Consider the following 72089-nt stretch of genomic DNA (forward strand, 5'->3'; position numbering starts at 1 on the left):
TTATCCTTTATATTTATATGCACAGAAAACAGCGCTTATTCTACACCACTTTTTTTGGAAAGTTTTTTTGGAAATATTAAACTGCAGTTCACTGTCAAAATTTGGTAAAACTTCATTTTAATTTTAGTCCAATTTCAAGATATGCAAGACACAAAGTTACTCATATGTCAGAGTAGCAAAAAACTTTGTACTTGCTGTGAGTTGAAAGTTCAAATCAGGGAGCACTTAAACGACAAAAAAATGTGTCTGAGCTGGTTATATAGTATTTATGTTTAAATAACTAACCCTTTTAATAGTGAAAACTATTTTTCTAATTAAGCATATGTTTCCATGCATCAAATATAAGAATTTAGATGATAATCTTGATAATCAGTTAAACTGAGACGCATGCGCGAGGCTCGCTGAGCAGACATGGCTGCTTAGAGCTCCGCTTTTGCCGGGACATTACAGCCTCGTCTCATCGAGTCACGAATGAAAATCGCAATTTCACGGTAACCTGTCTGTTCCTTATACTACTGGGCACAAAAAGATAGGGTGTACACAGGGAGGAAAACTAAACTTAAGCCTGCTAAGAGTCAGGAAGCGCAAGTGAAAGCCGCATCTAAAATGGCGGTGGCGCCAGCCTCCCTTTCTACATTACCTCACACACAGAAACAGACACGGAATACTACTCCTTCCTCACAGTATTTTGAGCCTGATTTTGAATTTGGAATGACTCCTATTTCACTTCAGAATATTTCTCATGGCTCTGACCTTATTAGTTAGTTTGAACAGGTTCTATAAAAAGCACTTCAAAATACCTCAGATACTATAACTGAGAAACTGACCCGAGAAATCAGTGAGATGGGACATCATACATCTATATTAAAACAAAGAATGGATGAAATAAATGACATTACCATTGCTCACAATGACAAGTTAGAAGCCCTCAGAGAGGAAAATTCTTCCCTCTCCACTCGCCTTGAGGATTTTGAAAACAGGGCCCAAAGATCTAGCCTGAGAATTCGAGGTATACCTGAAACTATAATAGATCTCCATTCTACAATCACAGCTCTCTTTCAGGAACTTGCCCCATCTATCCCCATTGAAAGACGAGATGGCCAGAATCCACAGAACCTTGGCCCCCAGAAAAGAAGATGGTCTCCCTAGAGATATTGTTTTGAAATTACATTATTTTCGCACCAAGGTACAACTAATGGAAGCTGCTCGCGATAAGGACACTTTATCTTTCCAAGGACACCGTTATCAAATTTTTCAAGACCTCTCGCAACAAACTCTGATCAAAAGAAGAGCAATGAGACCAGGGCCGATCCTAGGGTCACCGGCGCCTGGGTGCAGAAATATTTCTGGCGCCCCCACATGGGCGTGATCATCTTACCAACTCCTCCCCTTTACAAACGATTCTATGGCAACGACTCAAATACAGAGCTGCTCCTCTAAGAAGTCTTCGTTACCCTGAAATCCTCCCATGATCTCTTAACAATAAAGAAAATACAGGAAGAGAGAACACTAATGAGACCTGGAGGGGAGTCTCTCTGATGCACACAGAGAGGGCTTCTGTTAGAAAGAGTCCCAAGACATAATACAGGATACGGTCAAAGACTGCAGACATGATACAAGAGATGGTCAGAGACTGCAGACATAGTACAGGAGATGATCAGAGACTGCAGACATAATACAGGAGATGATCAGAGACTGCAGGCATAGTACAGGAGATGATCAGAGACTGCAGACATAGTACAGGAGATGATCAGAGACTGCAGACATGGTACAGGAGATGATCAGAGACTGCAGAAATAGTACAGGAGATGATCAGAGACTGCAGACATGGTACAGGAGATGATCAGAGACTGCAGACATGGTACAGGAGATGATCAGAGACTGCAGACATAATACAGGAGATGATCAGAGACGGCAGACATGGTACAGGAGATGATCAGAGACTGCAGACATGATACAGGAGATGATCAGAGACTGTAGACATGGTACAGGAGATGATCAGAGACTGCAGACATAGTACAGGAGATGGTCAGAGACTGCATACATAGTACAGGAGATGGTCAGAGACTGTAGACATGATACAAGAGACAGTCAGAGACTGCAGACATGGTACAGGAGATGATCAGAGACTGCAGACATAGTACAGGAGATGGTCAGAGACTGCAGACATGGTACAGGAGATGATCAGAGACTGCAGACATGATACAAGAGATGGTCAGAGACTGCAGACATAGTACAGGAGATGGTCAGAGACTGCAGACATAGAACAGGAGATGATCAGAGACTGCAGACATGATACAAGAGACAGTCAGAGACTGCAGACATAGTACAGGAGATGGTCAGAGACTGCAGACATAATACAGGAGATGATCAGAGACTGCAGACATAGTACAGGAGATGATCAGAGACTGCAGACATGGTACAGGAGATGATCAGAGACTGCAGACATAGTACAGGAGATGATCAGAGACTGCAGACGTGATACAAGAGACAGTCAGAGACTGTAGACATGATACAAGAGACAGTCAGAGACTGCAGACATGGTACAGAAGCTGGTCAGAGATTGCAGACATGATACAAGAGATGGTCAGAGACTGCAGACATGATACAAGAGACAGTCAGAGACTGTAGACATGATACAAGAGACAGTCAGAGACTGCAGACATAGTACAGGAGATGGTCAGAGACTGCAGACATAATACAGGAGATTATCAGAGACTGCAGACATTGTACAGGAGATGGTCAGAGACTGCAGACATGATACAAGAGACAGTCAGAGACTGTAGACATGATACAAGAGACAGTCAGAGACTGCAGACATAGTACAGGAGATGGTCAGAGACTGCAGACATAATACAGGAGATTATCAGAGACTGCAGACATAGTACAGGAGATGATCAGAGACTGCAGACATGGTACAGGAGATGATCAGAGACTGTAGACATAGTACAGGAGATGATCAGAGACTGCAGACATGGTAAAGGAGATGATCAGAGACTGCAGACATAGTACAGGAGATGGTCAGAGACTGTAGACATGATACAAGAGACAGTCAGAGACTGCAGACATAGTACAGGAGATGATCAGAGACTGTAGACATGATACAAGAGACAGTCAGAGACTGCAGACATAGTACAGGAGGTGGTCAGAGACTGCAGACATGGTGCAGGAGATGATCAGAGACTGCAGACATAGTACAGGAGATGGTCAGAGACTGTAGACATGATACAAGAGACAGTCAGAGACTGCAGACATAGTACAGGAGATGGTCAGAGACTGCAGACATGATACAAGAGATGGTCAGAGACTGCAGACATGATACAGGAGATGGTCAGAGACTACAGACAAGATAGAATAGATGGTCAGAGACTGTAGACATGGTACAGGAGATGATCAGAGACTGCAGACATGGTACAGGAGATGATCAGAGACTGTAGACATGGTACAGGAGATGATCAGAGACTGCAGACATAGTACATGAGATGATCAGAGACTGCAGACATAATACAGGAGATGGTCAGAGACTACAGACAAGATAGAATAAATGGTCAGAGACTGCAGACATAGTACAGGAGATGATCAGAGACTTCAGACATGGTACAGGAGATGATCAGAGACTGCAGACATAGTACAGGAGATGGTCAGAAACTGTAGACATGATACAAGAGACAGTCAGAGACTGCAGTCATAGTACAGGAGATGATCAGAGACTGCAGACATAGTACAGGAGATGGTCAGAGACTGCAGACATGATACAAGAGATGGTCAGAGACTGCAGACATAGTACAGGAGATGATCAGAGACTGCAGACATGGTACAGGAGATGATCAGAGACTGCAGACATGGTACAGGAGATGATCAGAGACTGCAGACATAGTACAGGAGATGGTCAGAGACTGTAGACATGATACAAGAGTCAGTCAGAGACTGCAGACATAGTACAGGAGATGATCAGAGACTGTAGACATGATACAAGAGACAGCCAGAGACTGCAGACATAGTACAGGAGGTGGTCAGAGACTGCAGACATGGTGCAGGAGATGATCACAGACTGCAGACATAGTACAGGAGATGGTCAGAGACTACAGACAAGATAGAATAGATGGTCAGAGACTGTAGACATGGTACAGGAGATGATCAGAGACTGCAGACATAGTACAGGAGATGGTCAGAGACTGTAGACATGATACAAGAGACAGTCAGAGACTGCAGACATAGTACAGGAGATGGTCAGAGACTGCAGACATAGTACAGGAGATGGTCAGAGACTGCAGACATGATACAAGAGATGGTCAGAGACTGCAGACATAATACAGGAGATGGTCAGAGACTACAGAAAAGATAGAATAGATGATCAGAGACTGTAGACATGATACAAGAGACAGTCAGACACTGCAGACATGGTACAGAAGCTGGTCAGAGATTGCAGACATGATACAAGAGATGGTCAGAGACTGCAGACATGATACAGGAGATGGTCAGAGACTGCAGACATGATACAAGAGATGGTCAGAGACTGCAGACATGATACAAGAGAAGGTCAGAGACTGCAGACATGATACAGGAGATGGTCAGAGACTGCAGACATGATACAAGAGATGGTCAGAGACTGCAGACATGATACAAGAGAAAGTCAGAGACTGCAGACATGATACAGGAGATGGTCAGAGACTGCAGACATGATACAAGAGAAGGTCAGAGACTGAAGACATGATACAAGAGAAGGTCAGAGACTGAAGACATGATACGATACAGGAGATGGTCAGAGACTGCAGTTCCTATGGACGTTAGTAGATAATGGCCGATCGGCCCTCTCACCTGACCCAGCGATGGTTCCTCTGATCAGGAGTCAGCTCACTCTGAATTGCCCATGGTGACTCCGCTGGGTAGAACCCAGATCTGTATTCTGGCAATGACTCCATTCCTTTCTCTGCCAGGGATGGCACCAGGCTGTGTGTCTTTCACTCTGGTGGCGCAGGGCAGTGGGGTTTCCTCTCTGATGGTGTTCCCTCAGCACTGCCCTCTCCCTCTGGAGTCCTGGGTGTACTTCCCTGAAAGCTTTCCCAGGCTCCTGTATCTCTCTCTCTCTCCCATTCAGCTGAGCCTGCTGTGTGGGCTGCAGTTTCCGTGTTACAGTGGGGCTGCCAGTCCTCGGGACTACATGTCCCACAATCCTCTTCTCCTTTTTCTATTCTATTTTTCCCTAGCTGATATAAAGGCGGGGGAAGAAACATAGTGGGAGGCTGTGCTGGCCAGTGCCGCTCACTAGTATAGCAGTGCACGTGCGGAGGAGAGGGAGAGGGAGGGTAAGGGGCGAAAGGAGAGCCCGCAGCTGCAGTGACAGTGCGGTATAACATGGTGTCACCCTCCTTCCACCAACTTTAGTCCCCCCTTCGTCAGTGCAGATCCCCCACTAAGTATAAACCCCTATCTCAGTACAGACCCCCCTTCATCAGTATGGACCCCCCAGGACAAACCTCCCCCCTCCATTAGTAGACCCCCACCAGGACAACCCCCCCCCCTCCATTAGTACAGATCCCCCCAGGACAAAGCCCCCCTTCATTAGTACAGACCCCCCAGGACAACCCCCCTCCATTAGTACAGACCCCCAGGACAAACCCCCCTCTATTAGTACAGACCCCCAGGACAAACCCCCTCCATTAGTACAGACCCCCCAGGAGAACCCCCCCTCCACTAGTACAAACCCCCACAGGACAAATCCCCCCTTCATTAGTACAGACCCCCCCAGGACAAACCCTCCTCCATTAGTACAGACCCCCCCAGGACAAACCCCCACCATTACTACAGACCCCCCAGGAAAACCCCCCCTCCACTAGTACAGACCCCCACAGGACAAATCCCCCCTTCATTAGTACAGACCCCCCAGGACAAACCCCCCCTCCTCTAGTACAGACCGCCCGCCAGGACAAACCCCCCTCCAATAGTACAGACCCCCCAAGAGGACAAACCCCCCTCCATTAGTACAAACCCCCCCCAGGACATCCCCCCTCCATTAGTACAGACCCTCCCGGACAAACACCCCCCTCCATTAGTACAGACTCCCCCAGAACAACCCCCCTCCATTAGTACAGACCCCCCCAGGACAACCCCCCTCCATTAGTACAGACCCCCAGGACAAACACCCCCCTCCATTACTACAGACCCCCAGGACAAACACCCCCCTCCATTAGTACAGACCCCCAGGACAAATCCCTCCATTAGTACAGACCCCCCAGGACAAATCCCCCCCTTCATTAGTACAGACCCCCCCAGGTCAACCCCCCTTCATTAGTACAGACCCCCCAAGACAACTCCCCCTCCATTAGTACAGACCCCCCAGGACAACCCCCCCATTAGTACAGACCCCCAGGACAACCCCCCATTAGTACAGACCCCCAGGACAACCCCCCCATTAGTACAGACCCCCAGGACAACCCCCCATTAGTACAGACCCCCAGGACAACCCCCCCATTAGTACAGACCCCCCATTAGTACAGACCCTCAGGACAACCCCCCCATTAGTACAGACCCCCCAGGACAACCCCCCATTAGTACAGACCCCCCGGACAACCCCCCCATTAGTACAGACCCCCAGGACAACCCCCCATTAGTACAGACCCCCCAGGACAACCCTCCATTAGTACAGACCCCCCAGGACAGCCCCCCATTAGTACAGACCCCCCAGGACAACCCCCCCATTAGTACAGACCCCCCAGGACAGCCCCCCCCATTAGTACAGACCCCCAGGAAACCCCCCATTAGTACAGACCCCCAGGACAACCCCCCATTAGTACAGACCGCCCCAGGGACAAACCTCCCTCTATCAGTACAGACACATAACAGCCATGCGGCAGCTAGAGAGGACAGTGTGAAGCCGCGCCGCCCGGGTGAAGAACAGATCGAGACAGGCAGCAGCTTAGGCGGGAGTGAGAGACAGAGGAGAGAACCTGTGTCAGGCTGCAGGCACGGGCCGCCCCCCCCTCCTCCCCCCAGCGAAGTCACTGCGCGGCCGCGGCTGGTCTCTCTCAACACAGAGACCAGCCGCTCCGATCTCCGGCGGCTGCTCTCCTCTGACAGGAGGAGGAGGGAGGGGGGACGGGCTCTAGCAGTGAAAAGCACAGCGGCCGCTCCGCGGCGGTGACCTGCGCGGACAGAGCTATCCAGAAGTGTCCAGAAGCACGGAGGGGAGAATGAGGAGGGAGGGGAGCACTCTGGCGCTTCAGCGCCCCCACATCTCTGGCGCCTGGGTGCACTGCACCCCGTGCACCCGCCTGGGACCGGCCCTGAATGAAACCCCATTTACAGATTCTCCAGAATCATCGCATTCCATATCGTTGGAGTTTCCCATTTGCCATTCACTTCTCTCATAAAGGTACCTCATATACCTGTAAAACGGTGGATGACCTCCTCACAGCAATTCACGATCTTCGCCTGTCAACTCCGGAAAACTCTACTGAAGGTTCTAAACGTCGAGCATTATCAAGCTCTCCTACAAACCGACAAGATGATACTGATCAACAAGCCCATCCAAGCACCTACAAAAGGAGTCGCTTTGTATCAATGCAGCCAGATCCTGAAGATCAAATGGACTGAAGTTCTTTTGACAGGCAAAGATCATGAATTGCTGTGAGGAGGTCATCCACCATTTTACAGGTATATGAGGTACCTTTATGAGAGAAGTGAATGGCAAATGGGAAACTCCAACGATATGGAATGCGCTGCATTATCAAGCATTATCAAGCTCTCCTACAAACCGACAAGATGATACTGATCAACAAGCCCATCCAAGCACATACAAAAGGAGTCGCTCTGTATCAACGCAGCCAGATCCTGAAGATCAAATGGACTGAAGTTCTTTTCTTGGTGATCTTATAAGTTTTAATTTATACTTATTGTCACTACATTCAGGGTGACACATTATATGTAGTCCTTAAGAGGGAGTATATTCTCTATTCTCTGATGGTTCCTTATCTTTAAGGCTTCATAAATAAGTTTCTTAAATATGACTATTCTTCTTAAATGACAACAGATTTTGATATTCCTTTAGATATCATGAGCTTTACTTTAATTCCTTATGCCAGACATTGATCGGACATTCTGACAACAAAATCCATGGATTTTTTCCAACGGATGTTGGCTCAAACTTGTTTTGCATACACACGGTCGCACAAAGTTGTTGGAATTTCCGAACACCAAGAACATGGTGATGTACACCACAAACGACGAGACTATAAAAGGGCAGTTCAGAACCAAGCGCGGCACCCTTTGGGCTCCTTTTGCTAATCTCGTGTTAGTAAAAGTTTGGTGAGAGACGATTTGTGCTTTTTCAGACTTGTGGTTTTCAGTTCCTTTTTCTGGTGTTCAGTTTGTGCTTGTGGGTTTGTATCTGTTCTTCAGTGCTTGTAGCGAGTTACCATTGACTTTGTCATTGTGTTCTTGTTTGTTACTGTTTTTCAGGTCGCTCTTCACAGGCCTTGCAGTTCTTCAGTGCGTTTTGTTACTTCGTTCTGAGCAGCTGACCATTTTCTAGCCATGTTGCGTGTACGTACCCATCGTAGAGTTCGTGCTGTGCGAGGGCTTGGTGTTGGGGTTCTTACTTTGACACAAGCCCAGCCCATGAACAGGGCGAGGAGGCGTTCATGGACCAAGAATTGGTTGCTCCAGTGTGACCAGTTCTGTCACATGCCTTTGCTCCGCGAGATCCGTGAGAATAATCCTGACGATTTCAGGAACTTTCTCCGGATGACAGACCCTGTATTTCACTGTTTGTTGGCTTTGCTGACCCCTTATATTAGCAGGCAGGATACCTGCATGAGGCAAGCCATCACTCCGGAGCAGAGGCTAGTCACCACTAGGGATGAGCTTCGAGTTCGAGTCGAACTCATGTTCGACTCGAACATTGGCTGTTCGCAAGTTTACCAAACAGCGAACAATTTGGGGTGTTTGCGGAACACCCTTTAAAAGTCTATGGGAGAAATCAAAAGTGCTAATTTTAAAGGCTTATATGCAAGTTATTGTCATAAAAAGTGTTTGGGGACCTGGGTCCTGCCCCAAGGGAAATGGATCAATGCAAAAAAAAGTTTTAAAAACGGACGTTTTTTCAGGAGCAGTGATTTTAATAATGCTTAAAGTCAAACAATAAAAGTGTAATATCCCTTTAAATTTCATACCTGGGGGGTGTCTATAGTATGCCTGTAAAGGGGCGCATGTTTCCCGTGTTTAGAACAGTCTGACAGCAAAATAACATTTCGAAGGAAAAAAGCCATTTAAAACTACTCGCGGCTATTAATGCATTGCCGGTCCGACAATACACATAGAAGTTCATTGATAAAAACGGCATGGGAATTCCCCACAGGGGAACCTGAACCAAAATTAAAAAAAAAAAAATGACGTGGGGGTCCCCCTAAATTCCATACCAGGCCCTTTAGATCTGGTATGGATATTAAGGGGAACCCCTGCCAAATTTTTTTTTAAAAAATGGCGTGGGGTCCCCCCAAAAATCCATACCAGACCCTTATCGGAGCACGCAACCTGGCAGGCCGCAGGAAAAGAGGGGGGATGAGAGAGCGCCCCCCCTCCTGAACCGTACCAGGCCACATGCCCTCAACATTGGGATGGTGCTTTGGGGTAGCCCCCCAAAACACCTTGTCCCCATGTTGATGAGGACAAGGGCCTCATCCCCACAACCCTGGCCGGTGGTTGTGGGGGTCTGCGGGCGGGGGGCTTATCGGAATCTGGAAGCCCCCTTTAACAAGGGGACCCCCAGATCCCAGCCCCCCCGTGTGAAATGGTAAGGAGGTACAAAGGTACCCCTACCATTTCACTAAAAAACTGTCAATAATGTTAAAAATGACAAGAGACAGTTTTTGACAATTCCTTTATTTAAATGCTTCTTCTTTCTTCTTCCTTCATCTTCTTCTTCTTCTGGTTCTTCTGGCTCTTCTGGTTCTTCCTCCGGCGTTCTTGTCCAGCATCTCCTCCGCAGCATCTTCTATCTTCTTCTCCTCGGGCCGCTCCGCACCCATGACATGGGGGGAGGCTTCCGCTCTTCTCTTCATCTTCTTCTCTTCTTCATCTTCTTCTTTTCTTCTCTTCTTCATTTTCTTCTCCGGGCCGCTCCGCATCCATGCTGGCATGGAGGGAGGCTCCCGCTGTGTGATGGCGTCTGCTCGTCTGACGGTTCTTAAATAACGGGGGGCGGGGCCACCCGGTGACCCCACCCCCCTCTGACGCACGGTGACTTGATGGGACTTCCCTGTGACGTCACGGGGAATGCCACAGGGAAGTCCCATCATGTCCTGTGCGTCAGAGGGGGGCGGGGTCACCGGGTGGCCCCACCCCCCGTTATTTAAGAACCGTCAGATGAGGAGACGCCGGGGGAGCCTCCCCCCATGCCATGGGTGCGGAGCGGCCCGAGGAGAAGAAGATAGAAGACGCCGTGGAGGAGATGCTGGAAGAGAACGCTGGAGGAAGAACCAGAAGAGCCAGAAGAACCAGAAGAAGAAGAAGAAGATGAAGGAAGATAGAAGAAAGAAGAAGCATTTAAATAAAGGAATTGTCAAAAACTGTCTCTTGTCATTTTTAACATTTTTGACAGTTTTTTAGTGAAATGGTAGGGGTAAGTACCCCCTTACCATTTCACAGGGGGGGGCGGGATCTGGGGGTTCCCTTGTTAAAGGGGGCTTCCAGATTCCGATAGGCCCCCCACCCGCAGACCCCCACAACCACCGGCCAGGGTTGTGGGGATGATGCCCTTGTCCTCATCAACATGGGGACAAGGTGTTTTGGGGGGCTACCCCAAAGCACCCTCCCAATGTTGAGGGCATGTGGCCTGGTATGGTTCAGGAGGGGGGGCGCTCTCTCATCCCCCCCTCTTTTCCTGCGGCCTGCCAGGTTGCGGTCTGGTAAGGGTCTGGTATGGATTCTTGGGTGGACCCCACGCCGTTTTTTTTTTTTTTTTTGGTGCGGGGTTCCCCTTAAAATCCGTACCAGACCTAAAGGGTCTGGTATGGAATTTAGGGGGACTCCCATGTCATTTTTTTTTAAATTTTGGCCGGGGTTCCCCTTAATATCCATACCAGACCTGAAGGGCCTGGTATGGAATTTAGGGGGACCCCCATGTCATTTTTTTTTTAATTTTGGTTCGGGGTTCCCCTGTGGGGAATTCCCATGCCGTTTTTATCAATGAACTTCTATGTGTATTGTCGGACCAGCAATGCATTAATAGCCGCGAGTAGTTTTAAATGGCTTTTTTCCTTTGAAATGTCATTTTGCTGTCAGACTGTTCTAAACACAGGAAACATGCGCCCCTTTACAGGCATACTATAGACAACCCCCAGCTTTGAAATTTAAAGGGATATTACACTTTTATTGTTTGACTTTAAGCATTAATAAAATCACTGCTCCTGAAAAAACGGCCGTTTTTAAAACTTTTTTTTGCATTGATCCATGTCCCTTGGGGCAGGACCCGGGTCCCCAAACACTTTTTATGACAATAACTTGCATATAAGCTTTTAAAATTAGTACTTTTGATTATTCATGTTCGTGTCCATAGACTTTAAGAGTGTTCGCGTGTTCGAACGAACTTTTTTTCCTGTTCGCATGTTCTGGTGCGAACCGAACAGGGGGGTGTTCGGCTCAACCCTAGTCACCACCCTGCGGTACTTGGTGACGGGGAGAAGCCTGCAGGACCTCAAGTTCTCGACAGGCATCTCCCCCAGGCTCTGGGGATCGTTATCCCGAAAACCTGTTCTGTCATCATTAAGGTAAGATTTTTATCCTTTAACATCACATTTTATTGTATAGAATGTTTGATAATGTATTGTATTTCTTTCCTCATTCCCTAATTATCATGATTGTAATATGCTGTGAATGTCCCCTTTGTCCTCATGCATGCTGGATTTTTATGTAATTTATTTTGTCCTTCATACATATTTGCCATCACTTACCTCCCCGGCATGCTCTCCTGGCCCTATATCCACCTTGTCTATTCAATTAACAATGTATTTTGTCAGCTCCATAGTAGTGCTTTACCCTAAATACCCCCTAAAATGTGTAAAATTGTGATTTGTGCTTTAAATTTAGGCAGAGTGCCAGAGGCTTTTTTTGGGGTCCAAAAACCATTTGGAACCCTCCTTCCCCCCAACTGCTAACTCCTAACTCAATCCTCTATCTGCTGACTTTGCCAAACCCATACACACTATACCCACCTTTTTTTTTATCATATTTTATGATGAATTCCCCAAAGCATGTAGTGCAAGGGCCTGCCTGAATACTTTCAAATGGTACTGTTTGAAGTTTTTGTATCCTATTATTATCTTGATAGGTAATAGCAGAATGTAAAATGTGTACAGTGTGTATTTATATCTTTGTATTATGACACTTCTTACTTGTCCAGTGGTCTGCCAATAGTGTAAGTAAGTAGGGGCTGGCCAAAGTAATCCACATTATTTATCCATTCATCTCTCAAGGAAGTGGAGAGGGTTACCTGTCCAAAACATCTCCATAAAATTTCTAAAATGGCCCATGAGAGGGGGGGAGGAATCGGATAGGTGGTCCTTATACCTTTGTCTTTAAATGCTCCCTAAAATAAATGTTATACTGAGGTTGGCAAAGAATGTTTGTGTCTAATCTGCTTTCCATGTTTATGTGCAAAATGATTCATTTATTTTTCTTGTTTGACTCCACAGTTTCCTTCCAACCCACAGGAATGGCAGACTGTGGCATTCCACTTTGCCCAGTGGTGGGAATTTGTTAACGGCGGAGGGACAATTGATGGGAAACACGTCCACATCGTCCCACTACCCAACTCGGGTTCAAACTATTACAACTACAAGGGGTTCAATAGTATTGTGATGTTGGTGGTGGTGTCGGCTACTTATGAGTTTCAGTATGTGGATGTAGGGAAGAATGGCTGGATGTCAGATGGTGGAGTCATCGCCCACACGGAGTTCTACAGGCGTCACCAGAATAGCAGCTTGAACTTGCCACCTCCAGAAGACAATGCGGAAGGACTCCTATTCGTCTTTGTTGCGGATGAAGCGTTTGCGCTGGGGGACCATATTATGCGGCCATTCCCTATGAGGACCCTCACCCCAGACCAGAGGGTTTTTAATTACTGGCTATTCCACCTATTTCTTACACCGATACACATGGCGGAATATAAACTCAATAACATCATCCTGGCTTGCTGTGTTCTCCACAACTTTTTAAGGAGAAATTCTGTGAACTATGCTGGCTCAGTTGGGCCTGAAGCCGGTATTAATCTCAATGAACCAACCCTGATGGCGCTTGAAGCTGGACATCCTGGCTTGCCCCCCCCAGAGTGCCAGTGAGGTCTGTCTAAGATACATGGAATACTTTGAGGGTAGGGGGGCCATCAATATGCCAATATGACAATGTCTGAGACATTTTTTAAATAAAAACATTTTTGAAACTGAAAAAATATTTTCTTAGATTTACTGCTTGTCTTTCTTTTAACTGACTCTGACGGAAATTTGGGGAGTCCTGAAAATGGCGTGATTGTGTAAAATTAGAAAGCACTGTTGGGTGTTATTTACTAAAGCCAAATACACTTTGCACTACAAGTGCACTTGAGACTGCACTGAAACTGCACTTGTACTGCAAAGTGGATTTGCCTTTAGTAAATAACCCCATTGTCACTGAAAACACCAATTTTACAAAAAAAAATGCCTTTGAACATTGAAAGAAGAAGCCACACATTGTTGATTATCAATCTTTTTAATCCAAGCACAATCACATGTGCATTTATAAAAAGGTTTTTCAAAAAAACCAACATGTTTGTTGTATAACAAATTTTTAGGTCACATTAAAAGTAGAAAGTTCCTTTTAAGGTAAAACAGGCATGTTTAAAACCAACAAGAAATACACAACTCTGGAACTTACAAAGTTCAACTTTTGTCCTGAAGGCAATATCAGACATGAGTATTTATAAACTGTGTTTGATATTGCATTCAGCAGATGGGGTGAAGTCACCCATGAAATAGCCAAATTTTGAAGATGCACACAAATTGCTGAATGTCAACATGTGCTAGCTGCCATCATGAAGGATCAATGGACATGTTTTGTGGGTGCAACCCCTTCCTCTCAGCTACTTTATTATTGAGGAAGGGGTTGCACCCCCAAAACGCGTACCTTGATCTCTCGTGATGGCAGATAGCACATGTTGACACACTGTGTGCATCTTCAAAATTTGGCTTTTCGAGAATATGTCAAAAAATGGGTAAAAAAATTTTCAGGAAAAAACAGCAGAAAAAAATAGGGATTTCAAGGGGCTTTAAACTCTCCCTAAAACAGCAATGATGTTCTTCATTTTGTTTTGAACATTATTGATGTTTTGCTTGATGTTTTCCAAGTCCCTATTACACCTCATGATCTCCCCGATTAGGATCTTGGCACTTTCACTGGTGAAATGACCTTCATACACAACATCACGATCACCTAAAAGTATAGAAAAAAAACACACCATGTATTATAAATATGCCAGCATCCATCTCTTACCTGAGCCTGTGGTCACAGACACTCACCTGTTGTGCTGACTATTTCCACCATGTCTCCCTCCTCCTCCTCTGCTTGGCTTTGGGGGATTTTCACTTCTTCATGAGGTGGGGGGGTCTGTTGTCTCCTCTGATGAGTGATGTCCTCCGAGTCTTTTCTCCCCTATGTAAAAAAAAATAGGTATACTTAGCACACAGATATTTGATGGCAGAAATAGGAATATGAAACATTGCTTGGAAGTGGGGTACAATTGTCTGTTTTGGCAGAGTTCCAAGATAAAGAAATATTTTGTCACTTTGTCAAGCTTGAATACTTACCTGTTTTGTACAAGCTTCACAGATGGAGTCACCCCTATAGTGTACACTGGAGCACCTGTGTGGGCCCCCTAATAAAAAGGGTATTCTGGTGTCCCACACTAGTGCTCCTGTGTCCAGATGTGTAAACAGCTGCTGAGTGTCCTCTCCTTACACAGAATCTAGTTTGCATTTCATTCTAGTTACAAACCCATTTAGACACCAAAATTATTTTAAGAGAAGTAGGCCAGAAAAATGTATTTAAATGCATCTGGACAAAACATGGTGTTTTATTGGCCGAACAAACAATGTTTCCTATGAACGAATAATGTGTCCATGAACATGAAAGTTGCCATTTTAAACTGTACAACAGTAAAGAAAAGCACATGGAGCAGAACGAACGTTATAAAAATAACGAATAGGAACACAGGACAACTACTTACTTTTTGCAGCACTCTCCTGATCCTTCTATACTGATCATGCTCCCTTGATTTGAGGTCCGACCACCGCTTCCTCAGTTGATCCTTGGATCGCCGTACCCCAAAATTCCTGTGCAGACTCTTCACAACTTTAGTCATGATCTTGGCCTTTCTGACATTGGGGTTGGGGTAAGGTCCATACTTCCTGTCATAGTCGGCCCTCTTCAGTATGTCGACCATCTCCACCATCTCCACAAAGGACATATTTGATGCCTTAAATCGTCTCCTCCGGGATCGTAATGTTTCTGTCTCCGGCCTTCCCTCCTTCTCGTTGATGGAATTATCACGCACCTGCTCTGTCTCCACCATGTGCTCTTCCCCCACTGCGCCGAACGAGAAGGGGTGGGGAATAGACTAGAAAGAACGTCAGGGGCGGGCGGAGTGATCTGTGAGCGGTGGAAGGAGTATTGGAAGCACCGATCGTGATAACGAAGGTAACATTTAAACTTGGGCCTATACTGCTTAGAAATTGAGGCCTATATTGGGACAAGATTAGGAGACTTTAGGCTGACATTAGGGTTTGTCTTGTGTTGTGTCTTGCAGAGAAAATGGATATATTGAATGATCAGGACTTTATTCACATATTCATTTATATGTTCAGGATGCTGCCCTGTCTGTGGCAGGTAAACCACCCACATTATAAGAATCAAACAAAGAGAAAGGCAGCGTTGGATCAATTGCTGGAAATTGTGAAGCCGGTGATCCCCACGGCAGACATTACCTATTTGAAGGCCCTAATTGGTGGCATGAGGAGCACATATCTAAGGGAGCACAAGAAGGTCCAGGATTCCCTGAGATCAGGAGCTGCAGATGACATTTATGTCCCCAGGCTGTGGTACTACGACAGACTGCATTTTCTGGCAGGCCAGACTGAACCCAGGCCAGGACTCTCCAGTCTTCCTTCCACGCTTCCTTCCCCCTCAGCTGAGGCTTCTTCCAGGCAGCAACATGTGGAGGAGCCCAGCTTGAGCCAGGTATAGCATTCTTCTAAATATTTCTGTTGGTAAAATTAATGATGTTAAATCTATGTTATTTTGGAGTACAAATTTCTGATTGTGATTGATGAACCAAAAACTAAAACAATGTCCTTTTTTCATACACAGGAAAGTCTCAGTCAGGAGGTGGCCAGGCCCAGTAGCCTGCCCGATACCCAGGTCCCTCCCCTCCACCTTAAAAAAAAAGTGTCAGGAAGAGGAGTAACCTGGAGGAGGCAGCACCTATTTTGGAAGGTTACTGTGGCCCTCAGAACCCCCCACAGTGTTGAAAAAGGACTTTGCAGACATAACAGCCTGCAAAATGCAGCAAATGGAGGAGGGCCAACACTCTTTGTGAGTTTATCATTTTACAAGCACTAAATAAGGGGTTAAGGAGCCAACTCACATGCCAAAGCCACATTTGTGAGCTCAACCATGGTCCTCCTCCTCCAGGTCCTCCTCCTCCTCCTCCTGCCACACCTCCAACACCAGAGCCACAGCCGGGAAAGAAGCGTCTAAGGAAGACCAGAGAGTGATGACCTGGGTTCAGTCTGGTCTGACAAAAGATGCAGGCTCTTGTATGACCACAGCCTGGGGACATACATGTCATCTGCTGCTGTTCATGATCTCTTGGACTTCTGGACCAGATTGTACTCCCTTATATATGGACTCCTTAGGCCACCAATTTTGCAGTAAAATAAGTGATGTGTGCCCTGGGGGTCAAAGGCTTCGCCAATTTCTGCTGTTTCTCCAGCGTTGCCTCCCTCTTTGTTTGGTTATGACCCCTTAATAAAGGTATTTTTGTTTAAATTATACTTGCCTATGTGTGTTTTCCTTCAAAAAGGACAATTTGTTTGTGAGGAGGCAGGTACATTTCAAAAATACAATGTGAAATTAACAAGAGACACCAACACAAAGCAATCTCCTTGAGATTAAATAATGCAAGATAATAATGGTGTTGTGGTAACTTGACACACAAAACACACTCAATAATATTCTGGAGTAAAAAAAATAAAAAATAAAAATACACAAGATCAGGCATTAAAAAAATATTTAATCTAAAAACATAAAAAAAATATTATATTGATGAAATCACGATAAATAATAAAGAAAGAAGTTTGTGAGAAGTCTGTGTGAATATGAGCAGCAAAACAACTTCATTCTTCTAGCATTATAAAGAAGAAGAGAGTGCACTGCATTAAACATTTTAAAACATTGCAGCATGACGAAAGTGCTATATCCATTCCGAACGCTAATTTTACCAGACCGAGCAGTTCCGTCTCTGAATTTATTCTGAGCATGCGTGGCACTTTGTGCGTCGGAATTGTCCACACGCAGTCGGAATTGACGCGATCGGATTTTGTTGTTGAAAAATTTTATAGCCTGCTCTCAAACTTTGTGTGTCGGAAAATCCGATGGAAAAAGTCCAATGGAGCCCACACACGGTAAGAATTTCCGATAACAAGCTCCGATCGCACATTTTCTGTCGGAAAATCCAACCGTGTGTACAGGGCATTACTCATTGTATCTGAAGAAGTTAAAATCTTCTGAAAGACATTTCATTTCTGTTAATTTTCCTGAAACTTGACAACCACCTGCACATGCACTGATTTATATCTTCTTTAATAAGATGTGGGTCCATATCATTTTTTTTGTAACATTTCGTTTTATTGAAATGAAAAAAGAAAACAGGGATAGAAAATGCACAGTACGCAATTCGCAGATACAACTGCGCAAGTATATCAAAACATTTTGATGAAACATATATTAATCATGGAGCATTTGTACACATTTTCCTATAGTAAAGTATTCAAAGATGGTTAATTCCATGTTGGCTGTTCATGGGCTATCACATCTGTAATTGTGAGATTGAGATTTTGTCATAATCTTCAGTGTAGTAATATTAAACAACAAAACTCAGCAAAGAAAAAGACTTTAACAATCCTAATTAAACATATTACTTTGTCGTCTTCTGCGAGCATCATTTTATCATTGATAAAAGAAAAAGGGGGGAGGAGAAAGAAAGAGAAAAAAAGGGGGGAGAGTCATAAAAAAAAAAAGGGGAGAAGCGGAGGGGAAAGGTACACTATAAGCTATCGGTTTCGGTTGAACCAAGTTTGCTACGTGTACTAAAAGTTTGCTACGTGTACTAAACAGCATGCTGCATTCAGGTTCTGTGATTTTTTTAATCAGATCCCTGTAAGTCAAGTAAGTTGTGATGGAGGAACAGTGCCACCAGACATGGACCAATGTGTCAGTCTCCCCCTGACACCTCCAGCAGGTTTCTGACCTCTGGGGGTCCCATCTGTGTAACTTGTCTGGTGTGTTATACCAATGCATTAGCAACTTATAACTCGTTTCCTGAGATTTTGTGTTTATGGAACATTTGTAAGCCAAAATGAAGGCATACCTCCATTGCTTATCCGATATCCCCTCGCCCAACTCCTCTGACCACCTTCTCTTGTGATCATCCTCTTCCGTGATCTTGGGGTACTGTAGCCAAGAGTAGGCAATTGAAGTGGCTCTGTTCAAGGGGTTTTTGCTATGGCATATCGACTCCAGTTCAGTTAAAGGTCTGAGGAAGTCTTGTAGCTGTCTATGTCTGTTTAGATAGCTTTGTAACTGAAAGTAGGACCATTGCCATAAGTGGGGCAGGTTATTTTCTGACTTTAAGGTGGTCCAGTCTTTGAATCTGCCTCCAGCGAAACAGCCACCCACCAGCAGGGGGGTATTCTGTACTGAGGATTGGTACACATTGTTCTGATTCCCTGGGGCAAAATCTGGGTTGTCTTTCAGGGGGGTCAGTGGACTCATGACCGTGGTAATAGATTGTCGTTTGGCTAAGGAGTGTAGGATCTCTAATGTGTTACCGGTGAGAGGGTGCCTGTGCACACTCAGGGGACAACTTGCTCAGGGTATCCATGGTGAATATTGTAACAACAACTAATTTAATTCACCTTCTAGTGAAACCCAGTCTTTTATATGGTCGTGACAGTGTCAATCTATCACTCTAGCTATATGTGAGGTGTAATAGTAATGTTTGAAGTCGGGCAGACTAATCCCACCCAGTTCATTAGGTTTTGTTTACCACGCAAGTCTGATTCTAGGTTTCTAGAACACAGAGTTTAGTGTTCTAAAGTAAGTGGGGGGATTCTGACTGGAAGGGTGGGCATCAAGTAAAGAAACTTGGGTAGTATCACCATTTCGATGATTGCCGCCCACCCAAACCAGGATAGGAATTCCAGATGCCAGTTTCTAAGATCTCTTTCACAACTTTTAAGAAGTGGAGGATAGTTCCATTCAAACATATTCAGTAATTGAGGGGTGAGCGATGTGCCTATGTATTTAAGTGCACTAGAATCCCATCTTAAATGCGAATTGGATGTAGTTAGATGGAGTATATTGTCTGGAAGTGAGATATTAAGTGCCTCGGATTTCGTGTAATTTATTTTCAGATTGGAAATGTATCCATATAAGCTGCATTCCTTCAGTAAATTGGGTAAGGTCACAGTCGGGTTTGTGAGAAAGAATAGAAGGTTGTCTGAATCCCTGTCCCCAACCCGGAATCCAGCGATCACAGAGTTTGTTTTAATCAATCTAATAAAGGGTTCCAGGACAGAATGAATAACAAGGGCGATAATGGGCACCCCTGTCTGGTCCCATTCACTATGTGCACCTGTTTTGATAGTGTGCCATTAATTTTTAATTGCGCTGTGGGTTTCTGGTATAATGCTGATATCCACGAAAGCATATGCAGGCCCAGACCTATATGTCTACACACTGCCACCATGAAATCCCAAGCGACTCGGTCGAAGGCTTTCTCCGCATTCGTAGACAGGATGTCCCGTGTTCTTGCCGCATGTATCAGGAGAAAGGCCTTAGTGACATTGTCCTTGGCTTCCCTCCCGGGCATAAATCCCACCTGCTCCAGGTCAATCAGATCTGGGAGAAGCGGACTCAGCCTCATGGCAAGGATTTTTGCGAAAAGTTTGATGTCTAGGTTTAATAGAGAGATGGACCAATAACTAGTGCATTCTAATGGGTCTTTTCCTGGTTTTGGTAACACCGTAATATGGGCCGAGAGGAAATCTGGGGTCAACTCCCTGGATGAGGACAAGGAGTTCAAGACAGCAGTGAGAGGGTCTGTAAGAATATTCAGAGAAGTCATGTAGTAAGTGGAGGAATAACCGTCAGGTCCCGGGCTTTTACCCAATTTTAGCTGTTCAGTCCTGGATGATTTGAGCTCTATTTCCAGTCATGTCAGGTTGTCTATGTTGTGATGGTAGGTTATAAAGCTTTGTGTAGTATTTATGGAAATGATCAGCTATTGCCTCTGATGTTACGTCAATTTTGCCATCCACCCGCTTGATACCGGTAATATTATTGGCAGAGGTATGTTCCCTTATTGCCCTAGCTAGAAGTTTGCCTGTTTTGTTCCCCGACTCATAATATAGTTTCCTTCTAAAGAATAAAATTGGTTTAGCTCTGGCGTCAAGTATTTGTTGTAAGTTTTTCCTGGCTTCTAACAACTGTTTTGCTCAATCTGTAGAGAGGGATTGCTTATGCAGGGTTTCCAGGGACATGATCTTTAATCAAATTTTTAATAGTAATTTCTTTTTCTTTCTTACGTTTGGAGCCCATTCTCATCAGTTCTCCCCTAATCGTGCACTTGTGCGCATCCCAGATTAGGAGAGGATCCGCATCTGGTGTGGTGTTAAGTTTAAAGAACTCAGTCAGAGTAGAAGTAAGTGAGGGAAGAAGTGATTGATCCATTAGTATTGAGGTGTTAAGCCTCCATGTCGGTTGCTTTCGTGGGGGGTTCAATAAGTCCAGTGATAAGGAGATAGGGGAGTGGTCTGAAATTGTCTGGTTACCTATATGCGCTTCTTTTATCAGGGGGAGGTCTCTCTGAGATATAAACAAATAGTCTATTCTCACATATCTGGAATGTGGGGTAGAAAAGAAGGTAAAATCCTTACCCTCCGGGTTAAGGAAGCGCCAAGTGTCCACCAGCTGCAGGGATTGGAGAAGGGCTTTAAGAGTTTTGAGTATTCTGTACGTAATACAGGTTTTCCCATTAGAGGTATCGGTTAGAGGATTGAGCGGGGTATTAAAGACACCTCCTAAAATTAAACAACCCGTGGGGAATCCCTGCAGCTCTTGTACAATTCGTTGACAAAACATGATATGTGCTCTGTTCAGAAAGTACACGTTCACCAAAGTCACTGGTATGCCCCCTAGAGATCCTTTCAAGAAAATGAACTTACCTTCAGGGTCAGATAATTGCTCAGTCAGCTCAAATGGTGCGTCTTTGCTAATTAATATTGAGACTCCCTTAGACATGGAATTGCTATTAGTAGCATGAAACGCCCTTGTGAAGTATGAGTTTGTGAGCTTAGGTATATGATGTGTCTTAAAGTGCGTTTCCTGGAGGTATACAAATTGTGGCCTACCTTTTTTAAGTTCCTTCAAAAGGGTAGTGCGTCGTTCTGGTATGTTCACACCCCTGATGTTGTGGGAGATCACTGAGGGGCATTGCACCAATGATGAGTGGGTCATGATGGAGAATCAGGAGGAGGCAGTCCCAAGAGCAATCTGCAAGAAAACAACAAGGAAACGTGGATTAGAAATTGTACCGATAACAAAGATCAGCATTGTCAGTCTTAGCTATTATATACCTTAGGGGAGGCAGATGGGTGTAAGAATAGAGAGATGGAGAGAAAAAGAGATGGAAAGATAAGGTAGAGAGGTATTAAGGGAGCTAATAAACACTGGCGGTCCCCTCCCTAGGGTGTATACCCACCACCCCAAAGGGGGAACTCACTATGTGGATTAGTGTGTCCTGTATCTCAAAATAGGATAACAGGATCACTCTGAGCGGGAAAAGGGAGTCGTCAACGACCAAGTGGCAACACACCTGTTACTTTTGTTTTATCTAAACAATAGAGACATCCCAACTATAGCACACACAGTCTTAACCTCCCTGACGGTATTCCCGAGTCTGGATCGGGGTGGATTTTCAGTACCAAAAGCGGTAACCCCAAGCCAGACTCGGGATCACATTGCAGGATCCAGGAAGAGCTTACTTACCTTGTTCCCTGGATCCTGCAATGTCTCCCCGCAGTGTGATCTATCACTGTGCCCGGGCTCCGTTCCCTGCAAGCGTTTGCGATGCATGGGGACGGAGAACGGCACCAAATTCAAAAAGTAAAAAACACAATACATATACAGTACACTGTAATCTTACAAATTACATTACTGTAGCAATTTATTTCAACTCCCTTTTGTCCCTAGTGGTTTCTCCAGTGCCCTGCATGCAGTTTTATATTATAAAAACTGTTCTTTTTGCCTGGAAACTGGAGATTGTCCATAGCAACCAAAACCGTCCCTTTACATCAAAAGCAGGTTTAGACCAGCTAGAAAACAGCGATAATAAATTAGAATCACTTGCAGAATTGAGTGATAGTGATTTGTGGGGAAATTCGTCATCAAACACTGAAAGTAACGACAGCGACAATTCTGCAACTGAGCAAATTTCTGTGTTTTTGATTTGATTACATTATTGAATCATTTTATTATTATTATATTATTATTTCTTATAATTATTTATAGTTATTTATTATATTATAATTTATGATTTAGTGTTTCAAACTTTATCATACCCGGGATGTCTACTAGACTCTTGTTTGGACAGATTTAAGTGTTATTCCTAAAACTCCCAAATTTTCATGCAATAATTGTACCACTTTCAGCACCAAAAATCTGAAATAATCATACTGCCAGAGAGGTTAAGGGCTTTAACTTAAAAAAAAATGGAATTATTATATACCGACCCAATTGGGTATCATAAATCTGGGGAAATAAAACATAAGTCCACGCATCAAGAGAATAACACTGTTATCAACTTCTGCAGTATACCCTCCCATGGAGTGACAGTCTTCGGTATATTTTGGAGGTACCCTAGGGATACCATCGGTGCCCGCTGGGGTTCAGTCAGCAGACTTCGGGTCCATCAATGGGCTGTCCTTGGGAACTTGGGGTGATCCGCAAAGTGGGACCAGTCAGTCAAGTGTCCCCCTTAAGTGTCAGACAACTGTCAGTTGTGCAATCCTCAAATCTGCTGATGAGTCCCTTTCAGTTCAGAACAGACAATGGTAGCCTGAGTAGTATGGCTCAAGCAGGTGGTAGTCATAGCAAACACACCACAGAGCTCAACATCATTGTTCAGGTCTATCATAGGTCAAGTGGGGGCAAAGAACTTGTATGATAAGGTCCTGTTTGTTCCATGGAAGGTCTAGAGGATGCAGAGTGTATGTGCTCTACCCCTGCATTAAAGATCAACAGTGTCGGGGCGTGGTGACCGGGCTCCAAGATGGATGCTTAACCTAGGAGCTCCGCTCGCCACAGGAGATAATCCACAGCCATCAGAGCCAACCAGTGCTGTTCACGGCTTCACAAACCGACATCCTATCGTCAAGACCCCGCTGAACAAGAAGAGGATGCCCAGACACCGCAAGAACCCGCAGCAGCCACAAAAGATGATGAGCTATTATGCCGCTCGCGGGCTCCAACAAAATGGCGGCAGAACACGGGTTCTCAGGCCGGATCAAGGGCCCAGACCAAGCAGCGGAAAAAATGGGCCTCCATCCGCTCCTCTAACCCACCCAGTGAATCCTCCTCGGACCCATCCAGCCCCTCTACGAGGAGTCCGGCCAAATCGAAGCTGCAGAGGGACTCTCCAGTCAGACAGCAGGTCAATCTGGACATGGAGGTAAGCAGGCCTCACAGTACTTCTAACCACCAGAGCAGTCAGGATGGGGATCCTATTAAAGACTTCCCCACAGCAGACAGACTTGTATCAGACACTCTGATGAAAGACATGCTACTGTCCCTGCGCTCCTCATTACAGGCAGACATGGTCAGGGGGATAAATGAATGTCAAAGGGAAGTGCAAGCAATAGGCCACAGAATACATTAGGTGGAAAACAAAATAGAGGAATATACTTCAGCTTACAATGTGATGGTGGAGGTCTACACAGCTCAGGGGGAGGACATAATGTGGATAAAAGACAAACTGGCCAACCTTGAGGACAGGTCCAGGAGGAACAACCTCAAGCTGAGGGGTATCCCAGAAGATGTTCCCCCTACCCAGCTCCTGTAATTTGCCCAGACCCTATTCTCCACACTGGTGCCAGAAGCAACAGCACATGATCTTCTTGTGGACAGGATACATAGGGTCCCCAAACCGTCCTTTCTTCCTGATGATATTCCCAGAGATGTCTTACTGCGAATGCATTACTACCACATAAAAGACCGTGTCCTACAGGCCTCCCGTAAGCCAGAAAATATTCCTCAGCAGTATGCCAACATTAGACTGCTCCCTGACCTTTCCAAACACACCCTACAACATCCCTGCAACCTGCTGACAATAACAAAAGTCTTGAGGAACCACAAAATCCTTCATAAATGGAAGTACCCTGCCACACTCTCTATTACCCACAATGGGGTCACTATCTCGGTATCTACCTTAGATGAAGGGCTCACTGCTTTAAGGCGCTGAGATATCATCCATGACCATTCCACCCCAAACTCACATCCAGCAGGGCCCACAGTTATTCAAAACGAATGGCAAATTGTATCTCACAAGCGTTAAAATAAGAAAAACGCAGGTGGATGCTCATAAATGAAGTCCACAGACACACAAGTTTATCTCCAGGGTTGAGTTTCACAGTTTGAATCTCTTCATCACCCCTATAACACCAGTAGCAGTTACATCTGCGCGAGGATCAATTTTAGGATCCATTTCTTATGATACCCATGTTGACTTTTCTTTTTGTTTTTTTGTCTTTATTCATCTTACTTTTCATGTGATAGCCACAGTTTAGCTCGAAACAACCTCACCTCATCCGTGGAAAATGATTCACCAAAGATGTCCTTCTCCAATGACACAGCAACATTGCCAGTCAAGCCCTTTGGTCGCAGCAAGTACTCCTACTACACAGCTTCACGAACTTCCTCACATCCCTTACAATGACGATTACATGTCTATCAATTAATGTTAGAGGTCTAAACCACCCGGCAAAACAGTTCTCTTTGTGGAAAGAAGCTAGTAAACAAAAAGCGGACATCCTATGTGTCCAGGAAACGCACTTTCAACTCAACAACACACCATATTGTGCACACAAGGACTATCTACCTCTACATGGCCTGCAGACCACACCACAAAAAAGGAGGTGTCCTACTGGCCTTTAAAAACTCCCTCTCATTCCAACCCAAAGATATTGTTCTTGAAGAAGGAGGTAGATACATCATAGCCACAGGAGACATTAATTCCAAACCACACACGATAGTCACGTTATATGCACCAAACTCACACCAAACTAGATTCATAAAGAAGGTGTTCTACAAAGCAAACTCCATGAAATGTGGCAATCTCCTGATTTGTGGAGACTTCAATGTAACACCAGATCCATCTCTGGACACTTCCTCAGGTAAAACCAAAGGAGCACTATCCCTTCAGTCAATGCTCCACAAGAAGGAGCTATTTGATACATGGAGATGCCTCCACGCTAATAAAAGGGACTATACCTTCTTCTCTAACAGACATTGTTCATACTCCCGCATAGACATGTTCTTAGCGGACAAATGGCTCCTGCAAAACATGGAGACGACGAGAATACACAATATTATGTGGTCAGACCACGCTGCTATATCTATGTCTGTTGTGGAGAGGGGAGTCTCCTCCTCACCCCCCATCTGGCACTGCAATACTCAAATACTCCAAGAACCACAATCTCACAAAACCATATCTCAGCATCTAAAACATTTTTTCTTAGACAATACTGGATCGGTAAATGATCCATATATCTTGTGGAACTCACTAAAGGCCTTCATGAGAGGCATCTTAATTCAGATAGGAGCAAGAGAAAAAAAAAGACGGGCTCAGCAGCTTAACACTGTTCTCTCAGACATCCACACTACAGAAACTCAAAACAAAAAGAATACCTCAATACCATTAACTGATAAATTAATTTCCCTCAGAGAAAAACTCAGAGAAATACTATCACAACAATATGACACACACCTCAGACGCCTTCAACTAAACTATTATGCAAACGCTAACAGAGCAGGCAAATATCTAGCAAACAGATTGAAAGCAGTTTGCACAAAAACCAGAATAGCGTATTTAAAACATCCTACTCTATCACACAAAATCATGAATCCACAAGATATCGCAAACCAATTTGCAGAATACTATAGTTCACTATATAACCTGCACAATGATTCCAACACACAGCAACCGACAGTAGAAAAGATAAAATAATTTCTGCAGACCCTCTCTGACCATCACCTAAAGATCCTGAATGCACCAATTATGGTCAGGGAAATAGAACAGACAATAAATACACTTCCTACTGGAAAGTCTCCAGGACCTGATGGATTCTCTAATGAATACTTCAAAACATTTGACAATCTTCTTTCGCCACACATGACAACAGTATTCAACAAAGCTACTGAGATTGCCACACTCCCACAAGACATGCTGAGAGCTCACATAGTAACACTACCAAAACCAGGTAAAGAACCCACCACACCAGCCAATTTTCATCCTATTTCCCTCCTCAACCCCGATACAAAAGTATATGCAAAACTATTGGTCAGGAGATTAACAGATATCATACCAACTATCATACAGTGCAACCAGATGGGTTTTGTGAGGGGGAGACAAACCTCTGATGCAACCAGGAGAATTGTAAATGTGATACATTTTGCTAACAAAAACTTGAACGCCTTCTCTGCTACTGTCGATTGAAGCAGAGAAGGCATTCAACAGAGTCCACTGGACTTATATGGAAATGACTCTAACCAAGTTTGGCTTCAAGGGCCCCATACTACAAGCCATTATGGCCCTATACTCATGTCCCTCAGCACAGGCATACTCTACTGTTTTTTTATCCCAATCCTTTAATATTACAAATGGAACAAGACAGGGGTGCCCCCTATCTCTGACCATCTTTAATTTGATGATAGAACCCCTAGCTGAGGCTATAAGGACGCACCCCTTGATTACGGGCTTCCAGTTTGGCTCTAGCATACACACCATCACTCTATTTGCGGATGATGTAATTCTGCTCTTGACTAATCCGGTCACATCATTACAGCAAGCCCACAAAATCCTTACCACATTTGGAGAAATTTCATATTACAAAGTTAATTTCACTAAATCCTTGATACTGGATGTTGGTGTACCACCCCCCACGTGCAGTTTTTTACAATCACAACTACCTTACACATGGAGCAAAGGAGGCATCACATACCTCGGTATTACACTTACAAACAAAATCTCCACGCTTGTCAAAGCTAACATGGTCCCACTGGTAGTCAAACTGGAGGCCCAACTCAGGAAAATGTCCAATAATGAAATTTCATGGCTTGGCAGAATTACAGCCTACAAAATGATGATATTACCACAAATATTGTATATATTCCGTACTCTGCTGATCCACATTCCTCTTCACTACATCAACAGTATAGTGAATCTAGGATGGAGATATATATGGAATGGAAAAAGAGCCAGATGTTCTCAAAATAACCTCACATCCCATAGAAAAGCAGGAGGGGTGTGACTAGTAGACATATTTGACTATTTCTTGGCAGTGCGCTTAGACCAGACCAAACATTGGTTCAACACCACCGACACGCCACTATGGGTGGACATTGAAAAAGCACTAGCACCAACAAAAGACCTGACTTTAAACTTATAAGTGATAGGTGGACACCATGGAACATGAAAACTTTGACTCCCCCAATGCAGATATCATTAAGAGCATGGAGATTCCTACTGGAACAGAAACATAAGGACATGCAGGACGTAAACTACAAAATACCCTTGACAATTCTGGAGACAAAGATTCCACTGTTGACGGTCAGGGACCTGACATACAATGGCATCACACATATCTCAGACCTTTACAATGGATCACAACTCAAATCTACTGATCAGATCATGACACAATACCACCTTCCGAGTGATAAGAGGTTCACATGTTTGAGAATCACACACTTCCTTATATCTCAAACAAGAGTTATATAACCCTTCCATGCAAAATATGGCAATTCTACTCAACAGCTGACAGTAACATGAAAGGCATATCTTTTTTCTACAACAACACAAGGGATAAACTCACATTTACAAAAACTAAAGCAATGGGGAAATGGGAGGAAGAACTAGGCATTACCTTCACAATAAAACAATGGCAACAATCATTCAAGGAAATACACAAAGTTTCTCACTGTGTTAAACACTGGGAACTAGCAATCAAAATGGCAAATAGATGGCATTACACTCCTTACAGATTAGTGAACTACTTCCCTGGAACTTCACCACATTGCTGGAGGGCATGTGGACAAACAGGAACCCTACTACACATGCTCTGGCATTGCCCTACAGTGAAAAGTATATAGTACCAAGTATTCAGAATGCTCTCCTCTATGACTGGAATGCTCACGCCCCCAGATCCGGCTATGGCAATTCTTCACTTAAACATGGAGAAATTTCACACAGACTTCAGACCTGTCATAACACATGTACTGCTAGAGACATGATTACTAATCTTACGCAACTGGAAGTCCACAACAGCCATAAACATATCAGACATCACCAAAGCTGTGAATAGGAATTATACTTTTGAACGTCTCATAGCGATAAATTTGTTACATTGTGCAACATTCGACAAACGTTGGTCTATATGGCCATATTGATTCCGATGACACAAGAGGTTATTTCACAGTGATGACATTACTTGTATGTATAGATTATTTACTAAAAACTAATATAATGACCACCCTTTATAGATGTATATCAAATGAATGTGTATATCACTACTGCTATCCTTTATGTTTTGAACTATGTTTATTTGGGAAATATTCAATAAAAAATATTGAATTAAAAAAAAGATCAACGGTGTCTCTGTTATGAACAAAAAGTCAGGCCAAGGTACAGAGTGGAAACCAAAAACAATATGGGGTGAATTAGTCAGCGTCTTGGTTTCTGGAAGCTTCTGCCTGTCTCCTCAGAGTGCCTTCTTTAAAGCTTCCACCCTGGCTTTGTTTTGGTTTCTTCAACAGCCTTTTGTCAGGGGTGGAGAACAGAGAATTAGGAGAGCTTCTTTCTAGCCGTGTCTGCAGGAAATCAGCATACCACTCTGGAAGATCAGTCTTGCCTAGGTCCAGTGCAAAATTCTGGGAGGTCAGCAGGCGTGCATAGTAGGTGCTGGTGGCCATTGTATGAGACCATTAGGTCAAACGGGAATCGCTATGTATATTTGAGATCCTTTTACTTTAGTTTCTCTAGTAAGGGGCGTAAAGCCCCCAGCTACATCACTAGCCTAGTCTCTAAATACCAACCTACTCGTTCTCTTCATTCCTCTCAAGACCTTCTGCTCTCTAGCTCCCTCATCACCTCCTCCAAGGCTCTGCCGTTTCTGCTGCAGCCATTTTCTCATTGAGCACAAGCATGCTCGTTTTCAAATCGGTGATAGCTGCTGAGAATGTAGCCTTAATGTCCGCAGCAATCACCGACATGTCAGCATATGTTAAGGGGTGATCCAGTCTGGATTTACCCCTGCCTGAGTCCTCAGGAGCCGTCTGGGAGTCCTTGCTGTACTCCTCCTCATGGTGAGTCGGCGCCATCGTGGGCCTTGTCATGCTGCTGTGGGCTGTCGGCTTAGTTTTAAAGATATCCACTATGTTCTTTGCTGAGGAAGACACTGAGTTGCGGCATGGGCGAGAGTGAGGTGTTGAGTAGAGCTTTTTGCCCGGCATCTGAGAGCTGGTGATCGGGTGTTAGGCTATGAATGGCTGTGTGTGCTGAGGAGCTCCTTCAGTGTGCAACCATCCTCGTCGTGCACCAAGTCACGCCCCCTACCATTTTTTAACTACAATCCCCTCACATTTTTCAGATACCATTAGCCTATTTGCAGGTCATTTATTTCCTTATTTTTCTATCCTGATAATGTGATACTTATCACATTCCTTGTACCCTATCTGTTCAGGTATTTGTTTATAATATATCTAATAGATAAGGTTTCCTTTTCCCCCTTTCTTTTTCCTTTTTTTATATAGTGATTCATTATTTTTTTATAATTAGTTGAACACATTTTTAAAGAGGCTGTCTTAGTCCACTCCTGGAGACAATCGAGCAGTGTGCCACCAAGGGCAGATGTATGGACAGCCAAGGACCGATGGAACGCCTGCAGGCCAAGATGTCACCGATGAATCACCAGGATAGAAGCAAGGACCAGTTCCAAGGGGCATGAATGCCCCTGTTGAAGGTCTATTGATCGAAATGCGTAGGGAGGCTTTTACTCTCTACATTGCCACTCTGTTTTATATTCGTGATCACTTTTATGTACTACGGTTTTTTAGCAATAAACAACCCTGAATTGCACTATGTGGAGGCATTCCCCTTTTTTTCACATACTTCCTGGGCATGAGAATGTGTTTGAACCTTGGAACTGGTCCTTGCTTCTATCCTGGTGATTCAGCGGTGACATCTTGGCCTGCAGGCGTTCCATCGGTCCTTGGCTGTCCATACATCTGCCCTTGGTGGCACACTGCTCGATTGACTCTATGCTGATGGCAGTGGAGTCCAACAGTTCCGGTAAGCGCATTTACATCCACCTATTACTTTGATGACTTCTGAGCGGATATCTGGAAAGTTGATGGAATTTCAATCCTGATTTCACTGCATTTGTCACAGACTTTTGTTTTTTGATTATACCCTTTCAGTGGGATATCCACATATGTTTGCAGAGACATTCACTTTATATCACATATGGTGTTTTTTCTGCTTTAAGTGCTGCAATTTATTTATTTTATTGGTCCATGTTTGTCACATTGTTTGTAGCAGCTTTTTTCTTTAATTAGTTGAAGGTAGTGCATTAATCACCTTTTTTTCACTCCTGGAGACAGTTCACTGCACCTCCCGCTTAGTCCTCGAATAGCCGGCCTTATTGACCGGATACTCTTTGGACAAATTTATCCTCGGATTGGTGATCTTTCATCACTCTTTGGATACTAGCTCCATTTAGGAGCCAAATTTTTACCTATTCAAACAAAACTTCTCTTTTTCTGTCCTAATACCTGAAAATACCTAATTTGCCAGTCTCTATATACCACTTCCCTCAACCTCCTGTTCCCTATTTTCCTTATCCTTCTTCTCTCCAGAGTTCTAACTCATTACTAGGCAATCAACTTTAAGATCCTCAATTCTCATACACACTAAATAATTATGTCATTGAATGTACTAACTCACAACGTCCAAGTTCTCAATTCCCCTCCAAAAAGAACAAAAACTTTCCACTCATACTCTTCCCTCTCTGCCCATGTGGTATGTCTACAGGAAACTAATTTCTCATCACAGTCCTCCCCTAAATTCTTTAGCCGTCAATACCCTCAAGTCTATATGGCTTTGGCCTCTACTAAACAAAGAGGTGTTTTGATTGCATTTCATCGCACAGCCCCTTTTACCGTACATAAAGAGATCAAGGCTTCCGAAGGGCATTTTATACTCCTCACAGGTCTACTGTCAGATAATGAAATAACCATTGTCTCATATTACGCCCCCGATAGAAATCCTATTGCATTTCTCTCACATCTATTCTTGGTAGTGGAATCACATAAACAAGGTACCCTCATAATATGTGGACTCAAATCAAGTAATTTACCCAGTTATAGACAAATCCCAACTCCATTACAGACTCAACGTCCTACTTACCGACAGCTCCTTGACCAATACTCCCTCCTTGACACGTGGTGGGAAGAAAATCCTAGAAGGAGACAATTTACACACTACTCTCATCCCCACAAGTTGTTTTCCCATATAGATCATCAATTTGTACATATAAATACTTCCCCTCGTATACTAAATTCATTAATAATCCCATGTGCTTGGTCGGATCACAATGCGGTCATGACTACCTTCTCATCTCTGATCCCAAGACCTAATCATAGATCCTGGTGCATAAATGATTGTTTATTGGCAAACCCAACTTATAGACAAACTATAGAAACTATCATTCAAGATGATATCTCCCATAATTCACCCACAGATACAAATTCCTTGACATTGTGGGAAGCTCTAAAACCATCTATTTGGGGAGCCTGTATAAGTCAAACATCCTATCACCGCAAAATAAAACAACAGCTCCATAAACAACTAGACAAAGCCTCCTATAAAGCCTCTGAACATTTTCAAAATAAGCCTTCTCCATCAACTAAACTTGCTTATGATAAAGCTAAATTAGAACTGGATCTCTTTCTGACGGATTCAGCAGTGAAGGCCCTTAGAAAATCAAAACACAGTCTTTATATGAAGGCAAACAAGCTAAACACGTTCTTAGCCCCACAACTACGCAGAGCTGACCACATTCCAAAACCAATACGACTTCAAATAAATACAAATACTTACTCCAGCAGTCCACAGAAAATACTTAATGAATTTCGCAGAAAACTCATAGAACTATATAAAAATACACATAAATTTGATCAAAAACAATTTGACACCCTATTATCTTCCATTCAACTTCCTTCCCTCTCCACTGCCATCATGAAATACTGGATAAACATATAACTGATTTGGAAGTCCAAGTAGCAATAAAAGCCCTAAAATTACACAAACGCCCAGGCCCTTATGGCTTCTCAGCCACCTATTATAAATGCTTTACTACCCTATTCTCCCCTCTAATGGCTGCCGCCTTTAATTCTCTCCTAGAAGGAAATTCCTTTTGTACAGAATCCCTATTTGCATCTATAGCCATGATTCCTAAGCCACACATTGATGATACATCATATTCCAGTTATAGACCAATCTCAATACTTAATCTAGATATAAAAATACTAGCTAAGATCCTCTCTAATCCTCTGAATCCAATCATAGGAACCCTAATCCATAAATATCAAACTGGATTCATTCCAGACACACCACCCTCCTAGCACATAAAGCCCGAACACGCCACATTCCTGCCTGCTTCCTCTTAATTGACATACAGAAGGCATTTGATTCTTTGTCATGGCCTTATCTTGATGCTATTCTTCACAGATGGGGTTTCGGAGCACAGTTCTTGACATGGGTATCCTCTCTTTATCAAAACCCAAAAGCATATGTATCCTACTCGGGATTCCGCTCTGACCCCTTCAGTATTGAAAGAGGTACTAGGCCGAGTTGCCCTTTATCCCTTCTTCTATTTGCCTTGGCAATAGAACCCCTTTCCCAACTCAAACGATCCAATGCAAACATAAAAGGCCTCAAATTAGGTGGGCACCAACTTAAATTATGCTTATTTGCCGACAATATTTTGATATTCCTTACATCTCCCCTGATATCAGCCCCAAATCTCATTGAAACATTTAGTAAATTTGGTTTAATATCAGCCCTAAAAATGAATCCACATAAATCGAAAGCCCTAAATATTTCACTTACACCTGAATTACAGACACAGCTACAAAACTCCCTCCCATTTACATGGTCAATGACACACATAACCTATTTAAATTATGCAAATTATGCAAATTATCCACCCATGCTAGCTCATCTTTCCACCTTAATGGAAAAATGGTCATCCTTACCGCTAGCTTGGATGGATAGAATCACAGTGGTTAAAATGTCAAAATTGCCTAAAATTTGGTACCTATTTAGGGTGCTCCCTATACAGGTTTCTGCACACTTTTTACGAATCCTCCAACGCAAAACCGCCCAATTTATTTGGGGCAAACTTAAACCCTCTTTTATCACAACCTACACTGTATATGCCTTGGATTCGAGGAGGTCTGAGCGTTCCGAATTTTTCAAAATACTACTATGCCTCACAATTAGTGCAATTGCCCAAATACCATGCTACTAAAGAAATCCCTCTTTGGGTAGCAATAGAATCGGTTGATTGTGACCCACTTTCCATATCAAATTTACTATGGCTTACACCTGCTCAACGTCATACAATCACGAATCCCGTCACTAAACATAGCCTCTCAATTTGGGATAGGCTCAAAACTCGTTTTGGTCTCCAATCTCAACATAACCCACTTCTTTCTTTCATGAATAATCCCTCCTTTTACCCCACATGGACTTCTCCTTCCTCCTTCTCCACTTGGTTTAATGCTGATCTTACACGTGTCCATCACTTTTATAAAACTGACCATATCACACCCTTTCCTACACTTTGCAATACCCACAACTTACCACATAATGAAACTTTTAGGTATTTACAAATTAAGAACTTCTTGTTACAAAATGCTCCCTCAAATTTGACATCTCCAAATTGTACTATCTTTGAACAAACTTGTATATCAGACCCCCACAGACGTGGACTTATCTCTGATTTGTATGCTCAGCTGCTTTCACACACAACATCCTCCCCCCCATCCTATACTTCTAAATGGGAGAACGATTTAAATCTCCAGCCTGACACATTAGATTGGGCTCAAATTTGGCTAGCTACAAAAACAGCTACACCAAACATAGCAACCCTCGAAATTAATTACAAAGTTCTTACTAGGTGATACCTAGTTCCTGCAAGAATATCAAAATTTCTTCCCCAACATTCCCCCCAATGCTTCCAAGGCTGTTGTGACCCAGGTACTCATATTCATATTTGGTGGACCTGTCCCATTGCCCAAAACTTTTGGTCAAAAATATTTAACATGCTCTCTACTATGTTTGCAATAAACATATTACCTGATCCATTGGTGGCTCTTCTAAATAACAAACCACCTAACTTAACACACCGTCAATTTAGGCTTCTACTGTATGTTACTATGGCAGCAAAACATTCAATAATGAAAGCCTGGAAATTGAACACACTTTGCGTTGTGTCAGTTAAACAGGGTGTAACACAGGCAATGATTCATGCCAAAATGGAGGCAACCATCCTTGATACCTTTGCTAAATTTGAAAAAATATGGTCTCCCTGGATAAAGCACCATCTACCACCAGAACTTGATAGTTCAATCCTTTTACCCTAAGGAAGCTTACCAACCTTTCGTTTATCATTGTTATACGATCCTTTGTATAATTGAACCATTGACCCCTCTGGAGATATCCCCCCCCCCCCCTTCCCTTTCTTCTTTAATTACTTGGAATTCTTAAATTCCATCTTATATCAAACCACCACATAGTAGAACATACATTTATTATCATAAAAAAACTTACATAAGGAACACTTCAGATGGTCAGGATTTTTGTTCATCTACCCAAGTGTCAGGCTAGAGCATATAACAGGTAACAGTTCAGGTGTTCTGATTATGCAAAGAGTTCAAAGAACAAGAGCACATACCATGAGCAGGTCTGAGCAGAGCAGGTCAGCTGGGACTTGTAGTTCACAGCTGTAGATGTAGGTAGATGTTTGCTGGACCTTGTAGTTCACCGCTGCAGATTAGGATTGATGGTGCCTGGTGTTTGTAGTTCACCGTTGCAGGTGGAGGATAGATGTCTGGTGCTTGTAGTTCACCGCTGCAGATGAAGGTACTAGTGGTATCAGGCAAAAACGTAGTCTAGGCAAGCTGGGTCATACACAGGAAGATCAGAGTCCAAACGGTACCGAATCAGAAGCAAGCAAACAGGGTCAAACGAGCCGGGTCATACACGAAATACACAGAGCAGATATCAACTGGATCAAACACAAAGTAAACTCTAACACGAGCAATGATTGAATGCTGATGCAAGTTATTTAACCACTTGAGCCCCGGACCATTATGCTGCCTAAGGACCAGAGGTCTTTTTCCAATTTGGCACTGCGTCGCTTTAACTTTTAATTGCAGTCATGCAATGCTGTACCCAAACGAAATTTGCGTCCTTTTCTTCCCACAAATAGAGCTTTCTTTTGATGGCATTTGATTACCTCTGCGGTTTTTATTTTTTGCGCTATAAATGGAAAAAGACCGAAAATTTGGAAAAAAAAATGATATTTTCTACTTTTTGTTATAAAAAAAATCCAATAAACTCAATTTTAGTCATACATTTAGGCCAAAATTTATTCGGCCACATGTCTTTGGTAAAAAAAATGTCAATAAGCGTATATTTATTGGTTTGCGCAAAAGTTATAGCGTCTACAAACTAGGGTACATTTTCTGGAATTTACACAGCTTTTAGTTTATGACTGCCTATGTCATTTCTTGAGGTGCTAAAATGGCAGGGCAGTACAAACCCCCCCCAAATGACCCCATTTTGGAAAGTAGACACCCCAAGGAAATTGCTGAGAGGCATGTTGAACCCATTGAATATTTATTTTTTTTGTCCCAAGTGATTGAATAATGACAAAAAAAAAAATATTTACAAAAAGTTGTCACTAAATGATATATTGCTCACACAGGCCATGGGCCTATGTGGAATTGCACCCCAAAATACATTCAGCTGCTTCTCCTGAGTATGGGATACCACATGTGTGGGACTTTTTGGGAGCCTAGCCGCGTACGGGGCCCCGAAAACCAATCACCGCCTTCAGGATTTCTAAGGGCATAAATTTTTGATTTCACTCCTCACTACCTATCACAGTTTTGAAGCCCATAAAATGCCCAGATGGCACAAAACCCCCCCAAATGACCCCATTTTGGAAAGTAGACACCCCAAGCTATTTGCTGAGAGGCAGGTTGAGTCCATGGAATACTTTCTTTTTTGACACAAGTTGCGGGAAAGTGACAATTTTTTTTTTTTTGCACAAAGTTGTCACTAAATGATATATTTCTCACACAGGCCATGGGCATATGTGGAATTGCACCCCAAAATACATTTAGCTGCTTCTCCTGAGTATGGGGATACCACATGTGTGGGACTTTTTGGGAGCCTAGCCGCATACGGGGCCCCGAAAACCAAGCACCGCCTTCAGGATTTCTAAGGGCGTAATGTTGTGATTTCACTCCTCACTACCTATCACAGTTTTGAAGGCCATAAAATGCCAAGATGGCACAAAACCCCCCCAAATGACCCCATTTTGGAAAGTAGACACCCCAAACTATTTGCTGAGAGGCATGTTGAGTCCATGGAATATTTTATATTTTGACACAAGTTGCGGGAAAGTAACACTTTTTTTTTTTTTTTGCACAAAGTTGTCACTAAATGATATATTGCTCAAACATGCCATGGGCATATGTGGAATTACACCCCAAAATACATTCTGCTGCTTCTCCTGAGTACGGGGATACCACATGTTTAGGACTTTTTGGGAGCCTAGCAGCGTATGGGGCCCCGAAAACCAAGCACCGCCTTCAGGATTTCTAAGGGCATAAATTTTTGATTTCACTCCTTACTTCCTATCACAGTTTTGAAGGCCATAAAATGCCAAGATGGCACAAAACCCCCCCAAATTACCCCATTTTGGAAAGTAGACACCCCAAGCTATTTGCTGAGAGGCATGTTGAGTCCATGGAATATTTTATTTTTTGACACAAGTTGCGGGAAAGTGACAATTTTTTTTTTTTTGCACAAAGTTGTCACTAAATGATATATTTCTCACACAGGCCATGGGCATATGTGGAATTGCACCCCAAAATACATTTAGCTGCTTCTCCTGAGTATGGGGATACCACATGTGTGGGAATTTTTGGGAGCCTAGCCACATACGGGGCCCCGAAAACCAAGCACCGCCTTCAGGATTTCTAAGGGCGTAAAGTTGTGATTTCACTCCTCACTGCCTATCACAGTTTTGAAGGCCATAAAAAGCCCAGATGGCACAAAACCCCCCCAAATGACCCCATTTTGGAAAGTAGACACCCCAAGCTATTTGCTGAGAGGCATGTTGAGTCCATGGAATATTTTATATTTTGACACAAGTTGCGGGAAAGTGACAATTTTTTTTTTTTTTTTTGCACAAAGTTGTCACTAAATGATATATTGCTCAAACATGCCATGGGCATATGTGGAATTACACCCCAAAATATATTCTGCTGCTTCTCCTGAGTACGGAGATACCACATGTGTGGGACTTTTTGGGAGCCTAGCCGCATACGGGGCCCCGAAAACCAACCACCGGCTTCAGGATTTCTAAGGGCGTCAAGTTGTGATTCCACTCCTCACTACCTATCACAGTTTTGAAGGCCATAAAATGCCAAGATGGCACAAAACCCCCCCAAATGACCCCATTTTGGAAAGTACACACCCCAAGCTATTTGCTGAGAGGCATGGTGAGTATTTTGCAGCTCTCATTTGTTTTTGAAAATGAAGAAAGACAAGAAAAATGTATTTTTTTTTCTTTTTTCATTTTTCGAAAGTTTGTGACAAAAAGTGAGGTCTGCAAAATACTCACTATACCTCTCAGCAAATAGCTTGGGGTGTCTATTTTCCAAAATGGGGTCATTTGGGGGGGGGGGTTGTGCCATCTGGGCATTCCATGGCCTCCGAAACTGTGCTAGGCAGTGAAGAGTGAAATCAAAAATTTACACCCTTAGAAAGCCTGAAGGCGGTGCTTGGTTTTCGGGGTCCCGTGTGCGGCTAGGCTCCCAAAAAGTCCCACACATGTGGTATCCCCATACTTAGGAGAAGCAACAGAATGTAATTTGGGGTGTAATTTCACATATTCCCATGGCATGTTTGAGCAATATATCATTTAGTGACAACTTTGTGCAAAAAAAAAAAAAAAAAGATTTATCTCTTTCCCGCAACTTGTGTCACAATATAAAATATTCCATGGACTCGACATGCCTCTCAGCAAATAGCTTGGGGTGTCTACTTTCCAAAATGTGGTCATTTGGGGGGGGTTTGAACTGTCCTGGCATTTTATGCACAACATTTAGAAGCTTATGTCACACATCACCCACTCTTCTAACCACTTGAAGACAAAGCCCTTTCTGACACTTTTTGATTACATGAAAAAATTATTTTTTTTTGCAAGAAAATTACTTTGAACCCCCAAACATTATATATTTTTTTAAAGCAAATGCCCTACAGATTGAAATGGTGGGTGTTTCATATTTTTTTTTCACACAGTATTTGCGCAGCGATTTTTCAAACGCATTTTTTGGGGAAAAAACACACTTTTTTAAATTTTAATGCACTAAAACACACTATATTGCCCAAATGTTTGATGAAATAAAAAAGATGATCTTAGGCCGAGTACATGGATACCAAACATGACATGCTTTAAAATTGCGCACAAACGCGCAGCGGCGACAAAATAAATACATTTTTAAAAGCCTTTAAAAGCCTTTACAGGTTACCACTTTAGATTTACAGAGGAGGTCTACTGCTAAAATTACTGCCCTCGTTCTGTCCTTCGCGGTGATACCTCGCATGCATGGTGCAATTGCTGTTTACATTTGACGCCAGACCGACGCTTGAGTTCGCCTTTGCGCAAGAGCAGGGGGGGACAGGGGTGCTTTTTTCTTTTTTTCTTTATTATTTTTTTGCTTTTTTATCTTATTTTTTAACTGTTCCTTTCATTTTTATTTTTTTTTTATTAATTTTATTGTTATCTCAGGGAATGTAAATATCCCCTATGATAGCAATAGGTAGTGACAGGTACTCTTTTTTTTAAAAATTGGGCTCTATTAGACCCTAGATCTCTCCTCTGCCCTCAAAGCATCTGACCACACCAAGATCGGTGTGATAAAATGCTTTCCCAATTTCCCAATGGCGCTGTTTACATTCGGCGAAATCTAAGTCATGAAATGCTCGTAGCTTCCGGTTTCTTAGGCCATAGAGATGTTTGGAGCCATTCTGGTCTCTGATCAGCTCTATGGTCAGCTGGCTGAATCACCGGCTGCATTTTCAGGTTCCCTGGTGGGACAGGAAAGCCAGAGAAAAACATGGAAGACGGTGGGGGGGGGCATTCCCTCCCACTGCTTGCAAAAGCAGTCTAGAGGCTAATTAGCCGCTAGGATTGCTTTTACATGAAAGCTGACCGCTGGCTGAAAAGAATGATACCAAGATGATACCTAAACCTGCAGGCATCATACTGGTATAACCACTCAAAGTCCAGCAACATACCAGTACGTTGCTGGTCCTTGTTAGGCATATATTGTAAACTTTTTGTTCATGCAGCCCGTGGGCTGAACGAAAAAAAGATATTGATCGGTGGGTATGCCCACCATTAGAATACCTCCCTTCATCCACCCACTTCTAATGATGGGCATACATGCACCATTTATATATGCCGAAGCATGGGGGCATCCTCCCGCAAAAGGCAGGAGCAAATTGCTCCTCCACCCACTGCTGCCCCCACACTTCGGCATATATGCTGAAGTATGTAACTGTGGTGGTGAAATCACCTCCGACAGCGCTGGAGTCACGGCTTTATATATCGTGGGAGCAAACGCTGTTGCTGTCAAGATATATAAATCCGCACTGCAACTGAATGGCGTACCTGCTAAGCAAATGATGGTTAACAATAAAACAAAGTAACATTACAGTATAACAGTAAGACTTACCATACCTGCAAAGCAAATACAAAAAAAAAAACATAGTAAAAAATAAAACATTTAACGCAACCTGTGCCTAAAATATATATATGCCGAAGCATGGGGGCATCCTCCCGCAAAAGGCAGGAGCAAATTGCTCCTCCACCCACTGCTGCCCCCACGCTTCGGCATATATGCTGAAGTATGTAACTGTGGTGGTGAAATCACCTCCGACAGCGCTGGAGTCACGGCTTTATATATCGTGGGAGCAAACACTGTTGCTGTCAAGATAAATAAATCCGCGCTGCAACTGAATGGCGTACCTGAAAACAATAAAATGGTTACCAACAAAACACAGTAAACGGTAAAGTATACAAAATCTGAAAAGCAAACATGGTAAAACATAATAACAATAAAACATTGCAGAATAGAATAGAGTAAAAAAGAGCAGAACAATAGAGAGAGAATAGAGAGCGAGAGAACAATAAAACAACAACTATTTTTGTTTTTTTTATTTTATATTTTTTTTGTGTTTTTATTTTTTTTAATTTTTTTTTTATTTTTTTTTTTACACTTTTTTTTTAGTAACTTTTAACTTTTATAACTCGTTCCAGGTTTGGGTCTCTCAAAATGCAATGGCATCTTGGGAGACCCTGTGTTAGTGTGCCTAGTCTGTGCAGTGCTGAACCCTACGCTAATACTCAACTAATGTATGGTAGCGTTCAAAGCATTCACCCATGCAAAGACCAGGATTGCCAGGACAGGAGGGACAATAAGACCGGGTGTCACGCCTAAATCCGCGCTTGCTGCAGACACGACATCTTTTTTGGGGGGATTTTTGGGTAGGGGTACTCGGGATGGCATAAAGAAAATGCCGCTCATGCAGCCGGCTTACTGCATTTGGTTGGGGAAGGTGAGGTGGAGCACCGTCTGGAAACAGAAGGGCTCTGACGATCTCTTCCTGGAATTTAAGGAAGGATCCAGTCTGTCCTGAAGCTGATAGCACATGAGCATTCAGCAAAGCCAATTGAAATAAATAAACAGACACTTTTTTGTACCAGCGTCTGGCCTTACGGGCAACTAGGTACGGCACCAACAACTGGTCGTTGAGGTCCACCCCTCCCATATTAAGGTTGTATTCGTGGACACAGAGGGGTTTCTCCACAACACCAGTCGCCGTAGGAATTTGGGTCGTCATGTCTGCATGAAGGGAGGTGAGAACGAAAACATTCTTCTTATCCCTCCACTTCATAGCGAGCAAATTATTATACTTCAAGCAGGCTCTCTCCCCCAGCCTAAGACGGGAATCTACAAGCCGCTGGGGAAAGCCCCGGCGATTAGGTCGCACGGTGCCACATGCTCCAATCTGCTGATCAAACAAGTGACTAAAAAGTGGCACGCTCGTATAATAATTGTCCACGTACAAGTGGTACCCCTTTCCGAATAAGGGTGACACCAAGTCCCACACTATCTTGCCAGCGCTTCCTATGTAGTCAGGGCAGTTTGTCGGCTCTACGTGACTATCTTTGCCCTTGTAAACCATAAATCTACATGTATAGCCTGTGGCCCTGTCACAGAGCTTATACATCTTGACCCCGTATCTGGCACGCTTGCTGGGAAGGTACTGTTTGAATGACAAGCGGCCAGAAAATTTAATCAGGGACTCATCAATGCAGACAACTTGATGGGGGGTAAACAAGTCTGCAAAACGTTGGTTGAAGTGGTTTACGAGGGGTCGAATTTTGTAGAGCCGATCGTATGCAGGGTCTCCACGAGGACGACAGAGTTCATTGTCGTTGAAGTGCATGAACCGAAAAAACTGCTCGTATCGTGCCCTGGCCATGGAAGCAGAGAACAAGGGTGAATGGTAAATTGGGTCAGTGGACCAATATGACCGCAACTTACTCTTTTTATTCAACCCCATGAGGAGGGAAAGGCCCAGAAAGGTCTTAAATTCGGAGACCGTAATTGGTCTCCAATCTCTGGCAAGGGAGGACTGGGGATTAGCGGCGATGTGTTGACCAGCGTATAAATTGCTTTGGTCCACAATAGATCTATAGAGATCTCCGGTGAAAAACAGTGAATAAAAATCCAGTGGCGTAAAGTCAACTGTTTCCACCTGAATTCTGGGTTGGCCAGTGAAAGGGGGAAGTACGGGTGCTGCAGAAGTGGTGGGTTCCCAATTCGGATTGGCCAGTGCAGCAGGAAGGGCACTATGGGCACAACGGGCCTGTCTTTGTCTTCTTGGTGGCAGCGGGACACTAGTAGTGCTTGCCACCTCGCCAGCTTGAACTGCACTTATGGGACTCGCCACGTCACCACGTGATACTGCAGTGCTGGATGTACGACCAGGGTGTACTAGGCCGCTGGTGCTTGCCAGTTCACCAGAAGGAATAGCGGAGCTAGTACTTCTCTGCTCCATACGAGAGCCCTGCGGTTCTTGCACTTCAAGGACAGAAGAAGATTGGGGTCTGGTATGCCTGACCTTAGCAGGGACCACAACTCTGTCGTCAGAGCTATCTGTCATGGAGCCGCTGTCCTCTACAGGTTCGTATTCTGAGCCTGAACTTGACAGATGAGTGACTTCCTCTTCACTATCTGTCATACTCAGAAACGTGTAGGCCTCTTCACTAGTGTACCTTCGATTTGCCATTTTGGGCTCTAAATTTAGGGGTACACTAGTGAGACTCACAGGCAAAAAAGCTCCTGACTGTCAGCGACTGTATCAAAACGCTACCAAAAAACTGTTAGCGATCGCAGGGATCAGGCCTGACTCTGCGAACGCTGCAGTTATGTGTGCTTAGTGTTTTGTAAGTGTCAGTTATCGATCGATACTGCACTTGGGTGGGCTGGGCAGGGCTGGGCCGAGGAGCAAAATGCAGGTGCTAGCAGGTATCTGGGCTGATCCCGCTAACACTGCGTTTCAGGGAACCCTAAACTGCTGGGGAGTATAGATCTGATCGGATCAGATATCGATCCGCTCAGATACTATAGCACTAAGGGAGGTGTATGCTGCGTGCGTGGTTTTTAGCGGTACTGGCGCTAACCTGACGCTGCCTGGGGCGACGCAGACCTAAGCTGACCCTAAAAATGTAATTTATATCACTGCCGGGCAATTAGGGGGTTAAACCTTTATAGGGTAATAAACGGCGGGTGCCCTAAAACTATAATAAACTGTAATAAACTGTAATAAACTACAAAAAACAAACTAGCTAACCAGCGTCACCCGTAACACTTATACAGTGATCGCTGGTGAAAGGGTTAACTAGGGGGCAATCAGGGGGTTAAAACCTTTAGCAGGTAGTATATGGGGGTCCCTGTCGCTATAAAACACTGACAGCGAACCTATATACTTACCTCCCTAACTAGCGTCACCTGTGTCACTAGAAAAACGATCGCTTAGCGACACTGGTGACAGGGGGTAATCAAGGGGTTAACTTTTATTAGGGGGGGTTAGGGGGGTACCCTGGACCTAAGGGGGGGTACCCTAGACCTAAAGGGGGCTAACCTAACTGTCCTAACACTTGTAACTGACACAAACTGACACCAATGCAAAAAAAAAAAAAAAATGCTATTGGTGTCAGAGTGACAGGGGGTACAGGGGGGTGATAGGGGGGTGATCGGGGGGTGATCGGGGGGTGATGGGGGGTGACAAGTGTGCCTGGCGTGTTCTACTGTTAGTGTAGTGTTGTGCAGACTAACTTGATGTCTTCTCTCCTCGGCGCCGGATCAAAAAGACCGACTCGAGGAGGGATGACATCACTTCCTTTCCCTCTGTTTACATTACAGAGGGAAAGGAAGCATTCTCATTCGCCGGGAGCGATCGGGAGGGGGTGGCCAACAATGGATGGCCTCCCCCTCACCTCTCATCGCCCGGGAAGAAATGGCGACCGCCTCGGGCACCGGGGGGGGACCGATCGGACCCCCCACCCGCGGAAGGCAAATCACGTATATGTACGTGATTTTGCCTGTCCGTGCCACCTTGCTGACGTAAATCGGCGTGAGGCGGTCGTCAAGTGGTTAAAGGTGAGCTGGCCAATCATTGTTGTTTCCCAGGTAAAGGCTGTGTCAGGTGAGTTGTGCTGGGTCCTAAAGGGATCCTAGTACTGACAGTACCCCCCCTTTCTCGAGGGGTTGCTCCTGCACCCCCAGGCTTACTTGGATAACGAAGATGAAACTTCTTCTTAAGTCGGTCAGCATGAAGATCACGAGCTGGGACCCAAGATCGATCCTCTGGGCCGAAACCTTTCCAATGAACAAGATATTGTAAGGAATTGCGCACTCGTCTGGAATCAAGAATAAATGCCACTTCATATTCCTGACTGTCCAACACATCCACAGGTTCTGGTTCATTTACTTGGAGGCTGGAATGAACAGGTTTCAACAATGAAACATGAAAGACATTTGGAATGCGCATGGATGGGGGGAGTTTTAATCTATAGGATACAGGATTAACAATCTCCGAAATTTCATAGGGCCCGATGAATTTTGGGCCAAGTTTTTTAGATGGAACATGCAGGGACAGATTCCTGGATGATAGCCACACTTTGTCACCAACTTTATATCCTGGTGCCTTTGAGCGCCTCTTGTCCGCCATTTTCTTAAAAGCCAGCACAGAGCGAGAAATAGCATGATTAACATCGGACCAGATTTTGGAGAAATTTTCTATTGTGGTGTTGGCATCTGGCACATCAGAGGGTGGAAGATCAAAGGAGCACACACGAGGATGCAACCCGTAAACACAGAAGAAAGGAGAGGTCCCTGTAGATGTGCTGGCACAGTTATTAAAGGCAAACTCTGCCCATGGCAGGACGTTGACCCACTCCACCTCATCATTGGCCATCAGACAACGTACCATCTTCTCTAGAGTCTGATTAGTCCTTTCTGTTTGGCCGTTTGTCTCAGGATGATATGCTGAAGAATATGATAACTTAATCCCCAGCTGAGAGCAAAGGGCCTTCCAAAACTGGGCTATAAACTGAGAGCCACGGTCTGAGACAATGTTGATTGGTGCCCCATGGATCCTGAAAACATGTTTAATGAATAAAGATGCCAGTTCTTTAGCAGATGGAAGTTTCGGAAGCAGAACAAAGTGGGCCATTTTACTGAACCTGTCTACCACCACCCAGATCGTGGAACATCCCTGGGACGGAGGCAAGTCAGTGATAAAGTCCATAGATAAATGGGTCCAGGGACAGGTAGGTATTGGTAGAGGACGTAGGAGACCAGGCGGCTTAGAGGTACTGCTCTTGCTTCTGGCACAAACTTCACAGGCCTGGACGAAGGCTAACACATCCTGCCTAATCGATGGCCACCAGAATTTGCGAGAGATAATCTCAAAAGTTTGTCTAAACCCCGGATGTGCTGCAGGTTTTGATGCATGTACCTGCTGCAATACCTGCAAACGAAGAGCCAGGGGCACAAAAAGCATACCGGAGGGAGTGGAGGGAGGGGCTTCAGCCTGTGCAGGTAACAAGGCATCAGAGATGTCAGTCTGGGTGAAAGCCAAAATCCTATCCTCAGAGATAATGGGTTGTGGAGGAAGCGGAGGAGGAGACTCTGAAAGAAAGCTGCGAGACAAGGCGTCAGCCTTAATGTTTCTTGGTCCTGGTAAATATGAAATTGTGAAGTCAAATCTGGAGAAGAACAATGACCACCTGGCTTGACGTGAGTTCAGTCTTTTAGCAGAACGGATGTATTCAAGGTTTTTGTGGTCAGTCAGAACTATGAATGGATAGCGAGCTCCCTCCAGCCAATGTCTCCATTCCTCCAAAGCGAGCTTTATGGCTAGAAGTTCTCTGTTGCCTATATCATAATTGCGCTCTGCTGGGGAATATTTCCGAGACAAGAAGGCACAGGGGTGGATGGCGGCATTTACAGGATCCTTTTGTGACAAAAGCGCCCCCACCCCTACTTCAGATGCATCTACCTCCACAATAAAAGGTAGCTCAGGAACAGGATGGCGTAGGATTGGTGCAGAGGTAAAGGCTTTCTTTAACTGAGTGAAGGCTGCCTGGGCTTCAGTAGTCCATTTAAAGGTAGTTGGAGTCTTCCTGGTGAGAGAGGTGATGGGATGTGCAATGGTGGCAAAGTTCTTAATGAATTTTCGATAGAAATTTGCAAAGCCCAGGAAGCGCTGAAGGTGGTGCCCAGTCTAAAATGGCTTGAATCTTGGCTGGATCCATGGTGAGGCCTGTGTCAGAAATTAGGTAGCCTAGGAAAGGTACTTGTTTAACATGGAATGAACATTTCTCAGGCTTTACAAAAAGGGAGTGAGTCTATAATCGGGCCAATACTGAGCAGACATGTTTCTGATGTGTTTCAAGATTGGGAGAATATATCAAAATGTCATCTAAATATACAAGCATGAAGCGACCCAACATGTCACGGAAAATGTCATTCATAAAGTTCTGAAATACAGCTGGTGCATTTCTGAGACCGAAAGGCATGACAAGACATTCATAATGACCATCCTTGGTGTTAAAGGCTGTCTTCCACTCATCGCCTGCATGTATGCGCACCAGATTATAGGCTCCCCTTAAGTCCAGTTTGGAGAAGATTTTGGCTCCCTGGATTTGAGAGAACAATTCTGTGATGAGAGGTAGAGGATACCGATTGGGAACAGTTATTTTATTTAGACCTCTGTAATCAACATAAAGTCTCAGTCCCCCATCCTTCTTTGGGACAAAGAAACATCCTGCTCCTGCGGGAGAAGTGGAGGGACGGATGAAACCCTTAGCTAGGTTTTCCTGGATGTATTCTTGCAAGGCAAGATTCTCTGGCTCAGACAGTGGAAAGACTCTCCCTCGAGGAGGTGTAGTGTCAGGCAAGAGGTCAATGGGACAATCATAACTGCGATGAAGTGGTAAAGTGTCAGCAATCCCTTTAGAAAACACATCCCAAAAGTCCTTATAACAAAGTGGAATCTGTTCCATTCCCACTTGACAGGTAGCCAGTCGAACAGGGTGCTGGATGCAGTTCTTTTTACACTGATTGGACCAAGCCAGAATATTTCCTGTTCGCCAGTCAATTACAGGATTGTGCTTCTGAAGCCAAGGAAGGCCTAGGATCAAAGGAGTGGATGGAGAGTCAATGACAAGACATGAAGTCTTCTCCCAATGCAAAGCCCCCAATTGTAACTGGAAAGGCTTGGTGGCTTGGAGCACTAGATCTTGTGAGAGAGGACGATTATCCATGGAAATCAGGCGGACTGGGCAATCTAGAGCATGAGTTTCCAAGGACAAAGAGGTAATCAGAGTCTTATCAATAAAATTCTCAGCGGCTCCAGAATCTACCAATGCCAGCAGTTCATGAGCCCCTGTCCCAAAGTGAATGACAGCTGGTAAAAGAATACGATTGTCCCCCTGGGGAGATGAGAGCAGACCTAAGGTAACCTCCCCGCAATTACCTAGGTCCTGGAGTTTCCCGGACGTGTAGGGCACGAACGGAGCATATGACCCTTGAGGCCACAATACAAGCAGAGTCCCAGGTTACGCCGGCGCGTGTGTTCCTGGGCAGATAACCGGGTGGAGCCTAACTGCATGGGTTCTTCCTCAGATTTGGCACTGGAGGTGGAATAGTCAGGCGGCAAGGGAGGTATATAGTTTGCCACAGCTGTAGTTTGTTCTCGTCTCCTCTCTCGCTGGCGGCGGTCAATTCTAATGGCTAGACTCATAGCCTCCTCCAGTGAGGCTGGGTAGGAGAAGTTGACCAGAGCATCCTTAATTGCATCTGAAAGGCCCATTCTAAACTGGCTGCGGAGTGCTGCATCATTCCAGCCAGATTCCGGGGCCCACCTGCGAAACTCTGAGCAATACATTTCAGCTGTGGTAGTTCCTTGCTTTAAGTTACGCAGGGTTGATTCTGCAGTAGCAGCACGATCTGGATCATCATAAAGCAACCCTAGGGCTTCAAAGAAGGCATCTACTGTTAGCAAGGCTGGATGGTTTGGTTCCAGGTTAAAGGCCCAAGCCTGGGGGTCACCCTGTAGTAGAGAGATAATGATTTGAACCCTCTGAGTTTCAGGGCCAGACGAGGATGGCCTTAACTTGAAATATAATTTGCAGCTGTTTTTAAAGTTGCAAAACCCTTTACGGTCACCAGAAAACCGGTCAGGCAAAGGAATTTTTGGTTCAGATGGAGTTTTTGTAGCAGTGGTAATAGAAGGAGATTGCACCTTGGTGAGCTCTGTGGCCATTTCCTGAACTTGATGGGATAAGCGGCAAAGTTCCTGTGCAAACAACTGAGCCTGCTCAGGATCCATGATAGGTTTCCTTTATTATGTATGGCTCGTGTTAATGTCAGGCTAGAGCATATAACAGGTAACAGTTCAGGTGTTCTGATTATGCAAAGAGTTCAAAGAACAAGAGCACATACCATGAGCAGGTCTGAGCAGAGCAGGTCAGCTGGGACTTGTAGTTCACCGCTGTAGATGTAGGTAGATGTTTGCTGGACCTTGTAGTTCACCGCTGCAGATAAGGATTGATGGTGTCTGGTGTTTGTAGTTCACCGCTGCAGGTGGAGGATAGATGTCTGGTGCTTGTAGTTCACCGCTGCAGATGAAGGTACTAGTGGTATCAGGCAAAAACATAGTCTAGGCAAGCTGGGTCATACACAGGAAGATCAGAGTCCAAACGGTACCGAATCAGAAGCAAGCAAACAGGGTCAAACGAGCCGGGTCATACACGAAATACGCAGAGCAGATATCAACTGGATCAAACACAAGGTAAACTCTAACACGAGCAATGATTGAATGCTGATGCAAGTTATTTAAAGGTGAGCTGGCCAATCATTGTTGTTTCCCAGGTAAAGGCTGTGTCAGGTGAGTTGTGCTGGGTCCTAAAGGGATCCTAGTACTGACACCAAGCTGAACCAAGCCAAATAGCCGGAACTTGGCCCTGGTTGGATGGACGCCTCTCCTGACAATCCCAGTATTGACCAACTTATTATAAATAGGTAACTTCCAATCATTCTCTATATGTAATATACTATTATTCCTCTTGTTTAAACTCAATTTTGTTAATTATTCGTAATAATTACAGTTCGAAAATTTGCTTAGTAGAGTTTATATATCCTCATACAACTTACCTTTAGGTCGGAAATGTATTGTTTTTTCTTAACTACTTAGTTGAGAAGTTTCTTTATTCATATTTGTCTATCTTTTATATTTCAAAATATGTACTAATAACAAATATTTGAAAGATAATCAGTTACATTTTCATCCAGATACAGCTGTACTCCACCTCAATCAATTTTGTCTGTAGACTTTTGCCTGAACCTGGAACACACCAGTTGATGAACCTGAAACACACGTCTCTGTCACATATAAAAATCCAAATGTAAAAAAAAAAATGCTAGTACTAAGAAAATCTCTCCCAGTCACCAATAAGATTTAAATCAGTCTGTCTGAAGTTTAGGTGTGACTAATGATGCAAGAGTCAGAGCAAGAGGAAATTACACAGTCCAGTCTAAGGGGAAATACATTCTTGCTTCATTCCCACTCATTCTCTATGTTGCCTGCTGTAATAAATCAAACAGAATTCATATTAACCACTTTCCACCCACCGTATAGTAAAATGATGGCGGTAGGGTGGCACTCTTGTTTTGGGACAACGTCATATGTTCCTAGGACACGGCAAGACCCCAAACTCCGATGACGTGGCTCTCTACCCATGTGATCAGCTGTGTCCAATCACACCCGGTCACATGTAAACAAGGAAGTGCCATTTATCAGTTCTCCTCGGCTCACACTGACACAGTGTATGGACAGGAGAGTTGATCAGCAGCATCTCCTCACAGGGGAGACCTGTACAGGTAATCAGGGCACTGATCATCAGTGCTCTGATTACAGTACAGCCCCAGCAGTGCCCTTCAGTGACACCAATCAGTGCCTATCAGTGACACCATTCAGTGCCCATTAGTGGTGATAGTCAGTTCTGCCTTTCAGTGCTCATCAGTGCCACCCATCAGTGCCCGTCAGGGCTGCCCATCAGTGTTGCCCATCAGTGCCGCATATCTGTGCCGCCTATCATTGCCCACCAGTGCCACCTATCAGTACCCAGCAGTGCCGCATATCAGTGCCACCTACCAGTGCCCATCAGTGAGGCGTATTAGTGCACTCTCATCAGTGCCACCTAATTAATGTCCTTCAGTACCACCTCATCAATGCCCATAAGTGCCACTTAATCAATGCCTATCAGTTGAGCCTCATCAGAGCACGTCAACGAAGGAGAAAAATTACTTATTTACAAAATTTACTGACAGAAACTAAGAAAAAAACTTTTTTGTTCTTTTTTCGTTTTTTTAGCAAAAAATAAAAAACCCAGATTAAATACCAGCAAAAAGAAAGCTCTATTTGTATGAAAAAAAAATTCATTTATGTACAGCATTGCATGACTGCGCAATTGTCATACAACGTTTGACAGCGCTGAAAGCTGAAAATTGGCCTGGGCAGGAAAGGGGTAAAAGTGCCCAGAAGGCAAGTGGTTAAGTAGTCAGTGAAAAAAAGAATTTCATGTGTATAGATATTTTATACATACTGGTACAGAACAGCCAAGCTCCTGTGTTCAGAATATAGCAGAATATCTGTTCAGAATGGGACTCGGAAGCTAGTGGAGATCACTGGATTAGTGGTGTTTGCTTCAGGGATTCCCCACTTCCAGGGGCATCAGCCAGGTATGGCAAATGCATAGTTACATTGGTCAAAGCTAGACCAATGTAACTATCTATAAAAAATCAATACCTGGAATTCTTCTTGAATTTTATGAATTTAGCATGCTTGCTGTGTATAATGAAGAGCAGGAGTAGCTCACTTAAAGTCCAATTCCAGCCTCAGCTTTAATTTTTTTGTTTTAGATAACTTAAGGAAGCGTTAGAACCACTTTTTTGGTTATTGCTGTCTTTGCTTCTAATGATATTTCCTCACTCCCTGTCCCAAATACAGGGATTCAGTGGAACAAGGCAGCTCCTCACCAAATTCCTTGTCATGAGTAGCTACTGCAGTCAATTGATAGATAGCTATTAATTTCTCCCTAAGTTTGGCCTTGTTGCACTTTTCTCTTCTACCACTAGGTGGCTGGGATCTTGGTGGTACTAGATATGAGAAGGGCAACTGAAGGTCAGGTTATGGGTACATGGGGCATCTCAGCCAATGGACAAGGGTTTTCTTGAATGCCTTGACTTGCTGGGAGAACCTATATATTCGGGTGAGGTCAGGTGATCTATGTTCAGTGGCACCCGGACCGCTGTCTGGGTGGACGTGTGTCATATACACCGGGCTGCTAGGCCAGAGATCGGGCCTATCCTGGGGGCATCTGGCTGCCAGGCTGCATGAGGGCCTAACCAGAAGTGACAGGGCAGCGCAGGGTTGGGACTGCGGCTTGCAGTCCAACCGAAAGTGACGATTCTGCTGGCTGGAGAACCTGTCATGGTCAGAGGTAGAAAGAAAGCTTTCGCCACTAAGGGACCAACCACCTTTACCAGGGACCACAGTGAGTAACTGAAGTAAGTACCGGAGCATTATTCTCACTGAACGGGCACGGTGAAGAATCGGGAAACTTCAGGCGGTGATCAAGTCAGGGACCCAACCAGCTGAGGTGACGCTTGCAAAGCAGCCATGTGAGTCAAGAAAGGGACCGAGCTGGTCAGCATGGGTGGAGCTTGAGTGGTATCTGTAGTGCCAAGCTAGGGACCCAGCAGGGAAGCGTGGGAGACGCTTGAGGGAGATACCACTGCAAAAGCTTTGAGAAGCTCACAGGATTCAGAGTTAGTGAATCAGAGAGTCCAGTGAGAGACTATGAGCTCAAGGGGCTAAAGAGCTACACGTAGAAGTTGTAGTGAAGCTGAGTGAACTGTTGAACTTTGTGTTAGGAACTGTTAAGTACTGTTACCATAGGAAACAGCAATCCTGTATGTGCAGAAGTGGCGCCTTGCTGGGGCCTTTCCCTGTATGGCTGTCCTCCTATTGGAGGAAGTCTCGAAATCTGCTAACTGAAGTTGCACCCTTAAGGGAGTCCTGGCCCTAACCCTCTTACCCTTCAAAATATAAAAGGACTGTAAAAGAAATAAAACCTCTTTTGCATCCAAGAAGTGTCTGGTGCCCAATGACTTTCACCATCTTTGCACCGACTATGCCTCACAACCCACTACATATGGAAGGATGTCAGCTGTCTTTGGCCTTGGAGGTCCTCATTAGGCTGGAAGAGGTTAAAGACTTTGCTACACAAGCAATAATGTATAATCTCTGCAATGGGGACAGAAACAGAAAAAATGATTGTAAAGAGGAAAAACGTTCAAACTTCTGTAAGATTTTCTGTGCCTTCCTGCCCCATCAACATCTTCACTTTTCTGGTCCAGATGTTGCAAGGGTGTCACCAGGACACAAAGTGAGGGTAAATCTTTCCAATGTAGGTGCAGATTACAGAATCTGGAACTAAATCCACTCTTACATGAATGAGAATATGTTCAGTAAGTTGTAGGACAAAACAAAAAGTAATAAATCGTAAATAAGTGCATGATGTTTGTAACCACTGTCTCAATTTCAGCCAGATATGGCAAACAATGTAGACATTAGGTTATCTATTGCATTGCTGAATTACTAGGTACATGCGCATTTTACATGTTTATATCCCAATAAGGTTTTGTACTTTCAAATGTGAACAGTTTGTTACTAATCTGTTATGATTAAGAACAGTACCACTCATCTCTATGGAGTGCATAAGCTTAAAATAAAAAGGAAGTGATGGGTTTGGTAGGGGGAGTAGATTCATTAATCTCTTTTTCTGGCCCTCCATTGTCAGTTGTGTGGGATGGAATTTTGTTAAATAATTCCGATACTTTTTTCAATGTCATAAACCTTTAGTACATGATACATACAGTTATTAAAAAGAATAGCTAACAATATATTTGTAAGTATCCTCTATCTCACTGTATGTAAATAAAACACTCAGGTTTAATCAGAGTAATACACACTAACATTAAATAGATGATTCTCTGCTCAAGCGAAAAAAAAAAGTATTTTCCTTGATTGTCTACTTTGTGCTGCAAAAGATACATGATGCATGTTTGACCACAGGTGTGCACTACAGGGATGATTCAAGAAGAAGCAGTCAGAATGATAACACTCATTGCTTGATGAGTTCTTATTTTTAAGACATATCTGCTTCAGCCCATTAGAATCTATGTGGAAAATCAGAGATGCTGGATGTGTCCCAAGGTGCATAAATGATTGCGTACAGTTTTGTCTGGCTAGTGTTTAGAAATGTACAACAGTGCTGATAGAGCTAAATTCACTACCTGTTATATGGGCTTTATGAAGTAAAAAATTAAACAACCAATTACATTTTACAAGTAGTCTAAAAGTCAATGCTTACCTGGAGATTTTACCCAGAAATCCAGAAGTACTTTCAATATTCTTCTAAGGAAAACATCTTAAAGCTATAAAAGAATACAAAATGGATATATCCTGATTTTGACTGATCCTGAGTTTACAAGTTTGTCGAAGCTGTAATGTCATCATCAAACATATAACCACCAAAAACAACACTGGAGAGTATTTATAGTATTATTATTATTAGTAGTAGTATTATTAGTATTATTACTATTTACATGTATATGATGTATTTTATAATTATAAAGATAACATAGAGAGTTTGCATTTTTTAAAGATAAAAATGTGGCAATATCTTCCTTATCTCCAAACCAAATAAGGATAAGGTAGACAAGGAGGGAGACAAGCAGAGGAAGAGGAGAGGGGAGGGTGGGAGAGAAAAAAAGGGGGGAGGGAGAGGCAGGGGAATGAAAAAGAAACTCAACACAACCACAAAAATAAAGCATAAGTAACACAGTTAGACATACAAGAGCCTTATCAAGGTCCAGCATCCCATCTAGGAGGAGACATACATAGTACCCCAAGCATCTATCCAATCTGACCAAATTTTGTCAAATTTTATGGGGCAATTTTGATTGGTGTAAGTGAGCTTATACAGTGGTAAAACAGAATTCAACACAGTGCAAAATGCTGAGACCATTGGTGGGGTAGCAGCTTTCCAACGGAGAAATATTTCCCTCTGAGCATAAAATGTGGCATAAGAAACAAATAACTTAGTATACTGTCCCATAGGCTGGGCATCAAAAACATTCAACAGCAGTAGTTTGGGTCTAACTCGAGGGTCAAGCTAGCAACCTAATTGATATCAGCGAGCACCTCTGTCCAATAGGAGTGGAGTGATGGACAGGACCAGACCATGTGCAAGAGGGATGCCTCAGCTAAGTCACATCTAGGGCATGGGACTGGAGAAGAGGGGCAGATAGCCATCAACCTTCTTGGGCTGAAATAAGTTCTGTGCAGGAATTTAGGTTGGAGCTAAGCAATCCTTGGCAGAGAGTATTGTTGTCACAAAGGAGGACAGACAATCCTCCCATTCATCCTCCGAGTGGCCATGTGACCATTCTTCTCCCCCTGCTCAACGATACATTGAAATTGATGCAGTAGATGTGTCTTGGTAGCAGAGTTACGGAGAAGAAGGACATCCATAAGCACAGCCTGAAAGAAGGTGTATACTCTAGGGTCTCTTGACTGCGAGTATTCCAACTCCAGAGAGGTAACCCTTTGTTCCGCCTGCTGAAGATCCTTCCTGACCGTTCGACATACCCCACAGATCCAAGATTGAAAACAACCTCTGGAGAAGGCCTTAAAAGCATCCCAGGTGGCAGAAAGAGGCACAGATTGGTCCTGGTCATTCCAATAGTAAATCATGTCTAATCTAAAAGGCTCAAAAACCCTTGAGTTAGACATAGGGATGGGCTGCTTTTCGGGTCGAACATGAGTTTGACTCGAACATTGGCTGTTCACACTTTCACCGAATAGTGAACAATTTAGGGTGTTCGTGGCAAATTCGAAAGCCGCAGAACACCCTTTAAAAGTCTATGGGAGAAATCAAAAGTGCTAATTTTAAAGGTTAATATGCAAGCTATTGCCATAAAAAGTGTTTAAATTTCGTACCTGGGGGTTGTCTATAGTATGCCTGTAAAGTGGTGCATGTTTTCCGTGTTTATAACAGTCCGAGAGCAAAATTACATTTCTAAAGGAAAAGAAAGTCATTTAAAGTACTAGCGGTAGTGCCGGCAGCTATAATGAATTGTCGGGTCTCTGCAATACTCATAAAAGTCATTGAAAAAAACGGCCAGGGATTCCCCCACAGTGCATTACCAGGCCCTACAGGTCTGGTATGGATATTAAGGGGAACCCCGCGCCAAATTTTTTTTAAAAATGGCGTGGGGGTCCCCCTACAAATCTATACAGACCCTTATCCGAGCACGCAACCTGGCAGGCCACAGGAAAAGAGGGGGGGATGAGAGAGTGCCCCCCTCCTGAACCACACCAGGCCACATGCCCGGTGGTTGTGGGGGTCTGCGGGCGGGGGGCTTATCGGAATCTGGAAGGGGACCCCGAGATCCCGGCCCCCCGTGTGAAATGGTAATGGGATACAAATGTACCCCTACCATTTCACAAAAAAAGTGTCAAAAATGTTAAAAAAGACAAGAGAAGGTTTTTGACAATTCCTTTATTAATGTCTTCTTCTTTCCCCGCTTTTTCTTCCATCTTCATCTGGTCTTCATTCAGTTTTCTTCCTCCATCTTGTTCTTCCCCCGCTTCTTCCTCTTCTTCATCCTTTGCTTCTTCCTTCAGTCTTCTCGTCTGCATCTTCCTCCAGTGTCTTTATTCCCACTTCATTCTCCAGACGATCCGCATCCATGGGAGGTTCCCGCTGTGTGACGCTTCTGTTCTTCTGACAGTTCTTATATAACTGGGGGCAGGGCCACATGGGGACTTCACAGGGACTTCCCTATGGCTTTCCCTGTGATGTCAGAGGGGGGCGGGTCACATATGGGGCTTGCTTAGATTGTGACAGATACACAAATAACAATAAAAACCTATCCTCACTCTATTCAAAACAAAACAAAAAACAACTTATTTTATTTCCATCTGTGTTGCTTCTGCAGATTTTCCCTTACTTCTGGTGAAACCTTTGTGGTGTTATTCATTTTAAGTGGTATTTAACACACTAAAACAGCAGTAGGCAATGCACTTAAAGTACAACTAATGGCAAAACTTTTTTTTTTTAGTATTGGATGGAGTGGAGAGGTTTTAGAGCATCAGTCAGGTTTTTATTGCTGTCTGTGCCTTTATTTGTCCTATTTTCCATTATCACTGAAAGTGAAAGAAAATCCCAAATTTTGAGTTGTCACCAGAACAAGATTAGAGGGGAAATTTTCCATGTTTGGAGGAAGAAGAATACTGACTATGACCCTAAGAACACCATCCCTACAGTCAAGCACATAGGAGGAAACAATATGCTTTGGGGCTGTTTCTCTGCTAAAGGTACAGGCAGACTTTGCCACATTGAGGGGCCAATGTATGAGGTCATGTATTGTAAAATCTTGGATGAGAACCTTCTTCCCTCAGCCACAGCACTGAAGATGGGTCATGGATGGGTCTTCCAGCATGACAATGACCCATACCAAACATACCACCAAGGCAACAAAGGAGTGACTCAAGAAGAAGCACATGAAGGTCAGGAAGTGGCCTAGTCCTTAATCCTATAGAAAATTTATGAAGGCAGCTGAAACTTCGAGTTACCAAGAGACAGCCAAGAAAACTTAAGGATTTAGAGAAGATCTGTAGAGAAGAGTGGACCAAAAACCCTCCTTGAGATGTGTGCAAACCTGGTCACCAACTACAAGAAATATCTTATATCCACCAAGTACTAAGTCATGTTTTGCTTGGGGATCAAATACTTATTTTACTCACTGTACTGCAACTCAATTTATAATATTTGCATCATTTTTTTCTGGATTTTTGGTTGATATTCTGTCTCTATCATTTAAAATACACCTATGTTAAAAATTATAGACCCTTCATTTCTTTGTCATTGGACAAACTTACAAAATCTGCAGGGGATGAAATAATTATTTTCCCCACTGTATATATATATATATATATATATATATATATATATATATATATATACAGTGGGGCAAAAAAGTATTTAGTCAGCCACCAATTGTGCAAGTTCTCCCACTTAAAAAGATAAGAGAGGCCTGTAATTGTGATCATAGGTATACCTCAACTATGAGAGACAAAATGTGGAAACAAATCCAGACAATCACATTGTCTGATTTTTGAAAGAATTTATTTGCAAATTATGGTGGAAAATAAGTATTTGTTCAATATCAAAACTTCATCTCAATACTTATACTAATAATAATACTGTTATATATCCTTTGTTGGCAATGACAGAGGTCAAACATTTTCTGTATTTGGTCACCTACAAACAAGCAAGATTTCTGGCTCTCACAGACCTGTATCTTCTTCTTTAAGAGGCTCCTCTGTCCTCCACTCATTACCTGTATTAATGGCACCTGTTTGAACTTGTTATCAGTATAAAAGACACCTGTCCACAAGCTCAAACAGTCACACTCCAAACTCCACTATGCACCAGGCTGGGAAGACTGAATCTGCAATAGGCAAGCAGCTTGGTGTGAAGAAATCAACTGTGGGAGCAATAATTAGAAAAAGGAAGACATACAAGACCACTGATAATCTCCCTTGATCTGGGGCTCCACGCAAGATCTCACTCCATGGGGTCAAAATGATCACAAGAACGGTGAGCAAAAATCCCAGAACCACACGGCGGGGCCTAGTGAATGACCTGCAGAGAGCTGGGACCAACGTAACAAAGGCTATCATCAGTAACACACTACGCAGCCAGGGACTCAGATCCTGCAGTGCCAGACGTGTCCCCCTGCTTAAGCCAGTACATGTCCGGGCCCATCTGAGGTTTGCTAGAGAGCATTTGGATGATCCAGAAGAGGATTGGGAGAATGTCACATGGTCAGATGAAACCAAAGTAGAACTGTTTAGTAGAAACACAACTCGTCGTGTTTGGAGCAGAGAGAATGCTGAGTTGCAACCAAAGAACACCATACCTACTGTGAAGCATGGGGGTGGCAACATCATGCTTTGGGGCTGTTTCTCTGCAAAGGGAACAGGACGACTGATCCGTGTACAAGAAAGAATGAATGGGGCCATGTATCGTTAGATTTTGAGTGCAAACCTCCTCCCATCAGCAAGGGCATTGAAGATGAAATGTGGCTGGGTCTTTCAGCATGACAATGATCCCAAACACACCGCCCGGGCAATGAAGAAGTAGCTTTGTAAAAAGCATTTCAAGGAACTGGAGTGGCCTAGCCAGTCTCCAGGTCTCAACCCCATAGAAAACCTTTGGAGGGAGTTGAAAATCCGTGTTGCCCAGTGACAGCCCCAAAACATCACTGCTCTAGAGGAGATCTGCATGGAGGAATGGGCCAACATACAAGCAACAGTGTGTGACAACCTTGTGAAGACTTACAGGAAACGTTTGACCTCTGTCATTGCCAACAAAGGATATATAACAAAGTATTGAGATGAACTTTTGATATTGAACAAGTACTTATTTTCCACCATAATTTGCAAATAAATTATTTAAAAAATCAGACAATTTTGTGATTGTCTGGATTTGTTTCCACATTTTGTCTCTCATAGTTGACGTATACCTATGATGACAATTACAGGCCACTCTCATCTTTTTAAGTGGGAGAACTTGCACAATTGGTGGCTAACTAAATACTTTTTTGCCCCGCTGTATATATATATACATATTTATAGATATAGATATATACAGTATATCTATTTATATTTTAATGATAGGCTCACTTTAAAACACTGCATTAGTATAACAGCAACTAGCATTTTCAGCAGGAAACCATGTGATCGCATTCAGCTATCACTTCCGTCTCTTTTGTAATATGGCATTGTTTCCCTCCTATCTGGCACCATGCATAATACTGTGATAGATGTGTTTTGGTATGTATTAGGGGTGAGTGATGTAAGACAGGACAAAAGTGGAAGTTTTTCCTAAGTAAACCTGTGAGGGTAGAAACCAAGCACTTATCTTGTTTTTTTCAGGCCACTAAATTGAAACAAGTATGCAGGCAGTGAAATCTGAAAAGTCTATACTGCAGTCCTGCATATTCATTGAAGGTCAGTGACTTTCTTGTAGAAAAGCCATGAGCAAGATGATGACCCTGTAACCTGCAGCTTTAAAATGCAAGTCAGAAATAGCACCTTGATACTTCATTCATTATGAGTTTAAAGTAGATGTAATCTCTAACTGAATGGCATTTAGTTTGCAAAAACATTCTGCATCATAAATAATTGCCATTTAAAACAATATATTTGTTTTAGTCTTTTTTCATCCTTTGTTGTATCTCAGTGCTGCTGATTTATTGAAGCCTGTTTTCAGCCTCCTACTACATGTACGCCAGCAAATGCTGCATGGTCTTTTTTAGGGTGGGTTATCTGATGGTGACAACAGAGGACCATTTCTATATAATGTGTGTTAAATCCTTGTCTTGTAATCCTGAGATGCCATTGTAACAATTTGATAATAGGGGAGCACAGGGCAGAGCATTGTCACTCTAAAACTGGAGGTGACTGAACAACACCCTCATGGCAGGCTCCCCATCTAGTATTTTAATGAAAGCTAAGGATTTAAAAAAGATTGAAAACTATTTTTTAAATGACATGCTTTACCACTTAATACCATGCTACAGCTTATATGAGATTTTTAAGGATTGGGTTTACATATGCTTTAATAACACTTATTTCACTGTGGAGGTTTCTGTGCCACTATGTGGTTTAATACAATAAAGTATATATTTTCTTTTTAATTTATATAATTTTTTAAGCTGCATTCATTAAAAAAAAACTATGCAACTTTGACCTTATTTGCTGCTTAAGCCAGTGCTTAACACACAGTTTTATGTAGATGATGCATTCTTTTCAGTGGTTGAAATGTAGCTGAACTCAGTCAGCAAAATTATATTGTGACAGGCTTTCTATTTAAAAAAAAAAAAATATGTGCTGTGTGTAAATATAGAATGATGGACTCCTGAGGTTTACGTTTGCCTAAGGAAAAAGTATTGCTAAGTATCTAAATGATTTTTTTCTGCAGTATATAGATTAATATACTTTCATACAGAAATCCCACCTTGTCCACACATTGAACTGTACTATCTTTTCAACTGTTATAGTTATACCAAAGTTACATGTGCGAAATATTAAAAAAACAAAAACAAAAAACAATTGAGGAAAGTAGATCAGGCAGTAATACCCTCCACTCAAAGGAAATGGGAAAGGATTAGGAAGATGTCAGTGTAATGCCCCGTACACATGGTCAGATTTTCCGACGGAAAATGTGTGATAGGACCTTGTTGTCAGAAATTCTGACCATGTGTAGGCTCCATCACACATTTTCCATCAGATTTTCTGACACACAAAGTTTGAGGGCAGGATATAAAATTTTCCGTCAACAAAATCCGTTGTCGGAAATTCTGATCGTGTGTACACAAATCCGACGGACAAAGTGCCACGCATGCTCAGAATAAATAAAGAGATGAAAGCTATTGGCCACTGCCCCGTTTATAGTCCCAATGTACATGTTTTATGTCATCGCGTTCAGAACGATCGGATTTTCCAACAACTTTGTGTGACCGTGTGTATGCAAGACAAGTTTGAGCCAACATCCGTCGGAAAAAATCCTAGGATTTTGTTGTCGGAATGTCCGAACAAAGTCCGACCGTGTGTACGGGGCATAAGTGTGTCAGAGGGTGGAACGTTTCTTACCTGCTTCCAGTAACATTGCTATTCCTCCTTTGTGGTAATGTGGTTGGGGCAATAAATAACACATGACACACTACTGAGGGCAAATCAGCAAGGAATGCCTTCTAGTCAAGCTGAGAGGGGAGGAATGTTTGGCATGGTCACCCCTTCTTCAATGGTATGCCACACCCCAAAACAGTTTAAAGTAAATTTAAGTGGCATCCAGGAAGGAAACAATATTCGTGTCACTCCAGGACACATGCCACTTTGTCCAGAATTGACCTTGTGCTGGGCAATGGGGAAGCATTGAATGTATTGGAGGAGATAGTTTATGAGCCGAGAGGGATTTTGGACCATTCACCAGCAGTTTTTTTTATAAAGGCTAGGACGAGCCATAGTAGAGGCGACTGGAAAGTAAATCCCTTTTGGCTCGAGATTATTGAAGATGCTGGGGCTATCAAGGCTAGCTTGGTGGAATTTATAAACTTAAACTCAGGATCAGCCCCATTGGGGATAGTATGGGATTCCCTGAAGGCTTTTTTCGGGGTGCGTTAATACAGAAAATCTCCTATGCTAAGAAACAATCACAGGTTGAAGAGACCAAAGCAAAAGAGAGGGTGAAAAGAGCTGAAATGCGTTATATGGAGGCCCCGACCCTAGATAGTTATGAAAAATGGGAAGAGAGTCAAGATGATTATAGGAAATGAGTCTTGGAGAAAGTAGAAAGGAAAAAACTATTTCAGAGACAGAGTTTTTTTGGGGAAGGAGAGCAAGTTGGGAAAACTCTGTCCCTGATAGTTAAGGCAAATTGCCCCTCAGCCACTGTACCAGCAATAGAGGATAAGGAAGGGGAAATTAAAAGAGCTACCCCGGAAATAGTAAAAGAATTTAAAAATTATTTTGAAAACCTGTATAGTACGTCACAAACAAATGTAAAAGGCGAAATGTGGGATTTCTTTAAGAAATTGAAAATAACCCCTTTATCAAAAGAGGATAGGGATGAGTTGGATGCCCCATTGACGCTAAAAGAGTTGCAAAGGGTAGTAGCAGATATGGCAAATCAGAAAGCAACGGGCCCTGATGGCTTACCCATAGAAATATTTAAGAAGTATAGGGAAGTATTACTTCCTAAACTCATGAAGGTGTTCAACGGGGCTGCGGAGGAAAGGAAACTGCCCATATCTATGACTGAAGCCACAATAATTGTTTTGCTAAAAGAGGGGAAAAAACCCGCTTGATGTGACCTCATATAGGCCTATTTCGCTTTTGTGTTCGGACGTGAAGATCTTGGCAAAAGCCTTGGCAACAAGGTTGAATAGAATAATTTCCAAAGTAATACATTTAGACCAAACCAGTTTTATACCGGATAGATCTACAAGCATGAATATAAGGCAAGTATACCTAAACATGCAACTGCCAATAGAGAACAACAGTGATAACAGAGCTGTCCTTTCATTAGACGCAGCTAAAGCTTTTGATTGTCTTGAGTGACACTACGTGTGGAAGGTATTGGCCGAATTTCAATTTGGTCCTAACTTTGTCCATTGGTTTAGTCTATTATATGACAGCCCAAGGGCTAAGGTTAGGGTTAATGGGGAGTGTTCAGAATGGTTTCAATTTAGGAGTGGAACGAGACAGGGGTGTCCATTGTTGCCCCTGCTCTTTGCCCTGGCAATGGAGCCACTGGCTATTGCTTTGAGATCTACTCAAGAGGTACAGGGCTTTAAAAGAAGGAGGGGGGAGGAAAAAGTTGCTATGTATGCTGATGATATCTTGCTGTATTCTGGGGGATACGCAGGCTTCTCTGAAGGTAGCTATGGGGATAGTTAAGGAATTTGGTTATTTCTCTGGGCTGACAATTAATTAGGAAAAATCTGTACTTTTGCCAATAGACCCCCTCATAGTTTCACTTCCACAACAAGTATCCCAAATCAGAGTAGTACGTCAAATGAGATATTTGGGTATTAATATAACAAGAGACCCGGGCAGTATATAACTGGAAATGTGGTTCCACTTATGAAGAAATTAAAACAGAAAAGCCAGGTGTGAGGCTGTCTCCATCTCTCGGTCGCCGGGCGCTGCAACTTAATTAAGATGGTTTGGTTGCCACAAATTTTATATGTAATACATAACTCCCCAGTGTGGATTCCTAGACTGGTTTAAAAAAAATGGATAGTGTGTTTAGAGAGTTAATTTGGAAAAACGGGGTGGCAAGGATACGTTTGCAGGCGTTGCGGCGGCCGGGGGAGGTGGGGGGCATGGCATTTATCGGACCCAAGGTGCTATTTCCTTATGTCTCAATTGCAGTATATGGGAGGTAGCAGTAGGCCAGGAGAAAGAGGAGCAGGGAGCAATTTACTGCTGAATGATACTAGCCATGACACTATAGTAGAGGCGGTTGAGCCAGACTCCTTCGGTTCCAATTGTCCTACCACTCAGTTAATGGTTAAAAGTTGGGAGTCTGCTAAGAACATGTTAGGCTATGTGGGCTTCTCGGAGTTTTCCCCATTATGGGATAATAAAAACTTAAATGAACTTAAAGAAATGGAGAAAATAGAGGAATGGGATCGGCTGGGTATTCATTGCCTGGCACAGCTGTATAAGGCGGGTAGGCTAAAGTCGTTCCAGGAGATGATGGAAGAGTATACGATTCCCAATAGATCATTTTATAAGTACCTGCAAATCAGGCATGCCCTAGATGCACAATTTAGTGGGAAGGAACTTGCCCTCTCTTAGGAAATTAGTTAATGCTAGTACTTCAAAGGGATTAATTTCTGATATATACGGGAGTTTAAACATGATGGGTCAGGAAGGATTGGTGGAACATAAAAATAGAATTAAATGGGAGGGGGATGTTGGACCAATATTGGATGAACAATGGAAATATGTTCTGGCATTAGGACCCAGGATCTCCCTCTCTCCCTCACAGATTATTTCTCATTTGTATTTGATACACAGGTCATACTATACACCCCTGAAGCTGTTTATGTTTGGAAAGAAGCCTGATGCTGTGTGTCAAAGGTGTGTGGATGGGAGGGGCGACACATGCTTTCTGGCGGTGTCTCAAGTTGCACAGGTATTGGAAGGGCATGTATTGGAAGGGCATAATGGATAAAATAAATTCTGTGTTTGGGACGTTGCTAGGTATGGAGGCCAGGACCTGTCTCATGGGTCTGATGGAGGAAAAAGGGATATTAAGAGACACGCAGATTGCAATAATTAGATGTTTGTTTCAAGGTAAAAAACTTATTGCACGGAAGTGGCAGGCAAGGGATTCCCCGACGGTAGTAGAATGGTTGAAAGAAGTATGAGAGGTGATTGGAAAGGAGAAATACACTTATAAGAAGAGGGGTAATTATAAGAAATTTTAAAAAATATGGAGGCGATGGTTGGTTTTAGAATATGTCAGTTAAGAAAGTTGGTTAGAATGGTAGATGAAGGGTGAAGGAAGGTTGGTGTATGTGGGTTGGAAGGAGAGGTGTGTAAGAATGGGAGGCGGGGGATGGGGGGGGGAGTTGAGGGGTTAAAAAGGGGTAAAAATCAGGGTATTTACAACTATTGGTGTATTTGCCATTTGTATAATGTGAGTATACACAATGACTTGATGGATAATGGTATTTTATTAATGAATTTTTCTAATAAAAAAGTATTAAATTAAAAAAAAAGTAAATTTAACCCCAAGAACAATAATATCATATATTAGATGTGGTAGCTGAATTTGTTTTATTTTTTTATTTTTTCTCTTTTTTTTTGTCCAGTAATCCTGCCAGAAACACTAATGCCCTGTACACACGGTCGGACATTGATCGGACATTCCGACAACAAAATCCATGGATTTTTTCCGACGGATGTTGGCTCAAACTTGTCTTGCATACACACGGTCACACAAAGTTGTCGGAAAATCCGATCGTTCCGAACGTGGTTACGTAAAACACGTAAGTCGGGACTATAAACGGGGCAGTAGCCAATAGTTTTTGAGCTCTTAATTTATTCTGAGCATGCATGACACTTTGTGCGTCGAATTTGTGTACACACGATCGAATTTCCGACAATGGATTTTGTTGTCGGAAAATTTTATAGCAAGCTCTCAAACTTTGTGTGTCGGAAATTCCGATGGAAAATGTGTGATGTAGCCCACACACGGTTAGAATTTCCGACAACAAGGTCCTATCTCACATTTTCCATCGGAAAATCTGACCGTGGGTACGGGGCATTCCTGTTTTAAAATGGCAACTCTCATTGTATTGTATCTATACATGAGCAGCATAGGACTCGAAGTGTGTTTGGATTGGAGTACACCTCCTCCTTTCCTCATATCCATAACATTGGGTGGTTTGTTCTGTGATCCATGCAAGTGAACCAGGCAGGGGTGATAACACTGACTGAGATAACACTCCTTCTACCAAGGTGAGAAGCTACAAATTATTGACCAGCCGGCATTACACCACAAATATTGGAGAAAGTAGACAAACCTCATCCATCTCCACCCCCCCCCCATCCTCCATTGACCTGTGGGTGGTCTTGTTCCATAAAACCAAAATTTTAATCACAAAATAAAAAAAAATAATGCTACCACACCTAGTGACTGAATGTGAACAAAAGTATAATTCCCAAACATTGGAAAAAAAAAAACAAGCCTTCTTCAGTGGGCAAATGGGAGCTGGGAGTCAACATGATTTTCAGACTTTTTTTACTCTACCTAGAAAAAGTAGGGAACTTTTAAAAGTTCAGAAACCTACAGTGATCAGATGGCTATTTTATCTGCTGAGATAATATAAGATAAATCACTCTGCTCATATGACTAGATTTTAGTTAATATTGCTTATATATTCAAGAACAAGAATAAGAATGAAAAAGGACACTTAGACATATCCTCCCCTCTTGTATCGGTAATCTTAAAATGAGAATAATACAATAATAATTATTAAAATTCTTTATGTTTATTTGTACTATTTTATATTGTGAGATAGTATTGGATAAGTGTGTAAAAAAACATATTTTGGAAATCTAAAAAAAATGTTAATATTAATGAAGCAATATCTATCTTGTCTTTGTCCCTCACATTAAAACATTTCCCATATCAGCAACAAATTGTCACATTCAGTTCTTGTTCTGGAGAAATGTATTTATTCCTGCAAGTATCTTGGATAACAATAAAATAAAAGTCAAAGAAGCTCATCATATATAGGACCCTTTGGGGGTTGGTCATCGAGGGGAAAGGCAATCCCTTGGGGGTCTATGTGAGATTTGAAGAAATTTGGGGTTTTTGTGTGTTTTTTTTTGTATGTTATTATATGATTTTATTTAAATACAGACACCAGAAAAATAGGACTGAAAATAGAAATCTTCCTTTCACAGAGAACCTTAAAAAATATATAAGAGACGCAATGCTATTATTGAAATAGATAATAGACGGGATCTTTCTCCATTTTATATTATTTATATAGCAAAATGTCAACTTTAATGGAGGTTCTTGTATCTTAGAATATTAGGGGGCTTAGCGACCCAGTAAAAAGACAAGCACTGTTCACTACATTGAAACAGTTTTCTCTGTCTATTATCTGCCTGCAGGAGACTCACTTAAATACAGTCAGGTCCATAAATATTGGCACATCGACACAATTCTAATCTTTTTGGCTCTATACACCACAATGGATTTGAAATGAAATGAACAAGATGTGCTTTAACTGCAGACTGTCAGCTTTAATTTGAGGGTATTTACATCCAAATCAGGTGAACGGTGTAGGAATTACAACAGTTTGTATATGTGCCTCCCACTTTTTAAGGGACCAAAAGTAATGGGACAATTGGCTGTTCAGCTGTTCCATGGCCAGGTGTGTGTTATTCCCTCATTATCCTATTTACAAGGAGCAGATAAAAGGTCCAGAGTTCATTTCAAGTGTGCTATTTGCATTTGGAATCTGTTGCTGTCAACTCTCAATATGAGATCCAAAGAGCTGTCACTATCAGTGAAGCAAGCCATCATTAGGCTGAAAAAACAAAACAAACCCATCAGAGAGATAGCAAAACATTAAGTGTGGCTCAATTAACTGTTTGGAACATCCTTATAAAGAAAGAATGCACCGGTGAGCCTAGCAACACCAAAAGACCCGGAAGACCATGGAAAACAACTGTGGTGGATGACCGAAGAATTCTTTCCCTGGTGAAGAAAGCACCCTTCACAACAGTTGGCCAAATCAAGAACTCTCTCCAGGAGGTAGGTGTATGTGTGTCAAAGTCAACAATCAAGAGAAGACTTCACCAGAGTGAATACAGATGGTTCACCACAAGATATAAACCATTGGTGAGCCTCAAAAACAGGAAGGCCAGATTAGAGTTTGCCAAACAACATCTAAAAAAGCTTTCACAGTTCTGGAACCACATCCTATGGACAAATGAGACCAAGATCAACTTATACCAGAGTGATGGGAAGAGAAGAGTATGGAGAAGGAAATGAACTGATCATGATCCAAAGCATACCACCTCATCAGTGAAGCATGGTGGTGGTAGTGTCATGGCGTGGGCATGTATGGTTGCCAATGGAACTGGTTCTCTTGTATTTATTGATGATGTGACTGTTGACAAAAGCAGCAGGATGGATTCTGAAGTGTTTCCGGCAAAATTATGTGCTCATATTCAGCAAAATGCTTCAGAACTCATTGGATGGCGCTTCACAGTGCAGATGGACAATGACCCAAAGCATACTGAGAAAACAACCAAAGTTTTTTAAGGGAAAGAAGTGGAATGTTATGCAATGGCCAAGGCAATCACCTGACCTGAATCCAATTGAGCATGCATTTCACTTGCTGAAGACAAAACTGAAGGGAAAATACCCCAAGAACAAGCAGGAACTGAAGACAGTTGCAGTAGAGGCCTGGCAGAGCATCACCAGGGATGAAACCCAGCGTCTGGTGATGTCTATCTGTTCCAGACTTCAGGCTGTAATTGACTGCAAAGGATTTGCAACCAAGTATTAAAAAGTGAAAGTTTGATGGATGATTGTTAATCTGTCACATTACTTTTGGTCCCTTAAAAAGTGGGAGGCACATATACAAACTGTTGTTATTCCTACACCGTTCAAATGATTTGGATGTAAATACCCTCAAATTAAAGCTGAAAGTCTGCAGTTAAAACGCATCTTGTTTGTTTCATTTCAAATCCATTGTGGTGGTGTATAGAGCCAAAAAGATTAGAACTGTGTCAATGTCCCAATATTTATGGACCTGACTGTACATATAAATTAAAATATTTGAAAAAGTTCACAGTATAGTAGACAATATCTATACTACTATTAATATTATACTACATATTTATACTACATATTCTAGAGGTGCATCTATATTGATAGCAAATGATAGCAAATGATGTAGATTTCCTCTGCAGGCAGGTACAAAGGGATATTAAAGGTTGCTATATAATTTTGTATTGTACATGTTTAGAAGATCATATGTGTAAGCTAATATATATATATATATATATATACCACCCCCATATTCCTCAGAGGTACTTAAAGAACTACTGAAGTTCGCTTCTGATAAAATGGATGTTCCTTGGTTAATAGTAGGAGATTTTAATAATTACCTAGAAATAACCTATAATTTTTAGTTTGAATGCAGTCTTGATGACTACGATATCTACCTCCTTTACTGGCTTTATTGGGGAGATTGGTCTTATGGACGTCTGGAGAATATTACACCCTACTGATAGAGCATTTTCTTGCTTCTCTAGCACCCATGGGACCTTGTCAAGAATAGACTTAGCACTAATTAAACTAAACTATGATGCTACCGGTGATATTTGAAGCAACTTATGCTTCTAGAGGATTATCTGATCATTCCCCATTGCTACTTAAGTTTACTTTAACTCATAATTGTACTTTATGGAAAATCAACCCTTATTGGTTTGATCTTTTTCCTTCAAAACAGAAAGTAAAGCTTGAGATCTTGGCCTATAGAGATATAAACAAACCCTCCGTATCTTCGCAAATATATTGCGACTCTTTAAAAACCTATATGAGGGGTTTGTTTATCTCTCAAATTCTAAGGATAAAAAAAATCCAGGGTCTAGGAATGTTCAGTGACCTGAAAATGTTTTAACCTGTTCCCGACCAGCCGCAGTAGTTGTACTGCGGCAGAATGGCACGGGCAGGTGAATTGGCGTCATGTTACGGCGGCTGCAATGATCGGATTCGATCCAGATTCGAACAATCTCCAGGCCCAGGCCAATCAAATCTGGCCTGGACCTGGTGATCGGTCCTGGCGAATGAGATCCTTCCCCTGTCGTATAACTCTAAACACTGACAGGGGAAGTGATGTCCTCTCTCCTCGTGTCGGTCTTTTTCCATTCCAGACTGAGGGGAGATAACATCTAATAGTAAGTGCACCAACACTACACTGACACCAGGTCACGTAGGCACATATTTCACCCCCGATCATCCCCCAGTTAACCCATTGACCCCCTGTCACTGTGTCACCCCGTACAGCATTCAGATTTTTTTTGACCGCTGTACTGGTGTAATTAGTGACAAAAATCAGCATTAGTGTAATTAGTCTTAGGCTCAGATAGGTCTAGGGACCCCCCCAACCGCCCTAATAAAGGTTTAACCCCTTGATTACCCCCTGTCACCAGTGATCACTGTATAAGTGTCACGGGTGATGCAGTTTAGCTAGTTTATTTTTACCCCTGATCACCCAGTGGGTGATCTAAGTTAGGTTTTAGCGTCAGATAGGGTCTGCATTGCCCCAGGCAGCGTCAGATTAGTGACATTAGCGCTAACACCCATGCACGCACCATACGCCTCCCTTAGTAGTTTAGTGTCTGAACGGATCAATACCTGATCTGATCAGAACTATATTAGCATCCCCAGCAGTTTAGGGTTCCCAAAAATACAGTGTTAGAGGGATCAGCCCAGATACCTGCTAGTACCTGCGTTTAGCCCCTCCACCCAGCCCAGCCCACCCAAGTGCAGTATCAATTGATCGCTGTCACTTACAAAACACAACACACATAACTGCAGTGTTCGCAGAGTCAGGCCTGATCCCTGCGAACGCTAACAGTTTTTTTGGTAGCATTTGAATCAGTCGCTGACAGTCAGGTGCATTTTTCTTGTGAGTCTCACTACTGTACCATTAAATGTAGAGACCAAAATGTCAACTCGAAGGTACAGTAATGAAGAGGCCTACACGTTTTTGAGCATGACAGATAGTGAAAAGGAAGTCACTCATCTGTCAGATTCAGGCTCAGAATACGAACCTGTAGACAGCAGCGGCACCCTGACAGATAGCTCTGATGACGGAGTTGTGATCCCTGCCAAGGTCAGGCGTACCAGACGCCGTTCTTCTTATGCTGTTGTTGAGGTGCAAGAACCGCAGGTCCCTCGTATGGAGCAAAGAGCCAGTACTAGTGCCGCTCATCCTTCTGGTGAACTGGCAAGCAACAGCGGCCTAGTACATCCTGGTCGTACATCCAGCACTGCAGTATCATGTGGTGACGTGGTGAGTCCCATAAGTGCAGTTCAAGCTGGTGAGGTGGCTAGCATGAGTAGAGTCCTGCTGCCACCAAGAAGAAGACAAAGACAGGCCAGTCAAACCCATAGTGCCCTTCCTGCTGCATTCGCCAATCCTAATTGGGAGCCCACCACTTCTGCAGCACCCGTACTTCCCCCATTCACTGGCCAGTCTGGAATTCAGGTGGAAACAGTTGATTTTACGTCACTTGACTTTTATTCGCTGTTTTTCACTGAAGATCTCTATAGATCTATTGTGGACCAAAGCAGTTTATATGCTGGTCAATTCATCACCGCTAATCCCCAGCTGACCCTTGCCAGAGATTGGAAACCAATTACGGTTTCCGAATTTAAGACCTTCCTTGGCCTATCCCTCCTCATGGGCATTACTAAAAAGAGTGAATTGTGGTCATATTGGTCCACTGATCCAATTTACTATATGCCTGTGTTCTCTGCCTCCATGACCAGGACACGATACGAGCAGAGCTTGTGGTTCATGAACTTCAACGATAATGATCTCTGTCATCCTCGGGGTGACCCTGATTTTGATCGGCTCTACAAAATTTGGCCCCTCGTAAACCACTAAAACCAATGCTTTGCAGTCTTGTTTACCCCGCATCAAGTTGTCTGCGTTGATGAGTCCCTGATTAAGTTTTCTGGCCGCTTGTCATTCAAACAGTATCTTCCCAGCAAGTGTGCCAGATATGGGGACAAGATGTATAAGCTCTGTGACAGGGCCACAGGCTATACATAAAGTTTTATGGTTTACGAGGGAAGAAGTAGTTATGTAGGACTGGAGAACTGCCCAGACTACATAGCTTGAGCGATTGTGTGGGACTTGGTGTCACCCTTATTCGAAAAGGGGTACCACTTGTATGTGGACAATTATTAAACAAGCGTGCCACTTTTTAGTCACTTGTTTGATCATGAAATTGGCGCATGAGGCACCGTGCGATCTAATCACCGGGGCTTTCCCCAGTAGCTTGTAGATTCCCATCTTAGGCTGGGAGAGAGAGCCTGTTTGAGATGTAATAATTTGCTCGCTGTGAAGTGGAGGGATAATAAGAATGTTTTCGTTCTGTCCTCCCTTCACACAGACACAACTCTGTGTCCACAAATATAACCTTAATATGGGAGGGGTGGACCTCAACGACCAGTTGTTGTCGCCGTACCTAATTGCCCGTAAGGCTAGATGCTGGTACAAAAAAGTGTCTGTATATTTATTGCTGAATGCTT

This window comes from Aquarana catesbeiana, linkage group LG01, assembly GCF_042186555.1.
Source record: "Aquarana catesbeiana isolate 2022-GZ linkage group LG01, ASM4218655v1, whole genome shotgun sequence".
NCBI lineage: Eukaryota > Metazoa > Chordata > Amphibia > Anura > Ranidae > Aquarana > Aquarana catesbeiana.